Source organism: Euphorbia lathyris, chromosome 1, assembly GCF_963576675.1.
Source record: "Euphorbia lathyris chromosome 1, ddEupLath1.1, whole genome shotgun sequence".
In the NCBI taxonomy this organism is placed as follows: Eukaryota; Viridiplantae; Streptophyta; class Magnoliopsida; order Malpighiales; family Euphorbiaceae; genus Euphorbia; species Euphorbia lathyris.
In genome coordinates, this window is record NC_088910.1 from 53,527,682 (window position 1) to 53,599,770 (window position 72,089).

Here is a 72,089-nt window from a genome sequence, read left to right on the forward strand (position 1 = left end):
TTCTTCCCGCATGCTCCAATATGTGGTTCCATCCGCCATGATGTTGCGAATACTCACGATATCTGGGTTCTGCAATCGCACCAGGATATCGTTAAAGGCGACAACAAATTCCCTTAGGGAATTATAGTTCCTCTGTTTGATCTCCTTCAGCTGCCTATCTGTCACATCTGCTGCTTTACAGCCCACGAACTTCGCACAGAAATCCCGACTATATTGTTGCCAATTGTGAATAGATTCTGCCGGTAAAGATCGAAACCAATTAGATGCCGCACCACCCAAAGTTGTCGAGAATAACCTGCAAATTATGCTTTCGCTTGCCCCTGCAACATCCATTAACTCTCTGTAGTTCCTGACATGAGCCTCAGGGTCAGAATTTGGATCCCCATAGTATTTTGGTATGGCAGGCGCTTTGATTCTATGATCTGGAATGAATTCCCGTAACGAAGGGGCAAAAGGTGAATCACTCTGGATCTCTGCTCTCGGCCTAGGCAAATACCCCATTCGCTCCATCATGCCTCGTAATTGATCTTCTAAGTCAATATCGGGTATTCGCCGGACTTCTTCCATCCGCTGCTGGTGAATTCTGGGTGGCATCCATCCGCCCATCGGTGTTGAGACGTGTGCCTGTTGGGGGACTAACCGATGTCCCGTTATAGGATCAAAGTTCCATGTGTGCTCTCGCCCAGGAGTCATCAACTCCGAATGTCTGGGAGGAAAAGGTTCCACTTGCTGTGGCGGAAGAGTGCCTTGCACTCCTGGCAACGGTTGGGATGGCTGCCAGGTCGGATGTATCGTCGTAATAAGATCTGGGTGCGAGTAGTTGCTCGGGTGGCTATGTGGGTTTGTGCGACTACTCTGGCCCACTTGATTTGGTGCCTGAGATGGCTGCGGGAGGGCCGACATGACAGGGATAGTCGGTGATTATGTTGAGATAACCACAGGTTCTTGAGGAGCAGCCGCCACGGCGGTATTGTGTTCGGCGAGGGCCGTTAGTAAATTAATCATTCGATCTCCAGCCGCCTGGCTCATGTTCGAGGCCAATACTTGTCCAGCCATCTGTACGAAATCACTATTGGACATTTCCATCTCAGTTTGCACTTGGACCTCCAATAACGGACTCAATTGTCCCGAAGGACCCGATGAGCTAGGCACCACAGGCTGTGTATTTGCAGGTTGCGAATTCGCAGTCCGTGGTCCCCTGGAGTTCATACTGGTTGATCTAGTGGTAACGCCGGTCGTTCGTGATGGTTCTGACATGTTCTTCATGTACCTTTAACCAAATGTTGGTAAAAAAGGTCCACCTTCACCGCACCAATGATAACTTGCTGGATCCGCTTTGATGTTCTTTGCCGGAGTTACCTGCAAAACAAAACCGGAGACAGGATCTCCGGAAAAACTCTCCGACGATCAAGTCAGTTTTTGTAAGAATGAGTCTATAATTTAGCAATAGCTCTGTGGGAAAAAATGTGAACGTACCTTCTCCCTTATTCTTAAGGCCTTTTATAGGTATTTTTGAGTAACCGCCGAGGGCGGTTACTCCTTAGTGGGCCACGTTCTGAGGGCGGTTCCCCCTTTTTAGGCCATGTCCCTTTCGTGGTTTTCATGGCAACGAACGTGGTTCTGAGTGGGAGTCTTGTCGCTCCATTTAGGAATTAGGGGCGGTTTACTCGCTGCGCCCGCTTCCTTCATTTGGGTCCCGTCCAATCTTAGCCCCTGGGGCTTTAATATGGGCTGGGCTTGCGAAATGAGTATAACCCGTTTTGGGCTTCGCGGGTTATCAGTCACCAAATTAGAATTGGAATGGAAGTAAATTAATTTCCGTTCAAGAATGTGTAAAAATTTGTTCAAATGTGAAAAACTTGGTTAAAATGTAAAATAATAATTCTAAAAAGTTAGAAAAATAACTAATAAAAACCAAATCTACATCAGTTGCTTATATTAATGATTATTATGCAAATGAGCAAAATATTATAGTATTAAATAAATACAACCAAAGAAAAGAACAGACACCATATGCAGACACCATATGCAGGAAAATCAAGTCAATGGTAGTTCACATTTTGGTTCTTATTTACATGCATGTTTAGATTATTACTAATGAAAAAAAATGATAAAATGAAACAAACATTATCTTTAGGTTGTTGAGGAACTAACATACTTGTACTTGAGACCATTTTGTGGTTATAGATTGAATTCCTTGGAATGCAAGCATAAATTACAGCAATATTTAAAAGAAAAAGAAAAAGTTCACTATGGATTCCAACTTGCAAAAGGGTGAGAAAAATCAAAGACAAAAATAGCAATTAAATAAGTTACGAAATATCCAAGATAACAGGAATTGAGAAAAAAATAGGCACCAAATAGAAGATTGATAGGGTTGAAACAAACAAACAGAGAATAAAAAGGGCTATAACAGATAAAGTAAAATACAATGAAGAAGTAAAAATGTACCTTTAAAAGGATATCTCATAGCCCAATCGATTGACCCCTCTTTCGGATTTTAAAATTTATTACAATTGTAATGTTAAAAAACAAACACATTAGAGATGAAGAACTGTGTACAAAAGTAATGGTTAAAAATAAAATTTTAATAAAGAAGTTTTGAAAGAAAAATGACAATCCTTCTTAAAACAAGAAATTAAACAATGACCAACTAAAACATTAGTGTACTAACCAAGCATCTCATCATTTTAAGGTGATTGTTGGCATCAACTTCAATCTCTTCATCCCCTCTATTATCTGCATATGATTATGAAACTGATTAATAAACCGCCGCTTTCCGAGATTTCAAAAAAACGCAGCACTCGCTTTCGTTCAACGGGCACCGTTGAACCATACTGTGCAGGTGGCTGTAATGTATGGTCTAGAAGAAAGGACCTTCCTCCACAGGACGAAAAGCAAGCTTTTATAAACATCATTAAATATTTACCAAAAGAGCAAGAAGAATTTACAGTACCAGGAAAAGGAAACAATTTCATTTAGAGCGCTGTCGACCTGCAACCCAAAAAGTTGGCCAGCCATGAAAGGCAGAGGAAACGCTTTGCATTGATCAATAATCTACAAAATAACATGTTGATCAGAAGTTAATATACAATATCGACATATTGTAGAGTTTCCATCAAGCAAATCAGTTTTCTAAGCCATTAAAACCTAAATTAACAATTAAGAGTGCAAATAAAAATCTGACCATTTTTATAATTGGGTAGAGCTAGAGAAGTAGAGATTAGAGATTGATTTCAATTATACATCTTCTACTGTTATTTCGTTGCTTAATTATTTGCTACCCATACTTATCCTTTTTTCTTTAAGTAGTTACTCTTTCATTTTTATTGTAATTCCTTTATAGCTATCCCCAATATTTTATAATTATTCATTTTTTTAATTAATTGTTTTTCTGTTAATTATCTAATGAATGAAATTTGAAAACTGGATGTTATCTATATTGATTATGTTTTAATAAATACAATAGTTCCTGAATAATATTAATTATGAAAATAATCCAAATTAGAAAATTGAACAATTTTCATTTTATTAATCTAGTTTATTATTTTAAGTTCATGTTCTTATTTATGTGTTTAATAGGATTAAAAATATAACCATGTATTTATTAAGGGGGTGTTTGTTTACCTACTTTTCACCTCCTGTTTGCCTTTTCATTTTAAAAGGCAGAGTTTTAGGTGTTTGGTTAGACTTCTCCTGTTTGCCTTTCACAGTTGAAAATCAGCATTAAGTGTTTGGTTAATGATCTCTTGTTTGCCTTTTACACATGAAAAACAGCATTTTACAAAAGCAGAGAATCTCTGCTTTTTGGAAAAGCAGCTTTTTCCAATAGCAACCAGCAAACAGCAACAGCAAACAGCAAACCGTAACAGCAAACAGCAACAGCAAACAGTAGGTAAAACAAACAGACCATAAAGCTGGTAAATATAATTAAGCTATTCATAGGATAGGTTTATACATTATATTTAAAGCAGTTAATAATAAATTAACCATTCTATTGCAGGTTACTAAAAAGAACTAAACGCTCTAGAGGTCGAACAGCTGCTGACGCGTTTATGGAGCATTTGGCACGCCCGTAATGCTAGACTATGGGACCACAAAAAAACGGAAGCAGGAAGAATTGCTGCTAATGCGTCAGATCTGCAGTCGGAATGGAGAAGAGCTCAACAGATGCGTCGAGAGACCTCTGGAAGCAATCCCGCAGCTGCCCGCCCATGCCTAAACTGGCATAGACCATCGCCGGGGACCTATTCTTGCTGCACAGATGCGGCGGCCTTCGACAACCTGGGAACTTCTGGTCTTGGAGCAGTTATCCGCAATGCAGAAGGAAATCTGCTGCTCGGTCGGCAGGAAACTATTCCAGCAAATCCTCCGGCCCGTGAATGCGAGGCAAAAGCCTTGCTGAATGCTATGAAATGGACAATAGATCTTCAGCTTAGAGAGATTACCTTCGAGACAGATGCAAAATGCGTGGTCGATGCAATCAACTCAAGGATAGAGGACGATACAGAATTTGGGGATCTAGTTACACAATGCCGCGAGATTCTTTTTCAAAACGACTCCTACTCAGTCAAATGGATACGAAGACAAGCCAATGGTTTGGCGCATGCAATAGCAAGGGCGTCCCATTACACTACTTGTCTCACATTCTTTCAATCAATTCCGAGTTACGTTACGCCTGATTTGTTAAACTATTGCCAATTGATGGCTCATTAATATATTCTTTCATTCTTTGGTTCAAAAATAAATAAATTAACCATTCTAATAATCTATATATAATATAAAACAGTAACGATGGAACTGAGTTGTCACTTCCTCCTTTTTTACTGATAAAAAATTTAATATATTAATTTTAATTTTATTATATATATTTATCTATAAAAAGATTATTTTATCCGTACTATATCTAAGAATTCTACATAATTTAAATTAATCCCTAAAATCTCTCTAATTCTCTACACATCTATATATAATATAAAACAGTAACGATGGAACTGAGGTGTCACTTCCTCCTTTTTTAGTGATAAAAAATTTAATATATTAATTTTAATTTTATTATCTAAGATTTCTACAGAATTTAAATTAATCACTAAAATCTCTCTAATTCTCTACACATCTATATATAATATAAAACAGTAACGATGGAACTGAGGTGTCACTTCCTCCTTTTTTAGTGATAAAAAATTTAATATATTAATTTTAATTTTGTTATATATATTTATCTATAAAAAGATTATTTTATCCGTACTATATATAAGAGTTCTACAGAATTTAAATTAATCCCTAAAATTTATATATAATATAAAACAGTAACGATGGAACTGAGGCTAAGAGTTCTACAAAATTTAAATTAATCCCTAAAATCTCTCTAATTCTCTACACATCTATCTATATATAATATAAAACAGTAACGATTGAACTGAGGTGTCACTTCCTCCTTTTTTAGTGATAAAAAATTTAATATATTAATTTTAATTTTATTATCTAAGAGTTCTACAGAATTTAAATAATCCCTAAAATCTCTCTAATTCTCTACACATCTATATATAATATAAAACAGTAACGATGGAACTGAGGTGTCACTTCATCCTTTTTTAGTGATAAAAAATTTAATATATTAATTTTAATTTTATTATATATATTTATCTATAAAAAGATTATTGTATCCATACTATATCTAAGAGTTCTACAGAATTTAAATTAATCCCTAAAATCTCTCTAATTCTCTACACATCTATATATAATATAAAACAGTAACGATGGAACTGAGGTGTCACTTCCTCCTTTTTTAGTGATAAAAAATTTAATATATTAATTTTAATTTTATTATATATATTTATCTATAAAAAGATTATTTTATCCGTACTATATCTAAGAGTTCTACAGAATTTAAATTAATCCCTAAAATCTCTCTAATACTCTACACATCTATATATAATATAAAACAGTAACGATGGAACTGAGGTGTCACTTCCTCCTTTTTTAGTGATAAAAAATTTAATATATTAATTTTAATTTTATTATGTATATTTATCTATAAAAAGATTATATTATCCCATATATCTAAGAGTACTACAGAATTTAAATTAATCCCTAAAATCTGTCTAATTCTCTACATATCTATATATAATATAAAATCTATCTACATATAATATAAAACAGTAACGATGGCACTGAGGTGTCACTTCCTCCTTTTTTAGTGATAAAAAATTTAATATATTAATTTTAATTTTATTATATATATTTATCTATAAAAAGATTATTTTATCCTTACTATATCTAAGAGTTCTACAGAATTTAAATTAATCCCTAAAATCTCTCTAATTCTCTACACATCTATATAATATAAAACAGTAACGATGGAACTGAGGTGTCACTTCCTCCTTTTTTAGTGATAAAAAATTTAATATATTAATTTTAATTTTATTATGTATATTTATCTATAAAAAGATTATTTTATCCCATATATCTAAGAGTACTACAGAATTTAAATTAATCCCTAAAATCTCTCTAATTCTCTACATATCTATGTATAATATAAAATCTATCTACATATAATATAAAACAGTAACGATGGCACTGAGGTGTCACTTCCTCCTTTTTTAGTGATAAAAAATTTAATATATTAATTTTAATTTTATTATATATATTTATCTATAAAAAGATTATTTTATCCGTACTATATCTAAGAGTTCTACAGAATTTAAATTAATCCCTAAAATCTCTCTAATTCTCTACACATCTATATATAATATAAAACAGTAACGATGGAACTGAGGTGTCACTTCCTCCTTTTTTAGTGATAAAAAATTTAATATATTAATTTTAATTTTATTATATATATTTATCTATAAAAAGATTATTTTATCCGTACTATATCTAAGAGTTCTACAGAATTTAAATTAATCCCTAAAATTTCTCTAATACTCTACACATCTATATATAATATAAAACAGTAACGATGGAACTGATGTGTCACTTCCTCATTTTTTAGTGATAAAAAATTTAATATATTAATTTTAATTTTATTATGTATATTTATCTATAAAAATATTATTTTATCCGTACTATATCTAAGAGTACTACAGAATTTAAATTAATCCCTAAAATCTCTCTAATTCTCTACACATCTATATATAATATAAAACTGTAACGATGACACTGAGGTGTCACTTCCTCCTTTTTTAGTGATAAAAAATTTAATATATTAATTTTAATTTTATTATATATATTTATCTATAAAAAGATTATTTTATCCGTACTATATCTAAGAGTTCTACAGAATTTAAATTAATCCCTAAAATCTCTCTAATTCTCTACACATCTATATATAATATAAAACAGTAACGATGGAACTGAGGTGTCACTTCCTCCTTTTTTAGTGATAAAAAATTTAATATATTAATTTTAATTTTATTATGTATATTTATCTATAAAAAGATTATTTTATCCCATATATCTAAGAGTACTACAGAATTTAAATTAATCCCTAAAATCTGTCTAATTCTCTACATATCTATATATAATATAAAATCTATCTACATATAATATAAAACAGTAACGATGACACTGATGTGTCACTTCCTCCTTTTTTAGTGATAAAAAATTTAATATATTAATTTTAATTTTATTATATATATTTATCTATAAAAAGATTATTTTATCCGTACTATATCTAAGAGTTCTACAGAATTTAAATTAATCCCTAAAATCTCTCTAATTCTCTACACATCTATATATAATATAAAACAATAACGATGGAACTGAGGTGTCACTTCCTCCTTTTTTAGTGATAAAAAATTTAATATATTAATTTTAATTTTATTATGTATATTTATCTATAAAAAGATTATTTTATCCCATATATCTAAGAGTACTACAGAATTTAAATTAATCCCTAAAATCTCTCTAATTCTCTACATATCTATATATAATATAAAATCTATCTACATATAATATAAAACAGTAACGATGGCACTGAGGTGTCACTTCCTCCTTTTTTAGTGATAAAAAATTTAATATATTAATTTTAATTTTATTATATATATTTATCTATAAAAAGATTATTTTATCCTTACTATATCTAAGAGTTCTACAGAATTTAAATTAATCCCTAAAATCTCTCTAATTCTCTACACATCTATATAATATAAAACAGTAACGATGGAACTGAGGTGTCACTTCCTCCTTTTTTAGTGATAAAAAATTTAATATATTAATTTTAATTTTATTATGTATATTTATCTATAAAAAGATTATTTTATCCCATATATCTAAGAGTACTACAGAATTTAAATTAATCCCTAAAATCTCTCTAATTCTCTACATATCTATGTATAATATAAAATCTATCTACATATAATATAAAACAGTAACGATGGCACTGAGGTGTCACTTCCTCCTTTTTTAGTGATAAAAAATTTAATATATTAATTTTAATTTTATTATATATATTTATCTATAAAAAGATTATTTTATCCGTACTATATCTAAGAGTTCTACAGAATTTAAATTAATCCCTAAAATCTCTCTAATTCTCTACACATCTATATATAATATAAAACAGTAACGATGGAACTGAGGTGTCACTTCCTCCTTTTTTAGTGATAAAAAATTTAATATATTAATTTTAATTTTATTATATATATTTATCTATAAAAAGATTATTTTATCCGTACTATATCTAAGAGTTCTACAGAATTTAAATTAATCCCTAAAATTTCTCTAATACTCTACACATCTATATATAATATAAAACAGTAACGATGGAACTGATGTGTCACTTCCTCATTTTTTAGTGATAAAAAATTTAATATATTAATTTTAATTTTATTATGTATATTTATCTATAAAAATATTATTTTATCCGTACTATATCTAAGAATACTACAGAATTTAAATTAATCCCTAAAATCTCTCTAATTCTCTACACATCTATATATAATATAAAACTGTAACGATGACACTGAGGTGTCACTTCCTCCTTTTTTAGTGATAAAAAATTTAATATATTAATTTTAATTTTATTATATATATTTATCTATAAAAAGATTATTTTATCCGTACTATATCTAAGAGTTCTACAGAATTTAAATTAATCCCTAAAATCTCTCTAATTCTCTACACATCTATATATAATATAAAACAGTAACGATGGAACTGAGGTGTCACTTCCTCCTTTTTTAGTGATAAAAAATTTAATATATTAATTTTAATTTTATTATGTATATTTATCTATAAAAAGATTATTTTATCCCATATATCTAAGAGTACTACAGAATTTAAATTAATCCCTAAAATCTGTCTAATTCTCTACATATCTATATATAATATAAAATCTATCTACATATAATATAAAACAGTAACGATGACACTGATGTGTCACTTCCTCCTTTTTTAGTGATAAAAAATTTAATATATTAATTTTAATTTTATTATATATATTTATCTATAAAAAGATTATTTTATCCGTACTATATCTAAGAGTTCTACAGAATTTAAATTAATCCCTAAAATCTCTCTAATTCTCTACACATCTATATATAATATAAAACAATAACGATGGAACTGAGGTGTCACTTCCTCCTTTTTTAGTGATAAAAAATTTAATATATTAATTTTAATTTTATTATGTATATTTATCTATAAAAAGATTATTTTATCCCATATATCTAAGAGTACTACAGAATTTAAATTAATCCCTAAAATCTCTCTAATTCTCTACATATCTATATATAATATAAAATCTATCTACATATAATATAAAACAGTAACGATGGAACTGAGGTGTCACTTCCTCCTTTTTTAGTGATAAAAAATTTAATATATTAATTTTAATTTTATTATATATATTTATCTATAAAAAGATTATTTTATCCGTACTATATCTAAGAGTTCTACAGAATTTAAATTAATCGCTAAAATTTCTCTAATTCTCTACACATCTATATATAATATAAAACAGTAACGATGGAACTGAGGTGTCACTTTCTCCTTTTTTAGTGATAAAAAATTTAATATATTAATTTTAATTTTATTATATATATTTATCTATAAAAAGATTATTTTATCCGTACTATATCTAAGAGTTCTACAGAATTTAAATTAATCCCTAAAATCTCTCTAATTCTCTACACATCTATATAATATAAAACAGTAACGATGGAACTGAGTTGTCACTTCCTCCTTTTTTAGTGATAAAAAATTTAATATATTAATTTTAATTTTATTATATATATTTATCTATAAAAAGATTATTTTATCCGTACTATATCTAAGAGTTCTACAGAATTTAAATTAATCCCTAAAATCTCTCTAATTCTCTACACATCTATATATAATATAAAACAGTAACGATGGAACTGAGGTGTCACTTCCTCCTTTTTTAGTGATAAAAAATTTAATATATTAATTTTAATTTTATTATGTATATTTATCTATAAAAAGATTATATTATCCCATATATCTAAGAGTACTACAGAATTTAAATTAATCCCTAAAATCTCTCTAATTATCTACATATCTATATATAATATAAAATCTATCTACATATAATATAAAACAGTAACGATGGCACTGAGGTGTCACTTCCTCCTTTTTTAGTGATAAAAAATTTAATATATTAATTTTAATTTTATTATATATATTTATCTATAAAAAGATTATTTTATCCTTACTATATCTAAGAGTTCTACAGAATTTAAATTAATCCCTAAAATCTCTCTAATTCTCTACACATCTATATAATATAAAACAGTAACGATGGAACTGGGGTGTCACTTCCTCCTTTTTTAGTGATAAAAAATTTAATATATTAATTTTAATTTTATTATGTATATTTATCTATAAAAAGATTATTTTATCCCATATATCTAAGAGTACTACAGAATTTAAATTAATCCCTAAAATCTCTCTAATTCTCTACATATCTATGTATAATATAAAATCTATCTACATATAATATAAAACAGTAACGATGGCACTGAGGTGTCACTTCCTCCTTTTTTAGTGATAAAAAATTTAATATATTAATTTTAATTTTATTATATATATTTATCTATAAAAAGATTATTTTATCCGTACTATATCTAAGAGTTCTACAGAATTTAAATTAATCCCTAAAATCTCTCTAATTCTCTACACATCTATATATAATATAAAACAGTAACGATGGAACTGAGGTGTCACTTCCTCCTTTTTTAGTGATAAAAAATTTAATATATTAATTTTAATTTTATTATATATATTTATCTATAAAAAGATTATTTTATCCGTACTATATCTAAGAGTTCTACAGAATTTAAATTAATCCCTAAAATTTCTCTAATACTCTACACATCTATATATAATATAAAACAGTAACGATGGAACTGATGTGTCACTTCCTCATTTTTTAGTGATAAAAAATTTAATATATTAATTTTAATTTTATTATGTATATTTATCTATAAAAATATTATTTTATCCGTACTATATCTAAGAGTACTACAGAATTTAAATTAATCTCTAAAATCTCTCTAATTCTCTACACATCTATATATAATATAAAACAGTAACGATGGAACTGAGGTGTCACTTCCTCCTTTTTTAGTGATAAAAATTTAATATATTAATTTTAATTTTATTATGTATATTTATCTATAAAAAGATTATATTATCCCATATATCTAAGAGTACTACAGAATTTAAATTAATCCCTAAAATCTCTCTAATTCTCTACATATCTATATATAATATAAAATCTATCTACATATAATATAAAACAGTAACGATGGCACTGAGGTGTCACTTCCTCCTTTTTTAGTGATAAAAAATTTAATATATTAATTTTAATTTTATTATATATATTTATCTATAAAAAGATTATTTTATCCGTACTATATCTAAGAGTTCTACAGAATTTAAATTAATCGCTAAAATCTCTCTAATTCTCTACACATCTATATATAATATAAAACAGTAACGATGGAACTGAGGTGTCACTTCCTCCTTTTTTAGTGATAAAAAATTTAATATATTAATTTTAATTTTATTATATATATTTATCTATAAAAAGATTATTTTATCCGTACTATATCTAAGAGTTCTACAGAATTTAAATTAATCCCTAAAATCTCTCTAATTCTCTACACATCTATATATAATATAAAACAGTAACGATTGAACTGAGGTGTCACTTCCTCCTTTTTTAGTGATAAAAAATTTAATATATTAATTTTAATTTTATTATGTATATTTATCTATAAAAAGATTATTTTATCCCATATATTTATCTATAAAAAGATTATTTTATCCGTACTATATCTAAGAGTTCTACAGAATTTAAATTAATCCCTAAAATCTCTCTAATTCTCTACATATCTATCTATATATAATATAAAACAGTAACGATGGAACTGAGGTGTCACTTTCTCCTTTTTTAGTGATAAAAAATTTAATATATTAATTTTAATTTTATTATCTAAGAGTTCTACAGAATTTAAATAATCCCTAAAATCTCTCTAATTCTCTACACATCTATATATAATATAAAACAGTAACGATGGAACTGAGGTGTCACTTCATCCTTTTTTAGTGATAAAAAATTTAATATATTAATTTTAATTTTATTATATATATTTATCTATAAAAAGATTATTGTATCCATACTATATCTAAGAGTTCTACAGAATTTAAATTAATCCCTAAAATCTCTCTAATTCTCTACACATCTATATATAATATAAAACAGTAACGATGGAACTGAGGTGTCACTTCCTCCTTTTTTAGTGATAAAAAATTTAATATATTAATTTATCTATAAAAAGATTATTTTATCCGTACTATATCTAAGAGTTCTACAGAATTTAAATTAATCCCTAAAATCTCTCTAATACTCTACACATCTATATATAATATAAAACAGTAACGATGGAACTGAGGTGTCACTTCCTCCTTTTTTAGTGATAAAAAATTTAATATATTAATTTTAATTTTATTATGTATATTTATCTATAAAAATATTATTTTATCCGTACTATATCTAAGAGTTCTACAGAATTTAAATTAATCCCTAAAATCTCTCTAATTCTCTACACATCTATATATAATATAAAACAGTAACGATGACACTGAGGTGTCACTTCCTCCTTTTTTAGTGATAAAAAATTTAATATATTAATTTTAATTTTATTATATATATTTATCTATAAAAAGATTATTTTATCCGTACTATATCTAAGAGTTCTACAGAATTTAAATTAATCGTTAAAATCTCTCTAATTCTCTACACATCTATATATAATATAAAACAGTAACGATGGAACTGAGGTGTCACTTCCTCCTTTTTTAGTGATAAAAAATTTAATATATTAATTTTAATTTTATTATGTATATTTATCTATAAAAGGATTATTTTATCCCATATATCTAAGAGTACTACAGAATTTAAATTAATCCCTAAAATCTGTCTAATTCTCTACATATCTATATATAATATAAAATCTATCTACATATAATATAAAACAGTAACGATGACACTGATGTGTCACTTCCTCCTTTTTTAGTGATAAAAAATTTAATATATTAATTTTAATTTTATTATATATATTTATCTATAAAAAGATTATTTTATCCGTACTATATCTAAGAGTTCTACAGAATTTAAATTAATCCCTAAAATCTCTCTAATTCTCTACACATCTATATATAATATAAAACAGTAACGATGGAACTGAGGTGTCACTTCCTCCTTTTTTAGTGATAAAAAATTTAATATATTAATTTTAATTTTATTATGTATATTTATCTATAAAAAGATTATTTTATCCCATATATCTAAGAGTACTACAGAATTTAAATTAATCCCTAAAATCTCTCTAATTCTCTACATATCTATATATAATATAAAATCTATCTACATATAATATAAAACAGTAACGATGGAACTGAGGTGTCACTTCCTCCTTTTTTAGTGATAAAAAATTTAATATATTAATTTTAATTTTATTATATATATTTATCTATAAAAAGATTATTTTATCCGTACTATATCTAAGAGTTCTACAGAATTTAAATTAATCCCTAAAATCTCTCTAATTCTCTACACATCTATATATAATATAAAACAGTAACGATGGAACTGAGGTGTCACTTCCTCCTTTTTTAGTGATAAAAAATTTAATATATTAATTTTAATTTTATTATATATATTTATCTATAAAAAGATTATTTTATCCGTACTATATCTAAGAGTTCTACAGAATTTAAATTAATCCCTAAAATCTCTCTAATTCTCTACACATCTATATATAATATAAAACAGTAACGATGGAACTGAGGTGTCACTTCCTCCTTTTTTAGTGATAAAAAATTTAATATATTAATTTTAATTTTATTATGTATATTTATCTATAAAAAGATTATTTTATCCCATATATTTATTTATAAAAAGATTATTTTATCCGTACTATATCTAAGAGTTCTACAGAATTTAAATTAATCCCTAAAATCTCTCTAATTCTCTACATATCTATCTATATATAATATAAAACAGTAACGATGGAACTGAGGTGTCACTTCCTCCTTTTTTACTGATAAAAAATATAATATAATATATAATATATTAGTTTTTATTTTATTATTATATTTATCTATAAAAATATTATTTAAAGTAAATGTGAAAATCAAATAATAATATTTAATTTATATAACACATTTATGTCATTAATTGTAATTATTAGATTGTATTTTTATTAATATTTATATATTAAGATGAATCCGTGCATCGCACAGGCCAAAAACTAGTTTAATTAATATTAGTTTAATATTGGAAAATAAAACTCACGTTAGAGAGAACCCTTGCAGAGAAAAAAAAAGGATGAAGTGACACCTCAGTTCCATTGTTACTGTTTTATATTATATATAGATTAGACTAATCGAAAGCTCTCGCGTTGCCGGACATAGATAATATTATATATATAGTTTCAATGTTATCTTTTATTGATATATTTTTTATTTTGATATAAGATTTGTGTAAGCGCTACAAATGGCTATTTTTTCGCATAATATAATAAATCAATCAAAAGTTACATTCTTTTTAAAATCCTAACCGATAAATCTAAATAGTTGCAATAGGAGGAAAGATAGTCAATCTCACCCAATATGATACTATCTCAATATGTTGTATTTATTTATTCTATATATTTTACTAACTTATTTATAATATATTTTTTATTCATTAATTACTAATATTTAAAACATAAATTTATGTTTTTATATTAGAAATTTATCTTTGTATTCAATTTTAATAGAACAATATTTTCTTCAAAAAAAAGAAAAATATTAGTATAATAGAAATATTCAATTACTTTACATTAAGCTGGATAATATAATTTACTGAGTATTATCATTTTTAGACTATTTATAGATTGTTTGTCGTTTCAATCCTTATTTCTTCGTCTTTTGTTTTGATTTTCTCTTCTTTTTTCCTTTGAATTCTTTTTATTATCTATCTATCTATTACTATTATTAAAGCAGAAACCTCACTTGCCATGTGTCACTCTAATAGTAATTTATCTGATGTGTCATTTTAAGGATTTTTTGAATTTTTAAATTTATTTCTTCTAATTTTACTTACTCCCTCAATCAATGTAGAGTCCGCCTCTCTCCCTCTCAATCTCTACCCTTTCAACTGCCACCCTCAACTTCTCTTCATCACTCCCTCAACCTCACGATCTTAGCCCTCTCTCACACACGGTTGTATGAACTTCTTCTTCTCTCCCGCAACGGCCTCTTCTTCCCTCACCCAAATATGATTCACCTCTAAAATCTCTCTACACTGCTAACCAAGCCTGCAAATTATTCCTTTTCTTAGAAACTTAGAATTCCCTCGACGGCTCTGCAATCCCTTTCTCAAATTTATTGCTACATTCTTTCCCTTCAATTTATTAGTTTTTCGTCTGTGTTTTTCTAGATACTTCATCCCGCTGTGATTTGTTCTCGCAAGTGCTATTTCTATAATAATTTGGGAAAGAATAGGTAAAATGATAAACTTTTTTTCCTAGATACTTCATCCCTTGCCTTCTCCGTACGTTCTCCATCTGCTGCTCGGTTCACCTCGTCAGTTTGCTCTCCCATTTTTGGATTTTCCATTGTTTCTTCTGTCATCTCAAACTTTTGGAGGAGGTAAAATGATAAACTTTTTTTCCTTTCTATTGGGTTTTTTTATTAAAATTTTAGTTTCTGTTTGGTTTTGTTTTCTTATCCTCTTTTTCACTGTTTACAATGTAATATATTTATGCTTGATTTTTTTTTCCTTTTGTTTTGAGATTTTGGGTAATGTTTTTTCACTGAATTCTATTAAGGTTGAAATATACCAGTTGAGACTTTGGGTAATGTTTTGCTTTTTAATTTCTGATTCTCTGACATTTTCTTGTGCTTAATTTTGTATTTTGGTTAAGCAGGGTGAGTGCACCTGGATATCGAATGCTGCTGATGGAACTAGAGGTATGTTTTAGTTTTAGTTCATAATGAAATATGAAGTTGTTTTAGATTTCAGATGTTGTTGAAGAGCATGACTGTCAATTAGGAATATGATGAAATTGGTTTGGTTAATATGTGTAAATGTATTTTATGCAAATAGCTGGCGATCTAACCTGAAAACTAAGACTGGGTTCTGGAAACCCACTGGTAAGCTTCGGAAGGTGAAGGGCATTGGCACAAAGGAGGTTATCGAACTTTAGTTTTCCATGAGAATCCCTATTCCAAACGGGTTAAGACCAAATGGATCATGCACGAATATGAATCTATTCAAGTTCAGGTGAACCTAACCTTACTCTCTTTTATTAGACAGATTGAATTTATTGTATGAATTGTTTGCTGATTTAGGGTTCTGTTGAAATTTTAGATTTCAAGTAATTTAATCCAATGCTTGAAATGGATACTGGAAAGATAGTAAGGACCTATGTTTCACGAAAACTCCTCTTTAATGGCGTTTCAAGTCCATTTCTGTTTTGTTTCATGTAAACTCTGTGTTTGCCTTTCATGTCCGTTTTTGTTTCCGGTTCCCAGCAACATAGCTAAGGATTAAGGAGTGATGAAAATAGCATCTAACAAAGGGCTTGCTGATAACTAGTGGAGAATTTCCGATTGTCTTCCGTCCCTGTGGGGGCGTCGTTGGGTTCGACGGGGGGAAGCTCCGATGCCAAAGTCAGTAAGGAAGAACAAGAGAGCAAAGTGAATTGACAAAGGGTAAGTAAAAGTGTACCTTGATACCCTAGGGATGTAGGCTATATATAGCTAGGAAGTCGTAACCTTCAGCAACTAGAAGGTCTCCATTAATGCTCAATTAATGGCGGTTACTGGTTACCTTTAAGCTGGGGGTTACTGGTTACCTTTAACCTGGCGGTTAGCTAATTGATAGCTCATTAATGGTCTTTATGGCCGAGTCGGCGGTTAGCCGTTACTGTGATGAATCAATCTTCCATCCATGGAATTACATGTGTTGGCACCTATTTGGCCATTCGCGGCTTGGGGCATTGATATCATCGGTGAGGTGAGGCCTAATGCTTCGAATGGGCATAAATTTATTGCAGTCGCCATCGATTATTTCACCAAGTGGGTAGAAGCAGAGTCGTTTAGCAAACTGGGATCCAAGCAGATGAGAAAGTTCATTGAAAAACACTGATCACCAGGTTTGGAGTGCCTCATCACATGATTACGGATAATGGGGTCCAGTTTCAGGGGGAAGTGAGGAGTCTCTTCCGAGAATATGGCATTGAACATCACAGGTCTTCTCCGTACCGTCCACAAGCTAATGGAGCAGTAGAAGCAGCTAATAAGAATCTTAAGAGGATTCTCGTAAAAACGGTGGAATCACATCGGAATTGGCATGAGCAGCTCCCACTCGCATTATGGGCTTATCGCACGATAATTAGAACCTCAACTGGGGCAACGCCATTCTCTTTGGTGTATGGAACAGAAGCAGTCTTGCCGATTGAGATCGAAAAGCGATCGTTGAGAATCGCAGTGGAGGCAGAAATTCCCGAGGCGGAATGGGCGAAGAGGCGATGTGAGCAGTTGGCTCTAGTTGACGAAAAAAGGATGGAAGCGCTTTACCATGTACAGTTATATCAAAGAAGGATGGCTCGGGCTTTCAATAAAAAGGTCAAGACCAGTCCTATCAAAGAAGGAGATTTGGTGCTGGAACAGATTCGTGTGACGCACACCGACCCAATGGGGAAGTTTAGGCCTAACTGGGAAGGGCCATTCGTCGTGAAGAAGATACTAAGCAAAGGAGCGGTGAAGTTAACTACCATGGACGGCATGGAATTCTCCGAACCTACCAACCTGGATAGGCTTAAGAAATACTTTTCGTAAAAAAAAAAAAAAAAAAAAGAAAGAAAGAAAAAGAAAGAAAAATTCCCGATAGGTTGAAAACCCGCAAAGGGCGACCTATGCAACAATAAGGGAAATCCCAATGGGTGAAAACCCGAAAGGGCACTCATTTAAAAATTCCGGGATAGTAAAAGGAGAGGAGAAAAATTACCGGGATCCGAAAACCGAAAGGCGGGTCCTGGTAACAATAGTTATGACTTGAGCAATTACAAAAACAATGTATAAGAGGCTAAGTATTTCTGTTGTTTGTAAATAAATAAAGGCATGAATATATTTGACGAGAATGATTGGAATCATCATAATCTACTGAATGCATGGTAATATGAATCACGAGTTATACATTTCCTATCCTACTTTTCACAAAAAGCCTACCTACTATCCACCCCACTCCCTATACATCAGCTATACAGCGGGGAAACTCCAATAAAAGCTACAAAGCAATAATGAAAGCTACAAAGCAATACATAACGAGCCTAATACGGAGGGAAGTCCCAATAGTCCTCAAAATCTCTCAAGTGTGATGCCCGCTCCGCAGATAGTGCCTCCTCGGCAGCTCGCGCTCGCTCATCAGCAACCCGTGCTCTCTCCTCGGCAGCGAGGCGTCCGATCGACTCATCGCGCGCCCTCTCCTCGACGGCAAGGCGACCCTCAGTCTCCCATCGCATCATCCCTGACCAGTGGTCATTTCTCTCCTGATACGCCTGACCGACCCGGGCGTCGGCCTCCCGCACCAACTCGCTCTGCCTCCGCTCATGGGCATGCAGATCGCTCTAAAGCAAAAGAAAGGAAAAACAGATAAAAATAAGAAGCAGCGTAGGCACGAACATAAATCATACATACATGCATACATTCCACTACACTAAAGTAAAATAATGATACATACCAGGTGATCGGTGCAGCGCAAGCTAAGGCGATCTCGGAGATAACCAGACAGCCCCACGTAATCCGTGCAGGTCTCCCTCGTAGTCAGAGAAGCATCTGAGGGATCAAAGGGGACCCTTGAGGTGAAGATAGGAGGAGCTGTCTCAAATCCCGCATAAGCTGCCCTGGACTCGTCATAACAAATCGTGGCAAAATCTCGCCCGTAGTCTGGTAGGGGCACACCTAAGGATGATCTCTCTGGTCGGGCAGCGTTGGAGGACTCGCCGACATAGTAAGGCTGCTCGCACACGGGTGTCTGAGCTCGAGTGCCGTCAAAGAAATCAGATAAATGTGCACTCCTCCAGGATCCCTCCTGCAAAAAACACACAATAAAAACCTCTAAACATCTCATGAATGAAATGGTAAAATGAGAAAGGGGGCGGAACCACTTACCGGGACCTCCTCCTGACCAAAGATTGCCGCAACAGCCTCCCTCGAAAATACATCTGCCACCGGATCCACCTCCATCGTTGCAGCCGGGGCATCCCTCGCGCTCAGCAGAGTAGACAAGTAAAGCTCACGGCCCCCGACGTGAACCCACACCGCTCTACCAACGAACCGACGGGACAAGTCCCGATGAACGACCGATAGGGGCATGGTCCGCACCGCAAACATAGAGACGGGGATCTCACCCGGTGTCCAATGTGTGTCACTAACGCCGGTGATGCCACGGTCCCCCAAATACCACGCCCGCACGCAGGGGCCGGTGAGCACACACTGCTGCTCCTGGATCATAGATACATACGTATAATCAGGACCGAAGTCGAGGTCGTCCCACCTGAACTTAATCTAAAAAATGCACAAAGAGAAAGTCAGAAAAGATCAAACAAAAATCTAACACGACTAGGCAGCATCTACCTGTCTGAGGGTCAGCGAGTCTATCCAATCTAGAAGTCGCGGCACCGTCCGTGTCCTCTCGGTACCCAAGTCGAAATCTCTCCACCGGGTCATGAGAGGCGGCCTCGGTACTCTTGGTCGAGGTCGAGACCGGCTGGGAAGAATATGCCTCTCATACGCCCACACCTGCGGTAAAAACAAGGATTAGGAGTGTGAAAGACGCAAAGAAGATAAGACGGGCAAGTCAAAAAGGCGTCGCGTACCAGCAAAGCGAAGGTGTAACCACCGAAATCCTTGCGCTTCCGGCAAGTCAAATCCAAGAACTTGTAGAGAAAGGCTAAGCCTGCCCCCGCCCAATCATAGGAAGCCGCCGCATCCAGATCGCTGAGTGCCTGAATGAGACCCGCGTGTACCTTCCCGCCCTTCGTGCGGAAAATCGTCTCACTCAGACTATATACCAAGAAGCTACGAACCGCCAAGTCGGTATCGTCGGTCTCACAAAAATCTCGCCGACTCAAAAGGCTCGCGGTGGAAATAAACTTCGCCGGAGTAGATTTGGCGCATGGGCGAACCCCCGATCCAATCAAGGCAGCGAGCCTAGCAAGGTCGACCCGTGGTCGCATCATATCAAAATGAAAGGGAACGGGAGTGCTGCTCCCTCGCAACCCCGTCAGCAGTGAAAAATCCCTGGGCGAGATGGTCATCTCCCCGAAAGAAAGGTGGAAAGTGTGGGTCGAGTCAACTCACCGCTCACATAAGGCGCGTAAGCCAAAGCGGTCGCATACCCCGTTGGTGCGGGGCAACGCTGCAATAAAAGGCTCGAAGCCCAACTCGTGCACGCGGGCTCTCGCTGCGGCGCCCTGCCTAGCATACCACGAGTGAATCTCGGCGGTGGTCCCAGAAATCTTAATAAGCTAGAAAGAACAAGACAAGACAATTTAAATACAGTTCCTAAAGCATGCAATTAATGAGGACGCGTTAAGACTAGGCATTCTTTCATTATCTAACCTAGAGACATCCGGTCAGTTAGGACCAACTTTCTGTAAAAATCTCTCCTTTAGGGTCGTCCATGTAAGGCTTAGTCAATTCTTTAACCCACTCTCGTCTGCATAGACGAGGGGCATAGATTAGGTTTACACTCACATGCATTAGTTAAGTTTGCACTATTCACGTTTTTTCACTATTCACGTGCATTAGTTAAGTTTTTACTATTCACGTTTTTTACTATTCACGTGCATTAGTTAAGTTTTTACTATTCACATTTTTACTATCCACGTGCATTAGTTAAGTTTTTACTATTCACGTTTTAACTATTCACGTGCTCACTATTCGTTTGCACTATTCACGTTTTACTATTCACGTGCATCAGTTAAGTTTTCACTATTCATGTTTTACTATTCACGTGCATCAGTTAAGTTTTCACTATTCACGTTTTACTATTCACGTGCACTATTCATGTTTTCGCTATTCACGTGCATTAGTGAAGTTTTACTATTCACATGCATTAGTTAAGTTTTCACTATTCACGTGCATTAGTTAAGTTTTTACTATTCACGTACACTATTCACGTTTTTACTATTCACGTGCACTATTCACGTTGTTTTTACTGTTAGCATGCATAAATTTGTAGTGTCACTATTCACATGCATATAGTGCGCATTCTCACACAGAAATAAACAAGTGAAGAAATTCATGTTTTCTAGCTAAAGTCCTCTAAGGCAATCTAAAGGTTAGCATGCAAATCATGTTCGGATAGGAATGCTAAAGCCTAGAGTTTGAATCAAATAAAAGTGAGAAATCACTTACCTCGTTGCAGCGTGTCCGGCTCAGATGCGTTGTAGGGTCGTGGAAGGGATCCACTCTATCTAGGTTTACATAAACCTCGTCCATGCCTCTAGTGCCATCCCATTCATCTAAATCCATCCCGAGAATAATCCAAAATCAAAGTCTAGAGAGAGAAAGAAGAAAGAGAAGGTGTGGGGTTGAAATGAAACCCCACCACCTTATATAGGAAGAGGGAATGGCATTCCCGTAAATAGTGAAAAAAGTACGATGTGACATAAAGGTAAAAAGTAAATAATTAATTACCGGGTGCACAGACCTCCGATTTGCAGTCCGTTTCAGCCTGCATTTCTCCCAGACAGCAACCAATACTGTCAAGATATGAACTCCAGACAACAGCCAATTTTTACAGAACAGTGACACCAGTCAAAATACAGACAACAGTCAACAGAAAAATAATCATCAATCTATATCATTCCAGACCAAAACACGTTCCCATTAAACCTCCAGGACACTAGCTCTAGTGAGAAAAATACAGACAACAATGTTTTAAAAGAATTCAGAATCGTTAGAAAGAATCTTTTTACCCTTGAGCCATCTTACCTACGGTTCACGACCGAGGTAGCTCTTTAGCCATCTTACCTACGGTTCACGACCGAGGTAGCTTTTTAGCCATCTTACCTACGGTTCACGACCGAGGTAGCTTTTTAGCCATCTTACCTACGGTTCACGACCGAGGTAGCTTTTTAGCCATCTTACCTACGGTTCACGACCGAGGTAGCTTTTTAGCCATCTTACCTACGGTTCACGACCGAGGTAGCTTTTTAGCCATCTTAGCTACGGTTCACGATCGAGGTAGCTTTTTAGCCATCTTACCTACGATTCACGACCGAGGTTGCTTTTGCGCCATTCTTACCCATAGTCAACGTACGCTAGATTCCGAGAGAAAAACACCCACCGACGGCCGATTCAGAGGCAAGGCTGGAAAGAATCAGAGAACGACACCGGAACGCGCAGCACGAAGGTCAGGTATGCTCCCTCCTACTCTTTACATGTCTTTTACTTTTATATGTTTTACATTGCATGTGTTATGTTAGCAAAAAACGTTTTCAAAACACACACATCACTGTCAAAATAGAAAAGTAGGGGCAACTGTAGACACCGAGTCGGAGGACCTGTGATGAAAACCTGGAAACAAGACGGTTGAAGCGATTGATTTCGAAATTTTGAAAAACAAAAAATAATAATTACGTAATAAGGATGGAAGAGTTACGGCGGGTCGCTGTTGTTGATCGGATGGCTCGCGAATGCTTAGCGGCATGGTGCGAGTGCTTAGCGGCGGCCGGTGCGAGTTCGACGACAGTCGGACGCCCGCTCGACGACATAAAGCGCGCGTTCGACGTCCGTCGGACGCACGCATCCAACCACGAATGGCACGCGCTCGGCATCCGAGCGATGCACAGGCCCGGCGACGCGGAACGCGCGCTCGTCGGACACGAGGCGTGTGCGCCCGGTAGCGCGGAATGCACGTTCGGCGGTCACGACGCGTGGGCGCCCGACGGTACGGAACGGGAGCTCGACAGTCGCGGGACGTGCGCGCCCGACGGCGCGAGACGCGCCCTGGCGGCCGTTGGGCGAGCGCCCAACCACGTCGGGCGGACGCCCAACGGCAGTTGGGCGCGCGCCCAACCTTGCGTTGGGCCCTCGCCCAACGCTGTTGGGCGATCGCCCAACAAATGTTGGGCGGCCGCCCAACAATGTTGGGCGGCCGCCCAACAATGTTGGGCGGTAGCCCAACGGAGGGTTGGGCGGCCGCCCAACATGCCATGGGTGGCCGCCCAACCCCCTTGGGCGACGCCCGATTTTACTCGGGCGACGCCCATTTTTTCGGGGATCCGTTTGCCTATAAAAGGCACGGATCCCCATGCATTTAGAGGAGGGAATTTTTGGAGCTTTCTCACTCTAAAATTTTTTAGAGAGAGAAAGTCAATTTTTTGGAGAAAATATTTTTTTTCCCAAAAAAATCCAAATTTTCCAAAGTTATATTTTTACTAAAAAAACACAAAAAACCGGAAAATCACGACTCGTGGAATCAATCGGCTTCGACTGTCAGATACCGAATTTAAGGTATTATCCGAGGACTAGACTCTTTTATTTTATTTAATTTATTTTCTTCTTCTTTTTATTTTTATGTTATAGTTTTTATTTATTTAGTTATTCATTTATTTTATCACGTTTTATTTAATTAGCGTATTTATTTAATTTTTGTCTCGTGTTGAACAAAATTTGGTTTTGTTTTAAAATAAAAAACCTCGTTTTGATATCCCAATACGAACCATGATCCGATAAAAAGGTAGTTCGGGTATTGAAAACGTTGTAATTATAAGCTTTTAATTTAAATAAATTTCCAAATAATGTTTTAAAAATAAAAACGTCGTTTTAGGAACTTCCGTTATTGACTATGATCCATTTTTGGTAGTTCGAAAATCCAAAACGATTGAATTAGACTTAATTTAAAGCTTTTGAATAAATCTGGAAACAATTGGAGTGCTGCTGTAATTTTCCTTTTCTGTCACTAATTGCTGTTTACCGACGGATTTTCCGTCGGTAAATCTGCCATAGCGTAAAAAAATGCCATTTCAGTCCTTTTTTCTTAACTTTTAAGCTTTCAATCCCTTATGTATATATATATATAGTTATGTAATATATGTGTTTCAAACTATTTTAGATGTTTAGTGTATATAATTATTTAGGATGTTTGTATATCATTTTTTGTTCAATTTTTAAAACATAAGTATATGTATATATATATATTCTCTTTTTTATTCATTTGAGTTATATTAGATTCTATTTTAAAGGGTTATTTATTTGGGCATTTTGGGAACTAATTAGTAAAATATTAGTATATGGATATATGTTATTTTTGGTATTTAAAACTATGTTAGTTATGTATATATATAGTTTTGGGATATTTGGGTTATGTTATTGTTTATTATATGAAACTATTTTGGATAAATGTTATTTTCTTATCTAATGAGATTTATTTACCATTTCCACCTCTTTAAAGTATAAATGTATTATATCTAGTATTTTCATATATGCATTATATAGTTTCTTTTTATTAACTTTTATTTTCATATTCTCTTTTTGATTTGAATGTATATATATATGCTTAAATTATTTTCTTTATTCTTTTGGACCATTTATGGGTCCATGTTTCAAATGGGCTTTATTTGATTATGAATCTTGCTTTAAATGGGTTTATTATTGTAATTATAATAGGTAGAGAGTCCATTAAATAAGATGGGAGAATAAATCAAAAGAAAGGGAGTTTTCAATTTGATTATTTAAACTAATGAATTTTTAGAGGTTCCTAATGTAAATAAATGGAGTCGTTCTTTGTTAATATTTTAAATCGTTTCCAAAACACCACGTTTTAAAACCTTAATCCGTTCCAAAGGCGGATTAAGTGAACATTGTAATTAAAATCGTTTTCTTTGTGAATAATAAAGTTTTTGAATCATTTTCTTAAAGGATTTGTACAAAATAAAATTGACTTGTATGTTTAACCACGTTTTGTTATTAAAAGGTTTTTATCTTAACGTTTTCAAATACTCGAGTCGTTCCAACGGCGATTCGGGTAAACTTCATCAAACGGGGTTTTAAAACGCACCTAAATCGTTCCAACGGCGATTAAGGTGCGAACCATGTAAACAAACTCGTTTTGGGGAAATAAGTTAGTATAGAATAAACACACAGCATGACATTTAAATAAAGTTGTAAATAAATCACTTCTTCCTTCCCCCTTCTCTGTGTATGTATAACATAAATGGGTGATTCTTTACTAATGTGGCTTTTCAATAATATATGCTCAAAACGGTTTCTAAAAAGAGAAAGAAAAGGTTTCAAATGAATTTTAAACTTAAAGAAGTATACGATTAGTCCGTTATCGCCTAACATGCTGAGTAGGAGGCCGGTGGTTCATAACCGGACGATGTCGGGGTGCCTAGTAGCCTTTCTCCGGAAAGGAGCTAGCCTTCTCGGCTCGTACCTAAGTTTCCCGAACCCACACCGGTCTCCCGCAAGGGATCGGTGTTCATTTTCCCATTCGTGGGTGGCGACTCTTCCATATCTCCGAGCTCCGATCCTGCCGAGCAGCTTGATTCCACGATTGGTTGCTTTCGGCGCCAATCACCGCTTACGTCGCCATGAGGTGTCCACCCCCCGATCCGCCCGGGAGATTAGGCCGCGGCACCTCGTCTAACAGCTATCTTGGATATTAATGCGCATTGAAATACAAAAGGACATTATTCTTAAACTATTCTCATTATGGTTATTTATTAAGAATTCATTATGATATTCATGTGCAGTAGCAATCTTTATGGTTATGACCGTTATACGTGATATTATTATTAAAACAAGCACGATTAAAATTCTATTATGAATTTGTTTGACATATAATATTTACTCGGTTTTATCCTTTGACTAAGCTCATTCTAGAGTCAGGGACCAACGTGAAGGAATTATTAAGTTGATTCCAATATGAACTAAAAATTCCATAAAGAGACATTGCATCATACATGATATTTGCCAACAAGGCATATGCAAACATTCTTTTGCTATGAAGTATGTTCCATGGATCAAGCCATTGATCCCCAAGGTAAGTGAATATAGCTTTTATGACTTACCACAATCTTTTAATAATGGACATAGCATGCCCCACTTCTGGAGTTCTTTCAGTGCTAACCCACAGGTACAAGGGAGTTGCTAATACTACAACCAGTGCAAACACTGATATGAAAAATAAAGCTCAATCCAAAGAAGTGTATCACTACAAGAAAAACAATCTATAGTGAGAAGAAAATAATGATACTAAAAATATTCTCACTGAAAGATAGGTATAATGAAGGGAAATAATATCATTAAGTATTAATGATTAAACATTTTTTATTTTCAGATTTTCATTTACAAATATCCTCATTAAGTAAAAATAATAATAATGAGAATATATAAATATTCTGGTTAAAAGTATTATCCATAATTATAATGAGAATACATAATGTTATAAAAACTAAAATTAAATATTAACTCATTTGAACTCCAAATTTTAAGCGCCATCTATTCCCCCTAAAATATTTGACTTGTCCAAATTCAATTCCCCCCAAATATTTGGGGGAAGTGCTTCACAAAACCTAACTAAAACAATTACGGTAAGTGTAAAGAAACTCCCACCATTCGTGATCCCCTCTTCAAATTCTAGGTCATCTTCAATTTCTTCCCAATCCCAATCGAATTCACCAGATTTTTCACAATCGGTCACAGATAAAGGTTTAAGCCTAACCTTTTGTTTTCTCTCAGGTATCACTCTTGTTGCTATATCTCCCTACTTTCTATTTTGTTTCTCTATTTTCTCTGTTTTGATTCTCCTAAGTTAATTTTGCAGCGGGTTCACCCAAGGAATCTCTCTCTCTCTGTATAGAGAGAAAGCTCTAGGGTACGATGGCAGGCAACCCTGATGTCATGGAAATATCTACTTTATCGTGTGTGCAGTGCAGGAAGCCTTCTCATCTGGAGTAAGTGATTTCTTATATTAAATCTTCTTATTGGTGAATTTTGAGTGAATTAGAGAGTATTTTTTCATTACTTTTAGGATTCATTGGTACATATCTTGTGAGAAACCTGGAATTTGAACTGTTAGGTACCAATATGGATAATGATAGGGTATCAGCTTGTTCTCTTTATTCTGATGATCACTCTAAGTGTATTGATATTGAAATTGAGCTGATGTATATAAGAGTGGTGCTATATGTTTTCTACTTTGTAGTGGTTGTTACTTGTGGCATTGAGATGTTGTCCCCTGTTTCTGGTTATTTAGTTTCTCCTAATGTGCCCTAGCGATAGTCATGTTGATATCTGGAACAACTGAGGAAGTCGACTCTGGGCGAGTATTTCCCGAAATATATATACTGAACCAGTTTGTGCATTTAATTGATAAAATAATAGGCCTATGAGATTTGATCTTATTGTTTTGAGAGTATGTTATTATCTTCTTTTTAAAAAACAAAATTGCCCATGACTTCACTATCGGGTGGATGTTGATTTCCTCTCTCATATCTTTCTATTTGGTACGAGTTCATTAATTTGATACTCTTTTTTTCAAGTATACTATTTTGTAGTTTAATGGGTCCTATTTTCTTAACTGTTCTTCAAGTTAACTAGAAGTATGGGCATGATTTAAGGTTATATAAAATTTACACAGACATTGGTGTTTGAAATTGCAACTAGTCAGTTTGAAAAAAAAAATAAAACTTGAAAATATAAAAAGGAATGATTGCACTATAATTATCTAGTATTTTCGGTAGAAACCCATAAAGCATGAGTGAGGGCCATATGTTTTTGTTTGGAGAGTGGGGCAGCAGAAGGACTAAAATAAGCTAGCTATGGCATTGTGGTTCAAAAGCATTCACAGCCCAATACCAAGCTAATCTACCACAATAAATTATAACCAAGAAATTAATGGTCTTGGTGCTGTGTGTTCGAATATTCTTTTCCTCTTCTCTTTCTCTTGTATATATGTAGCTAGTTTGGCTTCCACAATCAACATCACCTTTTTTTATGATACTTTGCCAAAACATTATGAGTCCTAGCTTCTAATTTTTATTAAAAAATAATCCCTACCATTATCAACAAACACTTGTCTACTGCAAAGTGATTAGTCTCAATTTGTTAGTGGAGGGTCACCTTTCCTTCATGCTTTTGGTCTATAAAAGGAGAAGCTCTCTTTGTCTTTATGGTATGAGTTTAAGAATAGCTTGAAGAAGAAAACACATTCATAAATATAATACAACACCCTTATTGGAATTATAGCTTGCTTTCTAATAAAGTTCGAATATCTATTATGGTTAGTTAGATTTCTGATTAACTGGATGATAATGTTGATTTTGTTATGCTCTTGTTATGCTCGTTTCTTATTGTGCTTTTGTTTATAATGCTTGTGCAATTTCGCCTATTTTTATTGAGAGGGAAATTCCATTAGATGTGCTTCGTAATGTATAAGTCCTAAAGTATGAGTATATAATTCAATCATGAGTACCTGACTTTAATAGTGCAATTGGTTTTAGCGGGGACGCGTAGTGCACCGGGCCACCCGTCTTATGCTTTATTTTGGAACATGAGTACCTGACTTTAATATTGCAATTGGTTTTAGCTCCAAGAATAGTTGTACGTTTTAAGACATTTCGTCCATTGACATATGTCATGCTTCTGTTTTAGACTTTTGATTTGCTAGTTCTCTCATGTTATCTAGTGTGTGTTAATTGTTTACTCCCATATGTCAAATTAATTTAAGCATATGATGTTATGCTTCAACAAGATTGCCTTGTTTACATAACCCATTAATCTAGTAAAGGTTGTGATGTTAGGCTACAATGGAAGTACATGGAGCAGGTAAGGAAATGCTTCTGCTATTATGTCTATTGCTCTGACTCTTCACTTTAGTCAATACAACTTTGACATTCAGCTGATGTAATTTTTTTTTTGTTTTGGTCCATCTTGTTGCATTTTTTACTTATGCTTCTATTTCAGTGATATCAAATGTGGATTGTTGTCACGTATACACGTTTAAAAGAAGAAATAAGGATTAAAAGGGAAAAAATTGCTAATCAGGTTCTAAATATGAATTTGATTTTTACAAGGAGAAGAGCAATATACATATGGAGGTTCACTTCTAGTACCTTGTTCACCTGTGTATACACAAACATTTTTATTTCAATTTAAAAACAACAACATACTCAAAAACAGATAGGTATTCCTCTAGTTGGTCTCCAAGATTGATAACAATTGAGTGGCGCATCAATCCATTGGCCGTCTTTGAGCAGCTGAAGCCCACTCACTTAGTCATCTTTGATAACAATTGCTAACTTTAGTGCCAAACGTTGGACCTTTTGACCCATAAAATGCTTATTACAGATACCCCTTTTCAAGTCCAAGATTCTCATATAACAATTCCAGAAGTTCCTCTGCTAGTTCCTCTAACTTCCCTGCAAATTCCTTCATCAATTTCCTGCATCATATTACCCCTCTTTTATTAGCCCATCTCTTCTATTAATCAGAGTAAATTTGGGGGAAATTGAAGATACCTACCTGTAATCATGAGCGAGATCAGGAATTTCAGAAATATTAGATTGGGGAAGATGGCGGATATAGAAGGTACTTTCCCAATCCATATCTTTGATCTCAGTTTGGACAACATCAAACCCTTTACTTGCTACCATTTCCTTGAATTTTTGCTCCATACATTTCTGGTAATATCCCTTTGTTATGCTTTCTACTCTGTCTGAGAACTCTGTTTCAATTCCATGGTTCAGCAGCTGAAAAACAAACCCGCAATTAATTAATTAATTCATTCATTTAACATGATGAGAATAATGAAATTCAAATTAGACAGTTTTGATTATATACCTCAAAGAAGCCCCAATTTTCACAGGCGTATCTTTGATCTTAGCCATGGTGGCAGCTCTCTCATCGCCATTAAGCTTCTCCATGTTGATGACTGGGAACTCTATGTTCTCTCTCTCTTTCTGAAAGTAATCGCTTTTGTGTTTGGCTTGTTGAAACTAACTTGAAGCCTACCAAGGGTATATATAGAAGCTCGGAGAGAACGATGACATCTCTCCTACTCTGTGCAGCTTACCGCCTATCCATATGCGCCATCGAAACCCCCTCCTTAATTCCTCACTTCTTCCGACCATTACACTCCATATTATTTCCCTTCTCTATTTTCTTCTAATCCTCATTCTCTTTGCTGGCATTGTGAGTATACTGATTGTCTGATTTCTCATTGCTTTTGATACTATATGATTGACTCTGTTTTTGCCATTTTTGTTTCCTTCTTTGTTCTTGTAGGAGGAGGAAGGAGAAGGCGATAACCTGAAATGGAGTTGAAGATGCAAACTGTCTAAGGCTAGTTACAGGTAAGTAATTTCTAGTATATATCATATCTGATAAATGCTTTAAATGGTTACAAATTAAGGATCCTATCCTATATGATGTTTTGAGGTTTATGATAAAATGCAGGAGATAATAGATGATGAGGATGAGAAATGAATACGGTGAGGCTGTGTATGAAGCTGTAACAGTCCTAAAATAGGTTGGGCAAGATGTGGTTGGAGAGTTGACAAAAGCTGTGGAAAGAGTTGGCTTTGACATACGTGTGGCAGCCCTGGTAAGTGAAATATGTTTTTCCTTTTTTACGAGTTTTGTTTCCTTTTCCTGTTAGTTTTTGAGAACTGCTTGTTTCAATTTTTGGCTGAAATGAAGTGTTTACTTACAGCAGTCACCTGTATTTGAGTCTTGAGTGAATTCCTAAATTTACTGATATGATGTATTTGAACCAGAACATATATGCAGGTCTTATTGAACTTATAAGGCTCTTCGGTCATAATGAACTATGTGAGAATATAGGAATACATTGAGTAATTATTAATATGAGATATGCAGATCGCTGCTTTGCACTTACCGACATGACTATATCAGTGGTGGAACATGGTTTATTGGGCTTGATGTGAAACATGTATATGCAGGAATGTTTTGCTGCTCATCTTGGTCATCTTTTGTGCATAAAGTTGTATCCTTAATGAGATGAGATGGTTCAGATCCACACCTTCACAATATAGACTGTTCATTTGAAACAGGACATATTCATTTGAAAGTGAATTAATATCATTTGGAATTTGAAACAGGACATGTTCATTTGGATTTTCTGTGATATTTTCTAAGAGCATTTGAGCATGGAATTGTTTACTTCTAGCTATAGATTCGATTTCATTGTATAATTCAAAATTTGAGTGTATGCAGTAATCCTAATTTACTTTGAAGTTTTCAAGCATGAAATGGATTTTCATGGCAAAACCTGTGAGCTAATTCTTTTTCTGATCTTTATACTCATTAAGGTTAATCCATTATTCGTGTTTAATTGGCTAGTTACGATGCATTGATTGTCTGGATTGTCAACCTTTTACCACATCCAGTTCTCAAGTAAAAAATCTAGTTTATGCATAGAAAATAGTTGTTCATGCTGATGTAACTTTAGCTTGTTCATATATTTGCTTTTACAACATCAAGATAGGCTTGTATATAATGTGCAAAAAACAGGACCAATTCTGTTTACAGAACTGGACCTTCGTAACAAAACATGACAAGTCTGTAACAGAACAGGATCTGTTCTTACAGGCTCTTGGATTCTCTATGCCTTCCTTTGCACACGTTTCCTTAATTCTTGCTCCAGATCAGAGTAATTGTCAAAACGACATGGTGCAACTTCAGTTGGTCAGGTAATTCTCTGTTCTGTTGCTTATCTTTGGTATAAGTAATTTCTAAGTATAATTACTCGACTATTAGCCAACACTGATGTTCCACTATTCAGTAATTATTCTTTAACAGTTCAGGGAGATAGGGTATTTACCTCAGGGAATGGTGAACTATCTGGCACTTCTAGGTTGTGGCGATGACACAGAAAATGAATTTTCCACCCTTGAACAACTTGGTAAATTTTTTCACTTGCCCATTGGTTTATAGATATTCCCATATTGCAGTGACCCGAACCTTTTTGAGTGATTAACAGTTGAAAAATTCTCTATCGATTGTGTTAACAAAAGCGGTGCTATATTTGATTCTACCAAATTGAGGTAATCATGGTGCTTGAAATACTAATTTGCCTATTTGCATTATGTTCAGTTGGAACATGTTTATATATTGGCCCTATGATCTTTTAATTAGAACATATTTTTTATTTTTTTGGTACTGCTTAATTACAGGGCTTGCATTGTGTAGGTTGTTGTTTGTCCGACAACGGTTGGAATGTTTGGCTATGCCATGTTTGTTCGAGTCAGGCATCCGACTAGAGCTTTTATATAGGATGTTGATGCATATTGTTTACCAATATGTAAATCCAAGCTATTGTGTTACTGATGTAATGCATTTGCTCTTTCTTCTTAGTGAATTGAAATGGAACTCTATTTTATAATCTATTGTTGAATTATATTCTTATAATTAATCAGCAGAATATTATTACATAATGTAAATAATTTTTTTATCATGATAAAATCTTTAATGAGGGGTTTTTGAATCATTATAAAAGATTTAATGAGAAGATTTCTAATCATTATATAAAATATTAATGAGAATATTTTTAATTATTATAAACAATTTAATGAGAAGAGTTTTTATTATTATAAAAAATTCTAATGAAGACGATTAATCTCATTATATATGGTGATAATGAGAAGGTATTTTATTCTCATAATTACATTTAGTAAGGGACCCCTGTAATGAAGGGAGCCATGAGAGTAATAATTCTCATTGAAAACTCTTTCATGAGAATATTGGACTTTTAATGATAATTTTTCTTCTTATTAAAAGCCTCTTTTTTGTAGTGATATGCAGAGTCACTTCAAAAAAATTCCTTGACTATGTCATTGGCCAAAAAGGAATTAGAGCAAATCCAGATAAAATAAAAACCTTGCGAGGAAAAAGGTGAAAAGAGCGCCTAAATAAAAACCTTGCGAGGAAAAAGGTGAAAAGAGCGCCTAAATGAAAACCCCACAATGGGTGAGAAAGATCCAGAGGTTGAACGGGCGGATCATCATACTAGAAAGATTGTCAACAAGCATATCAAGGTATAAAACAATTCCTAGCAGAACCATCCTTGATGAACAGACCAATCTGAAGGGGAGACCTGTATTTGTATCAATCTGTCATGGATAAAGATATGTGCACCGTGGTTATTTAAGAAGAAGAATGTCAGTAGTTCTCCATCTATTATGTTAGCAAAATGTTGAAGGATGCGGAGACAAGATATCAGAAGTTAGATAAAATGGCTCCCACGGTTGTGACAACATCCATCCGCGTTAAACCATATCTCCAAGCATAACCTCAACATGATCGAGATCAAGATCAAGAACCGGCTTCACCATCATGATTCAACATTGAACACACTAATGATGAGATTGAAAGGCGAGTGCATGTCGCTCTATATAGACAAGAGAATAATGCAGAAAGGTATGCCATCAAGTTAACATAAATTCGCCATTCACAGCACAGATCCTGGGGTACGAAGTGGACAGAATGTTTAAAGTTTCAACTTGCCACAATATAAAAGAAAAGATTCAATATAAGCGGGACATTACATATCCCGAACCCAAAGGAGGGGAGCATGTAACCGTTGGAAGAAACGCCAAAGCGTACTACAGGTTGGCCACCACATTAGTTGGCCACCACACTGAAGCTTGCTGGGAGCTGGCAAACTAGATAGCTTTGTCCAGAATAATAAATAACAAGAAAATAAGTAGAAGACAGATCCCAAAAAGAAATTCAAAAGTGTCATTAATGTCATAGCAGATGGACCAGTGTATCAGTCACCCGTGGAAAAAGCAAAAATATCCGTTCTGGATAAAACATCCCTCAATTGCCCCTTTTGCAGAAACATGTCCAGTAATCTCTCCACATACAGATACGTTGACAATTGAAGGATGGGAGATGAAATGAAGCGAGTAATGGTAGACACGGGCAGTTCTTGCAATGTCATCACCATAGGTGCATTCGCCAAACTCAAGGTTGATCTGATCTAAATAGAAACAAACATTGTTGACATCATGGGAGTGACAGGTCACACTATCCGGACCAAGGACCAGGTAACTTTGGAATGCAAGCTGGCGGATGATGATCAAGTGTGGATTGGTGATCTGGAGTTCTCTATTATGAATGGACAATCAGCTTATAACATCATTCTTGGGCGGCCGTTCATCTCAGAGGTTGCAGCCCTAATTTCCATCCGTCGTATGGCAATGTACATTCCCACCAGCAAAGGAGGAATAATGATTAGCGGGAACCAAAAGGCGGTTCAAGAGACCTACTCGGTGTCGCTATCGATCCGCCCACAATTCAAAGATGGCGAGGGTGAGGAAGATGAACTTGTCACTACAGCTTTGGGCGACACAGAAACGCTCCTTATTGCTGATGGAAAGCGGGTGCGGATCGCCAAAGGATTAAAACCCGAGATCAAGGAGGATGTTACGAAATTTCTCATTGAGTTTGAAAGCCTATTTGCATAGGAGAATGAGATCCCCACAGGAGTAAGCCCAGATGTGATTACTCATAAGTTAAACATCATTGAGGATGCGGTTCTAGTTGCTCGGAAAAGGCGGAACCATGGGCCTAAAAATCAGTATTTTTACATATTCTTATATGTGCATTAAACTGTTATAGTATCCTACCTTTTATCATTTATTCTTTCTCGCCATACTTCTTATATTCATTTGCCTAGCTTTTAGTGCTGATATACGCCCAGTGGCTGGCGAATGAAAAGTTCCACAGGCGGATCAATTACCTCAAAGATAGGACAATTGATCCCATTACGGGCGGATTCCCTTTCCACAAAGATAAGAAGCACAGACCCTCAGGAGCTTTCAAATGAGCTCAACTCTCTCCTCAAAGACAGGAAAAGGATTGACCACCATCAAAAGCGGGTTAAAATCGTCTCAAACATGAGATCATTACACCTTCAACTTTCTCCTCAAAGATAGGAGAACATTCTCATGGGCGGATCCATCTTTAGATGATCACCATTCGAGAAAGAGTTAAAACATTCCTTGGACGCAAGGACTTTACACTCTCTCACTCCCTTCCCAAAGAAGGGTTCACAAGTCCTACGGGCGGATCGCTTCACCTCAAAGATAGGTAGCAAGTTGATCCCCTAGGCAGCTTTACTTCCTCTAGAAGGAATAGAACAGCTTCTAAACCTTCACAAAGGTTCACACATTGGGGTACGGCTGGCCACCTACCCTAAACAATTGGAGAAATCCTAAACCAGATTCTAGAAAATTACTTGCTAAAAGATATAATGCATTAGTAAAAATAGTTCTGGAGAGCAAAGGGTTCATCCAAATAATGAAGCCTCGTCTTCATCTCCAAATAATGAAGCCTCGTCTTCATCCAATCAATGAAGCCTCGTCTTTATCCAAACAATGAAGTCTCGTTTTCATCAAAGTAATGAATCCTCATCTTCATCATAGAAATAACAAAGTCTCGCCTCCACAAAATGCACAAAAGTCCCTAAATGGCTGATCATTCTTACTGATCCCTAAGGGCGGGTCATTCTCCTCAATATGGCAGAACTGAAGAAAATAAGTCCCTAAAGGTGAATCATAATCCTATGGGGTAGGAACAAATGGTCCCATAAAGGGCAGGTTATTCCTTTCTAAAGGAAATATAACTCTCAAGAAGCCCCTAGAGGCTAACAATGGATACGGTTGGCCACCTATCCACGAAGAAGCAAAATCCCCTAAAAGCGTATCATATCCATATATGATCCCACATAGGGCGGATCTTGTTCATAAGTTCCCACATAAGGAAGCCCCTAAAAGCGCATCATTTCCATATATGATCCCCATCAAGGGCGACTCCACTTTCCTCCAAGATAGAAAAATAAAACACCATTTAGACAGCCCTAAAGAGCTTTTTATACCTTTAGGGGGGGCTTCTGATAACAACCCAAATTATTCTTGAATAAGGAATAAGGGAAAATTAATAGAAATAATGGCAAACCATTATTCCTTCTAAAAGAGATATTTATACATGATTAATGTGGAATTAATGATAATTAATGCAGGGGAGAATATACAAATAATGAGGAAAAGGAAGGAGTCTCTAGCATTATGCCACGCCACGTGGACCATGGCGAGATACGCCATAACGAGATACGCCCGATGAGAGCGAGTAGCGGAGACCCGCCATAGCACTCAAGGAGAGCGTACATACGCCTTGACGGATCAAAGAATACGAAAAGGAATATTCATCTTACTGACAGAGTATTATCCCAAGGACCAAAAGGGATATTCACCTTGAGAACGCCGCAAGAAGAACCGGATGGCGGATCTCCACGGTTCAGCTCAGTGAGATCCGCTGGCGAACCTATGAGGCGAATCTCCTCTTTCAATCGTCGTGGATTTGACAATCGTGGCATTTCTTCGCATACTCGCTACAATCTCTTTCCATGGTGAGCCAATAGAAGCCCTGTCTGATGATTTTCTTGGCTAACACTGCTCCTCCCATATGGGCCCCGCAAATTCCTGAATGCACTGATTCCATTGCCTCGCGGGCTTCTCCCGCATCCAAGCACCTCAGTTGTAACCCATCGGTGTGCCTTTTATAAAGCAAATCGTTGTGGATGACGAACTGCCGGGCTAACCTTCTAATCACAGCTTGATCCCTCGGTTCTGACTCGGCCGGATATGTTCCATGCTTCATGAAGTTCACGATATCGAAATACCACGGTTTTTCATCTGCCCCTAACAGCATTACGTCCTCGTAGCATGGTTTGTGAGATCTCCTCAATACCAACGGTTTCGAGGCAGGGTTCCGGGGGTTGTCCCAAACTGACACTAAAGTGGCCAAGGCATCCGCCGCCTAGTTCTGTGCTCGAGGAATATGATAGAAACGGCATTCTTTGAATCTTTGTGCCAACCCTTCTAGCTGATCGAGGTACGGACGTAGTCTTTCTTCTCTTACCTCCCAGTTTCCTTGTGCCTGTTCGATGATCAACTTTGAGTCCCCCCAAATTTCGACATATGACGCTCCCAGTGCCGCTAATGACTCTAAACCATAAATGCACGCTTCATACTCGGCCATATTATTGGTGAGAGGGAAGGATAACTTCTTGGCCATCGGGATCCTTTCTCCTTCCGGTGAGGTAAGTAGTACTCCTACTCCGGCTCCATTCGAATTAACTGCTCCGTCGAAGAACATTTTCCACGGTATAACTTCGATTGCGTTCAAGTGCTCATCGGGGAAATCATAGCTTATCTCTTCTTCCTCTGCATTCAGGGGTTGGTTGGCCAGAAATTCTGCCACGGCCCTCCCTTTGATAACCTTCTTCGTCACATATCCAATGTCAAACTCGGATAAAAGCAACAACCACCTGGCTAACTTCCCCGTCAAGGATGGAGTTCGGTATAGATACTTCACGGGGTCCATCCGAGAAATAATGATCACTTTATACGATTGGAAATAGTGCCGCAGTTTCTTTGTCAACCATACTACTGCCACACATGTCTTTTCGATCATGTTGTACTTGAGCTCGTACTCCAGGAATTTCTTACTCAAATAATACACTGCGTGCTCCACACCGGTGTCTCCCTCTTGAGCCAACATTGCCCCAATAGATTGTTCCTCAATTGCTACATAGAGGAGAAGCGGCTTTCCCAGTTTAGGCGGTCTCAGCACTGGCGGATTAGACAAATAGCTCCGGACACTCTCCAAAGCTTGCTGACACTTATCATTCCAAATAGAGGGTTGGTCTTTCCTTAGCAACTTAAAGATTGGCTCGCAGATTGCGGTGAGTCTCGCTATGAACCGACTGATATACTGAACCTGCCCCAGAAACCCTCTCACTTCTTTCTCATTCTTCAATGCCGGCATTTCCTGTATAGCCTTCACTTTATCAGGATCCCCCTCGATTCCCTTATTTCCGATTACATAGCCTAAGATTTTCCCCGACGAAACGCCGAAAAGCACTTCTTCGGGTTTAACCTTAGCTTGAATTCTGCAATTCGGGCCAAAAACTTCTCGAGCGCGGCAAAATGCCATTCTCTTGTCTCTGATTTGACCATCATATCGTCCACGTAGACTTCTACCTCCTTGTGTATCATATCATGGAACAGTGCTGTGGCCATTCGCTGGTAAGTTGCCCCGGCATTTTTCAAACCAAATGGCATCACCCTGTAACAGTACGTCCCCCACTCAGTTGTGAACGAGATTTTTGCTTTGTGTTTTTCGGCCATCTGAACTTGCATGTAGCCCATGAAACCATCCACATTCGTGTGTAAGACGCTTGACGATGCACTGTCGATCAATACGTCAATATGAGGCAATGCGAACTCATCCTTGGGGCATGCCTTGTTAAGATCTCTGTAATCGACGCACATCCTCACTTTGCCATCCTTCTTCGCAATTGGCACCACATTTGCGACCCAAGGGGGATAGTCGATCACTTCGATGAATCCTGCTTCTAACTGCTTCTTCACCTCCTCTCTGATCTTATCTGCCCATTCTGGTCTCATACGTCGGAGCTTCTGCTTTACGGGCTTTGCTTCGGGATATGTTGGAATACGGTGAGTTACGATTGATTGATCGATTCCAGGCATGTCTTCGTATGTCCAAGCAAACACTATTTCGTATTTTTTAATTATTCTCTCAAATTCTTTCCTCTCTTCAATAGTTAATTCTTGAGCAATTTGTATAAGTTTAGGATTTTCATCCGTGCCAAGATTGAAAGTTGACATTTCTATTATATTGATTTCAAATGTGGGCATGTTATATGAATGAGAATGCATGGAATGATCACGATCAACATCAAGCAAGTAAGTAAAATCAGAATTCATTTCAGTGATAGTGTTGGCGAGTACATCGTCAGATTCAAATAAAGCAGTAATACAATTTTCATCGTCAGGGTTCTCGGGTTTCTCATAAGCTTTGGAGGTACTGGGCTCATCCACCGCTCCTGTAGTTGCTTCAACAGTGATGATTTGCTCCTCGGCATTCAAGTCTAACATCATAATCTCCTCGATGAAGCAGCTTGCCTTTCCTTTGCCCCAGTCAGTAACATCATTGAAGATTTCGAACCCTGGCAGAATCTTCCCTTCTGTGCTGGTCCATGACTCGGGGGTTCCCGAATAGACCTTCCCATGCCCCTCGCTCACGAAGTACTTCCTTAGGCCCACCTTTCCTTCACTACTTGCATTGGACGGACCTCCTTGCTCGTATCCCAAACCCCTCCGGGTTTTCTGACTCTTGAAGTCCGGAAATTCTGGCAGCCCTTGATGGTGTGCTCCTAAGCCCATTCCTGGGATGAAACCTCCCTTCATCATCTTCACCACATCGGTGGTCATGCTTGACTCGTAAATCCCGGAAACTTGGAACCCGGAGAAAAGTTATGGCTCGATTCCCAATGCTGCCACCGAGCTCAACTTCTCAGCTCTGATTGTCACTATCTCTTCCCCGAAGGGGAATTTGATCATTTGATGGAGCGTCGAGGGCACACCTCCCAACTTATGGAACCATGGGCGTCCCAATAATACGGCAAAGGTTACCGGGATATCCAGCACTGTGAACTCAGTTTCTTCTTCATGCGGCCCCACTTTCAACTTGGCCTTGAAGACTCCTTCAATATGCCTACGGCTGTCATCATATGCTCTAATCACAGTTTCAGAGGCTGTCAAGTCTCCCCTCTCAACTCCCAACTTCGACAAGAGTTTCAACGGACAAACATTAATAGCCGATCCATCATCGACCATCACACAGCTAGTCTTCTTCCCGTTGATTTCTGCCCGGATGTACAGAGGCTTATTGTGAGCCTTCCCCTCTTCTGGGAGATCCTAGTCGGTAAATGTGATCTCAGTCTTCTTTCGGGCCATAATTGCCCCTACTAGCGCTGCCGGCTCAGTATTGGTGGAGATAACCAGATTCTGCAACTCTTTCATCAGGTTCTCGCGATGGTACTTAGAATGACATAAAACTTCCCAGACTGTGGACTTAGCTTGTGTCTTCTTCAACTGCTCAAGAACTTGGTCATTGGGCTTAGGAGCCGACCCTTCCCCTATCTCAGTCTCTACCATAGGTGCCTTTCCCTCGGCCACTCGACCTGATCTCGTCATTACCGCGATTTCCGGCTCATCATCCGATTCGTCCCAAATGTTAATAGGAATCCTCTGATTGGCATCTTCCTCGTCCGAAGAACTCTTCCAAATGTCCACGACCATTAGATCCATGACGCGAGGGACATTCGGATTCAAGTAAAAGGGATCCGCCGATCCATACAAAGCCCAACCTATCAACTCATCATAGTCACGGAGGGACACTCTGCTCATCCTTCTTGCGGCCAACGGAATAGCACCTCGTTGTATGCACATAAGCTGCACCTTATCACTCATTGTTTCATTACACTGCTCATAACGGTGTCTCCACCTTCTAGCATAATCCACAAACGGTTCCTCGGGGAATTGCCTGATCCTATCCAGATCGTTCAGGGATCCCATCCACGGAATGTACATCTCATATCTTGCCACAAAGGCACTCCTAAGCGGTACCCAATGACCCATTTCCTCCTCTGATAGACCCTGATGCCACAATAAGGCTTCACCCATCAAGGTTTTTGGAAAATGTTCATGCAACTCACCCTGCGGAAATCCGGCGTCATACATATGATTGCGGAATAACCTCGCGTGCTCAACAGGATCCTGGTGTCCACCATACCTAGGCATTGCTAACACCGCATCAGGTGTTTGATAAGACGGAGAATCCGGGGTTTGCTCTGCCAGCATCCATACTGTATACTCCTTGATAAATCTTTTCGTCATTGCCGCCCAATCGTTCTTAACATACATCGGCAACGACATATACCACATTAACGGTTCACCCATCAATGAATTGCAAAACAAGCTAGTGATCTCTTCCTCTTTAAAACACAAGGGTGCCATAGCCGACAAGTAGAAGTGAAGGTGCTCCATAGGGTCCTTATTGCCGTTATACTTACTAACCCTCGGTAGCGGACGCTTTATAGGTCCAATCTGCATCGCAAAGCGCTCCGCAGTTCTGTCTTCAGCTCTTTGGTACTTTTCTAAAAACAAATCCGACAACCGATCCCAATCATGCTTGCAAGAATCGGGTAATGAATGGAACCATTCCAAAGGTTCGCCTACCAGCGAGTGGTGGAACCATTGAGCAATTTCATCTACTCCGAAGGATTCAATAAACATGTCGTGCATATATTCATGCAAGTGCACCTCGGGATCTCTTCCTCCACTAAACAAACCCAAATCTGGCACAATAGTCCGAGACGACCCTTCTCCGGTCTCTTCAGCACTATCCTCATCATACGGTGCTCCACCATCCGAGCCTTCCCCCATCGGTTCATCCTCTTGTTCTTCACCCAGGAAGGACACATACAGCCCCTTTCCCACATTGCTCTTTTCATCGGAGTCCAACAACTCCTCTACATTCTCCTCGAAGGATTCCATCACTACAGTTTCTGTCAAACCAACTCCGATCGTACTCACTCTATGATTAGGCAATGGATTGCGCCTAACGGAAGGGTTCGCTGACGAAGGATCAGCTATCTTCTTCTCCTCAATTAAATCTTGGATTTCATGTTTCAGCCTCTCACAATTCTCAATTGTATGCCCATAACTGCTATGGAATTCACAATACCCTCTAGCCTGTATCTGCGGAGTAGGTTGAGCTTTGTTATACGGGGTAAGGGCTTTCAACAATCCCTTTTTCTGCAGACGCTCGAAAACTTTCGCGTAGGTCTGATCGAACTTGGCGAACCGCCTCTTTTCAATAGCATTAAGATCAACCACTTTCACTGCTGCGGATTCCGTACTCGAACTAGGCCCTCCGGCACTATATCCCGACTTCGTCCACTTGGTATAAGCTTTCTTCGGCTCTCCATCCCCTTCAACAGTCAAGGCACAACTATACATCTGATTGAAATCAGTAAATGGCATATACCGCAACTCATTCTTGATATATGGCAAAGTGTTGCCAACCACCATTCGGATCTGATCCTGCTCGAGCGGCTTTTGTTTCATCACTGCGGCCTTAGCCCTCCATCTTTTCACAAAATCGGAAAAGGATTCCCCAGTCTGTTGCTTAGTGCTCTCTAACTCTTTCAAAGTGACCTCCAGCATGGTGTTAAAGCTATACTGAGCGATGAATGACTTCGCTAATTCCTTCCAATCCCTCTTTGTTACCATCGGCAATGCATGAAACCATGTGAGGGCAGCCCCCTCTAGGTAGGTGTTAAACAGCCCTAGGACCTGATCCTCAGTCAGGATCGTGTGCTTCATCACAGCAACATACTGATTCATGTGAGCGATGGGATCTCCAGTTCCATCGAACTTTTTCATGTCGGGGAGCCGAAATTTCAAAGGCAAAGCTGCTGCCGATAAACAATTCTTCAAGTTATAAAAGTCCTGACTCCCGGAACTTCCCCCGCGCAAGTCCTGCACTTCCTGTGTGATGTGTTGTTTCCACTCCTCTTCCTTAGCTTTCTCTTTCTCAAGCTGCTTCCGGATATAATCTTGATAGTCATCCTCATTCCCAAAGCGAGGTCCATCATTCACCTCATTCTCAGCATGCTTGCTGCCACTCTTATCATCTTTCATTGCCAGCTTAGCTATCTGGGCCGCTATTATTGCTAACTGCTCGTTGATGTTGTTCACAGAGTTTTCCAATCCGGCCACTTTTTCATCGGTCGCAGACATACTGGCTGTAGACTGAGTATACTCGGACGAAGATGATTCCGAAGCCACAACTGCCGATTCAGAACTGTCAACCCGTAGCTGATCAAACTGCCTGGCTAGCCGACTGCTCTCTCGGTACCACAACCGCTTAATGATGACGTCTGCGCGAACGGTATCCATTAGTATGTATGCATGATTTTATATGCATGATTCATGGTGTGTGCGTTTATTTATTTACGGGTATATAAGATAAGAAGAACAAACGTTAGTTCTATTTACACGTATCACAACATCTCTCTTCCACCCTTATTCCTCCACACACTCGTTGGTCCAGGTCTCTTTCCTAGGATTTTGGTTTGGGGCTCACATTGCGGTCCAGGGGACGCGTGATGCCGTCGATTATTGCGGAAAAATAAATCATTCACCATACAACACAGTTCATTTTCGACGCATCAGCGTTCAGTGACTAAGAAATCGACCAAGTTGGATTGTCCTTTCGGAATAACTTGTCTTTTGTCCTTTCGCGAGACGCATTAATTCGGGTTTTGACTCCCTTTGAGCGCATCTCAGTTTTTAGACGTGGTACGAGTTATTCTTCTAGTCCAATCGTTCGTTATTGTCAATGACTCGTTCCCTTTTGTTCGCGTGGGTTCGTGTCTCGATTTTGGATTACAACGGGATCTTTTGGATCTATCAAGAGACGTAACCACGTGTTTATTTAGTGATGGGATCACTTTTGGATTTTATTTTAGGGAACGGACTCATCGCGTAACGCGTTTGTTCTTAGCGTTGAGGATCCGTTTGCTCATTTTATTATGTGAAAAGACGACGAGTCTTGTTTGAGCGCACGGTACTCTTTCGGCTAGCAACAAATCTTTTTCCAATCTACGGAATATATCACCTTAGTGTGGCTATAGAAAATGAACATTTCGTTGAATTGCGTGTTTGTTCGAGATAAGGATTTCACCGTTTTCTTTCTTTTAGGCGCGAATCGAGCAAACGCGTATATCGGGCCATATTTCTTGCAGTTTTGGTAACGGTCGATATGATCGAGTCGTTAGTCAAAACCCGCAGGCTCGTCCATATGGCGCAATTATATGGTTTGGCTTAATTCGGCTTCGAGATTTTAAACGGGGTATACACTCGTTCGAGGCACGTATTTAACGGCATTGGTTTATTTTCTTTAACTACTCTCGGGATTGACATATGTCGTAGATTCGGAATGATTTTGGTCGTTTAGTTCATTCTTCTTTTTCTTTTATTTTCTTAGTCACCTTTGCGGACACATCCATTTCTCTTAAGAACGACACAAGGCATAACGTAAGAGCTCGTCTTTTATTCGGAAGGGACGGGCTACTTGTGCGAAACTTTTTACGTTATAACAGGGTCATTCGAAACAGAAATGTTCTTCGTTTTCGTTTCGTCATAATCTCATTCTATCCTAATTTATTTAAAGAATGTGAATAACAGCTACTGTTAATATAGTCTTTTGAATCGAGATATAACTATCCTTAACACCAAACCAATTCATACTAATACGTGCTTACGTCATAACGCATTTCCTGAACATGTGCCTTCGTCGGGACACCGAAAGGGACAAGGCGGGCCGCACATGTTCATTCATACGAGATGACTAAGTCGTCTTTAGTTTAAATCGTTTCGATGTTTTAGGGTAATTAGTACGCCGATTCAAGAGTATATATTAACGCATCGTTTCATTTTCTTTACATACTTTAGGATTTAGACACGTATCATGGCGATTTGAAAACACGAACTGATTCATTTATGACATCAAAAATAGTAACGGGTAATCCTATGGAAACTTCTAAGGCTACTATATGCTGACACGGCTGACCGCGGGACCTCACAGGACCGCACAAATTCGCCCCTAACAAATGGATGGGGACCCTTTGGCGCCTTACTGTAAGGGGGAACTTACACTAGCCTCTTTCGAGCGACGAATGGACTCTCGCTAGAGGTTTCGCGGAAATTACCCAAAAGGTTTGCAATAATGCACATGAATGCATACGAAAAGAAGTAATACGATCCGTCCCCGTTAAGGGCTTAATACACGCCTTCCGGAATCAAATTTCTCGCTTCCCCAGCAGAGTCGCCACTTGTTAGACGAGGTGCCGCGGCCTAATCTCCCGGGCGGACCGGGGGGTGGACACCTCATGGCGACGTAAGCGGTGATTGGCGCCGAAAGCAACCAATCGTGGAATCAAGCTGCTCGGCAGGACCGGAGCTCGGAGATATGGAAGAGTCGCCACCCACGAATGGGAAAATGAACACCGATCCCTTGCGGGAGACCGGTGTGGGTTCGGGAAACTTAGGTACGAGCCGAGAAGGCTAGCTCCTTTCCGGAGAAAGGCTACTAGGCACCCCGACATCGCCCGGTTATGAACCACTGGCCTCCTACTCAGCATGTTAGGCGATAACGGACTAATCGTATACTTCTTTAAGTTTAAAATTCATTTGAAACCTTTTCTTTCTCTTTTTAGAAACCGTTTTGAGCATATATTATTGAAAAGCCACATTAGTAAAGAATCACCCATTTATGTTATACATACACAGAGAAGGGGGAAGGAAGAAGTGATTCATTTACAACTTTATTTAAATGTCATGCTGTGTGTTTATTCTATACTAACTTATTTCCCCAAAACGAGTTTGTTTACATGGTTCGCACCTTAATCGCCGTTGGAACGATTTAGGTGCGTTTTAAAACCCCGTTTGATGAAGTTTACCCGAATCGCCGTTGGAACGACTCGAGTATTTGAAAACATTAAGATAAAAACCTTTTAATAACAAAACGTGGTTAAACATACAAGTCAATTTTATTTTGTACAAATCCTTTAAGAAAATGATTCAAAAACTCTATTATTCACAAAGAAAACGATTTTAATTACAATGTTCACTTAATCCGCCTTTGGAACGGATTAAGGTTTTAAAACGTGGTGTTTTGGAAACGATTTGAAATATTAACAAAGGACGATTCCATTTATTTACATTAGGAACCTCTAAAAATTCATTAGTTTAAATAATCAAATTGAAAACTCTCTTTCTTTTGATTTATTCTCCCATCTTATTTAATGGACTCTCTACCTATTATAATTACAATAATAAACCCATTTAAAGCAAGATTCATAATCAAATAAAGCCCATTTGAAACATGGACCCATAAATGGTCCAAAAGAATAAAGAAAATAATTTAAGCATATATATATACATTCAAATCAAAAAGAGAATATGAAAATAAAAGTTAATAAAAAGAAACTATATAATGCATATATGAAAATACTAGATATAATACATTTATACTTTAAAGAGGTGGAAATGGTAAATAAATCTCATTAGATAAGAAAATAACATTTATCCAAAATAGTTTCATATAATAAACAATAACATAACCCAAATATCCCAAAACTATATATATACATAACTAACATAGTTTTAAATACCAAAAATAACATATATCCATATACTAATATTTTACTAATTAGTTCCCAAAATGCCCAAATAAATAACCCTTTAAAACAGAATCTAATATAACTCAAATGAATAAAAAAGAGAATATATATATATACATATACTTATGTTTTAAAAATTGAACAAAAAATGATATACAAACATCCTAAATAATTATATACACTAAACATCTAAAATAGTTTGAAACACATATATTACATAACTATATATATATACATAAGGGATTGAAAGCTTAAAAGTTAAGAAAAAAGGACTGAAATGGCATTTTTTTACGTTTTGGCAGATTTACCGACGGAAAATCCGTCGGTAAACAGCAATTAGTGACAGAAAAGGAAAATTACAGCAGCACTCCAATTGTTTCCAGATTTATTCAAAAGCTTTAAATTAAGTCTAATTCAATCGTTTTGGATTTTCGAACTACCAAAAATGGATCATAGTCAATAACGGAAGTTCCTAAAACGACGTTTTTATTTTTAAAACATTATTTGGAAATTTCTTTAAATTAAAAGCTTATAATTACAACGTTTTCAATACCCGAACTACCTTTTTATCGGATCATGGTTCGTATTGGGATATCAAAACGAGGTTTTTTATTTTAAAACAAAACCAAATTTTGTTCAACACGAGACAAAATTTAAATAAATACGCTAATTAAATAAAACGTGATAAAATAAATGAATAACTAAATAAATAAAAACTATAACATAAAAATAAATAGAAGAAGAAAATAAATTAAATAAAATAAAAGAGTCTAGTCCTCGGATAATACCTTAAATTCGGTATCTGACAGTCAAAGCCGATTGATTCCACGAGTCGTGATTTTCCGGTTTTTTGTGTTTTTTTAATAAAAATATAACTTTGGAAAATTTGGATTTTTTTGGAAAAAAAATATTTTCTCCAAAAAATTGACTTTCTCTCTCTAAAAATGTTTAGAGTGAGAAAGCTCCAAAAATTCCCTCCTCTAAATGCATGGGGATCCATGCCTTTTATAGGCAAACGGATCCCCGGAAAAATGGGCGACGCCCGAGTAAAATCGGGCGTCGCCCAAGGGGGTTGGGCGGCCACCCATGGCATGTTGGGCGGCCGCCCAACCCTCCGTTGGGCTACCGCCCAACATTGTTGGGCGGCCGCCCAACAATTGTTGGGCGATCGCCCAACAGCGTTGGGCGAGGGCCCAACGCAAGGTTGGCCGCGCGCCCAACTGCCGTTGGGCGTTCGCCCAACGATCGTTGGGCGTCCGCCCGACGTGGTTGGGCGCTCGCCCAACGGCCGCCGGGGCGCGTCTCGCGCCGTCGGGCGCCCACGCGTCGTGACCGCCGAACGTGCGTTCCGCGCTACCGGACGCACACGCCTCATGGCCGACGAGCGCGCGTTCCGTGCCGCCGGGCCCGTGCATCGCTCGAATGCCGAGCGCGTGCCATTCGTGGTTGGATGCGTGCGTCCGACGGACGTCGAGCGCGCGCTTTGCGTCGTCGAGCGGGCGTCCGACTGTCGTCGAACGCGCGCCGGCCGCCGCTAAGCACTCGCACCATGCCGCTAAGCATTCGCGAGCCATCTGATCAACAACAGCGACCCGCCGTAACTCTTCCATCCTTATTACGTAATTATTATTTTTTGTTTTTCAAAATTCCGGAATCAGTCGCTTCAACCGTCTTGTTTCCAGGTTTTCGTCACAGGTCCTCCGACTCGGTGTCTACAATAGCATATTTATTTTAAACGTTATAAAAGTTATGACATTCTATACTGGGTAAGATATCTTACATAGTTGCTATTTACTTGCAATTAATATTGTGCATCCATACATTAATGGCATTCAGAGATCATTAAAGCCTCATTTGAATGAGGTGTAATTAAAGAAAGGTAAGTGATGATTTAATAATATAGTTATATATAAAATTACTCTTATATCATTTCATTTGTACGAATAAAATAGAAGAGAAAGGGTAATTTTAGAAGAAAATACATGTACCATGATTCTCCTCCAATCTTTAAGGAATTCTCATGTATATCTTAAGAATTTTGCATAAATTAATGTTCTGATCCGAAACCGACACTTGCACTATTTTGTAGTTAGCTCAGGACATGAAAGTTTTGTTTATCCAATTTGGTAATTCATCAGCCCATAATGGCCTTAATAGTTAGGGGCAACTACAGGATAATTACAAATAGACTCAATATTTTCAAGTCCCTTGTGTTGGTAACAGAAATTCTAACAATGTCAAATAAACAGTTTTTATATGAATAGACACATCCTTGTAAAAAAGGGAATGAAATAACTGTTTGACAAAACAATATTAAAAAATATGAATTTCTGATATTAAAAGTACTATATAGGAGAAAAGCCATATATAGATGGTGAATTGTACAAGGAAAAACCAAATATGATTTTTTTGTAATTTCTTCTAATAGTTATATGCATGTTCATCCAAAAGACCGATCAGATCTAAATCATTTGTAATTACATGAGCCCTTTTATGATATTTTAATATCAAATGACAAAGTCACATTAAATGGATGATTTTTTTTTGTAAATCCCAAGATTACGGGTCTTATACATGCGTTTGTACTAATTCAATGATAATATCATATTACACTTGTCATGCATAAAAATATGAGGGCATAGTAAGCATGCAAGATTTAATGAAAGATTTGTGTCTATGACTTCATCTTTCACAGTTTATTAGATTTATCATAATAACATGTAATGATATTCATAGCATTTTATAAGAGTGAGGGATCTCAATTTTCTTTAATTAAAAATGGAATAAGAAAGGGGAGGAAACTTATCTTTTTCATCATAAAATTCCAGATTTAATGTAGAAAACTCTTTCCCACCAATATATGGAGAACTGTATATTTGGATAGATTTGTTATACTGATTGAGCCAAAGTTTGAGATTGTGATTTCTATTCCGTTGACTCCATTGTTTTGTTCTTTGTGAAACTCTATACAATCAAGATTTTGTGATCTTCTGTTTGTTAGAGATCCACCTTCACCGCACCAATTGATAACTAGTGGAGAATTTCCGATTGTCTTCCGTCCCTGTGGGGGCGTCGTTGGGTTCGACGGGGGGAAGCTCCGATGCCAAAGTCAGTAAGGAAGAACAAGAGAGCAAACTGAATTGACAAAGGGTAAGTAAAAGTGTACCTTGATAGCCTAGGGATGTAGGCTATATATAGCTAGGAAGTCGTAACCTTCAGCAACTAGAAGGTCTCCATTAATGCTCCATTAATGGCGGTTACTGGTTACCTTTAAGCTGGCGGTTACTGGTTACCTTTAACCTGGCGGTTAGCTAATTGATAGCTCATTAATGGTCTTTATGGCCGAGTCGGCGGTTAGCCGTTACTGTGATGAATCAGGTGAAAGAGGAGATTCGCCTCATAGGTTCGCCAGCGGATCTCACTGAGCTGAACCGTGGAGATCCGCCATCTGGTTCTTCTTGTGGCGTTCTCAAGGTGAATATCCCTTTTGGTCCTTGGGATAATATTCTGTCAGTAAGATGAATATCCCTTTTCGTATTCTTTGATCCGTCAAGGCGTATGTACGCTCTCCTTGAGTGCTATGGTGGGTCTCCGCTACTCGCTCTCATCGGGCGTATCTCGTTATGGCGTATCTCGCCATGGTCCACGTGACGTGGCATAATGCTAGAGACTCCTTCCTTTTCCTCATTATTTGTATATTCTCCCCTGCATTAATTATCATTAATTCCACATTAATCATGTATAAATATCTCTTTTAGAAGGAATAATGGTTTGCCATTATTTCTATTAATTTTCCCTTATTCCTTATTCAAGAATAATTTGGCTTGTTATCACTTGCCTTAAGTCCTTAAACACAACTATGATCATAAATATGTAAGTCAGCCTATTATTGTGGTATATAATACCATAAACTCAGCATAAAGCTTGAGGTTCTTATCTCTAGTAAATCAGCCTGAAAAAATGTAAAGCTCACTTGACACTCCAGCTATGTTACTTAACATAATGGTTTTCTATCATGTATGGATGTGCTTTTGACATTTTTATACATGATTTTGATTATTTATGCAACAATACGTGTAGGGAAATTTTGTTGTCTGTAAATTGAAGCTTAAGCCAGATGAAAAGATAAAAAAGGTCAAAACAAAGGAAATGGCTCCAGCTTCGCCTTCAACTTCTGAAAGTGTGATGACAGTGACTTCATCTTGTGGTGAATATGAACCTAATGAAAATACTGGTGCTGACATTGAAGGTCATAATGTGGATAACATGGCTGATACTTCAACCCATGAGAATGATAAACACAGTTGCTCACCAGTTTGTTTGCATACTCAAAATCATAAGAATAAATAGTACTTTCATTTTTTATTTCTCTGATCTTTGTTTACTCCTCTTTTCTCTTTCTCTTTCTAGCTTCGTTTTCTTTTTTGATTGGCTTTGTTTAGGTCGTTTAGATTACTTTTGTCTTTGATCGGTGAGTTTCTTAAGTTACTTTTTACATATATTTTGCTTCTTGCTTCGTACTGCATATTCAGATTTCAAGTTCAAGATCATTAATTTTGCTTCTAATTTCAACTGCATCTCAAGTTCAAACTGATTGGTTGGTTTGCTCCAATAGAAAATTCTGTGAAAATATATCCTCGAAGCATGTATTATTTACGACAGATTTACAAATTGACTTATCTTTTTCGTTTTCTTCATTTTCATTTGCATGTAGTTTTCTTCATCTAATCGATTCTTTGGGTAATTTTTTCTTCATCTAATTTCATTTTCATCTAATTGATGTTGTTATCTTTTTCTTTGATAGTGTTTGGAGATAAAGAAAGAATGGCAAACAAACAATTTTCCAACGAAGAGGTAAACATTTGCAGCGCTAATTGATGCTTTTGGGTTTAATTTTTTCTGGGTTTAAATTTTTTCTTCAGCAAATTGATGCTCTTATTTTTTTTTCTTTGATAGTTCGTGGTGATTATACTGTTAAGAGACTTTGAAATTTAAGGTAATACAAAAATACCTTTTGGTTTATTTTCTTACAGTCTATTTTTACCGATTTTACATGGTTTTTCCTCCATTGGTCAATTTGGGATTTTAGGTTTCTGAATGGATTCTTTCAGCTGCAACATTCAGATTAGATTAAAATTCATTATGAGTTTTAGATATGCCTTTCACAAGAAGGATATTGCATTTCCTTTTATTTATTTTAGGTAATGAATACTTAGTCGTAATTCATATGAATTTCAGGTATGTATTCTTAATTTCTCTTTTTATTTTCCTATTCTAACTCTTCAAATGCTGCTCTCTATTTCACTTTTCAGTTTTCATTTTTCTGTTGCATCTCTTGCAAATGGCTCAAGCTTTCAACATCTGGTCTAATTTATAGGTAATGAGTCATTTGATGCAAGTAATTTGGTTTCCTAGGCATGGAAAAAGTGGTTGCATACAATTTCTTTTCATTTTTCTATATTCCTTAATCGTTTTTCTCTCCTCAATTTGAGTGTTTGCTTAGAAAAGTGGAAAATAGGGACGAAGTTAGAAAATAATTTGATTAGTGTGTAATGATTTTCTTTTTATGTTCACACAATGGATTTTTTTCATCTGGTGAACTTTCCAGAAAATAGAAAAATATGGTTAGGAATAGAAAACATGTGCATTTTATGTTTAGACTTTTTAAAGAGTGTATATGTGGCTCTATCTTAGTTAATTTTCTTTACAATTATGTCTTAATTCTAATAAGAAATGGAATAACTCCTATATACATGGAATTTGAAGGCTGATTAGTTCTCCTTTGATCAATTTGATTTAGATTTATGTATCCCTTTTAGTTTAATTGTTTAAGTTTTTACTGCTGAGTTTTCTGAATTTATTTGTTACGTTTATTATAGACAGTTTCCACTCTCCACACTGTTAATTGCTATTGTGATTCAGTTCTGTTTCTCTATGATTTCTTTCTACTTCCTCATTCTGCACGATTAGATTCTCTGTAAACTGATTCTTATTTTCATCTTGACATTTCTGGTCGTAATTATATTTGTGTTCATAATTTGGTTACACCTCCTTCGCTGCATTTTCTTTCATCCTTATTTTCCATGGTTTGCAATCGGCAATCTACATTTTTTAGTGGATTATAATGAGGCTTATCTATTGCCTAATAGTTAATTTTGGAGATTTCTGTCCTTGAGGAGTAGCTATATGGTTTGCGTTGTGTCTTTCATATAATCTGACATTATTTATTTCTATTTTCGCAGGTTGATTTTTGCTTCAAAATTGATCTTAGGTATGTTTTTGGCTTTGTTCTTGATGTTCTTTCTTTTCAGCTTTTCCTCTTTTAATTTAAAGAGGCCATATTCATATAGTTCAGGGGTTCTACATTTTGATTTTTAACCATATCAAATTTTCATTTGGCAGGTTCAGATGTGAAGTCTACATTCAGTTTCTTGGGTTTAATTGATTTCGACAGAATGGAAAAATTCCAAGGTTTAGTTATAAATTTTCATCCGCATGAAAATCCTTAAATTCATATTAGGGAACCATACAAAGGAATAGTTTATGTGTGAACTATAATATTCTTAATCTCACACTGGTAAACAATCCATGGCTTTGATGTTTAATCACAAGGAGATCCATTGTTTAATCAAGAGAGTTCTCGAAGAAACCGATTGTTTCCTTTCCTGGTATTATTAATTCCTCTTGCTCTTTTTGTGAATATTTAATGATCTTCCTCTTACTCAGTTTCCTAATCATATAAAAAAAAAAAAAAAAGGGCGGCCCGGTCGCATTACGCGTCCCCGCTGAGCGAGGGTCCGGGGAGGGGTCCCACCACAAGGGTGTATTGGGGGCAAGCCTTCCCTTGCCAATTTAATTGGCAAGAGGCCGCCCCTAAGACTCGAACCCGTGACCTCTGGTCACACGACAACAACGTTTTACCGTTGCGCCAAGGCTCGCCCTCTTTTCCTAATCATATACGTGAAGAAAATGAAAAGATCGAACATGGTGCCAACTACGGGCTTCTAATTATAAGATGCTTGAGGGAGGTTGATGTTAGCATTAAAATAGTTGGATGGTGATTTTGATTTATTCCCTTTTGTTGGTAGAGAAAGGCTTCAATCTCCTCTAGCAGACGCTGTCTAATTCGTGCTTTAGTCTTTGCTGCTTCTGGAAAGGTCCAATGCTGCAAATGCTGTTGTTTCAAGATAGATAATGCTACAACTAGACATCCCTATGTATTTATGGGTTACCTAACCCGGGTTTCTTAACATTTTCAGTGTGTTTGGGAACTCCGTTTTAAGAAAAAATTGAAAGAAAGAAAAAAGTTGAATTCTGTTATATGAGAATTGAAAATCATCTCTGATTATATTGAGAGTTGGCTTATAGAAAAATATATTGAATTTAGTATTTGATATTCAACTATTTTCTTGCATCATCGGGGCTTTAAATATAACTTTAAACATTTTGATTAAAATTAAATGTTAATCCTTAAGCATAATGACCTTCATGACCACTAACTTTTCTCAACTCCATTAGCCAGAATCTCTTAAATTTTTAGGTAATCATTTCATGCAACTCCATGTTCTGGACTTGGAAAAGGAAAAAATCACTCCCAATTTTACAATATTACAACACAAAATGGTATAAATAATTGCAAAAATAAAAGGCTGAAATTTTTGATTTGTAATGAAAAATTTGTAGTGAAAATGTAATTTTCAAAATATTTCTTAATAAAAAAACCTTAATAATACTAAATGATTCCTATATTTGAGAGTATATAATGAAAAACCCGTGCATTGCACAGGATTAAAGCTAGTTTCAACTCTATATTCCTTACATATATAAAAGTTCAAAAACCAATAATTCCTTAGTTATTTGTTCATCTGTTCAGTAGCCTATCATTCAAATCCATGAAGTATACATGAAAATGTTATATAAAATTAAAATCATAAGAAAGATAATATATAACACTTGTGCTATAATATAAATCCATTTTTCATATGCCAGTGAACATCCAAATTTATAATAAAATACATCCAAATTTAACATATGCCAGTGAACAAAAAAAAAAGTCATGAATCAAACACCTCTGAGATAGAAGATCAACTTCTCCTTGTTTTTAGGGAAGACATAAACGTGATCCAAAATCAATATCTAAAAACTTGAAATCAAACACTATATACAACACACATGAATCCTCCAAATAAACTTCAGTAATAAAATGAAAACCCATATAAGAAATGAGAAATTAAAACAACCTTTTATAAGCGCCAACCTTATAAGATCTGAAGGGAAAAATCAAAAATATGGGAAAGGATATCAATGTGAGTGTTCTTACCAACTACCAATTTCTGTTTCACATAAGTGAGTAATAGGTTTATAAAAGAAAGAAGATGAAGGAAAACGAAAGGTTTATTGAGATAACAAATTGATAAGGAAAAAGGAGTGGACAAAGGTATTAGTGAATATATTAGTTAGTTAACAAATAGGATTGTTCCGTAATTGTTATTGATAACAAAATGTCTATTTATACAGAGTACAGTTTACGTTGTATTGAAAGACTAAATATAGATACTAGCTTAGAAATAAAGAACTGACTGTTGTGATACAGAGTTATCTACAACTAACTAATATATTCTCTAATAAAAGGAATAGTTAATAATGAATTTAAAGAGGAAATAGAATAGGAAACTGAGGAGATGGGGTGGGCAAAGAGTTTTTACATTTTTTTTAATTAAAGCAAAAATATGGGTTTTTTTTACACATCATATAATTTGGTTACGTGGAATTCTCATATCAACTTTTTGTTTCAACTATTATATATCTATAATAAATTAAAATAACTTTTTGTGAGCATTAAACTTATAAGATCTGCAGTGCAAAATGAATAGATTTGAAAGGGGAATGGGAAGAGGTATCTATGTGAATGTCTTTGTCGAGTGCCAATTTTTATTTCAAATAAGTGAATAATAGATTTATAAAGAATATAGGATGAAAGAAGATGAAAAGTTTATTCATATAATAAAATAAGGAAAGAGAAGTGTGTTGAAACACAATTTCCAAGAGTTTTTTATTCTCACAAAAATAAATTAATAAGAAAATTAGATCCACACAAATATTCAAATTCAAGAATTAAATTTGTTGGTCCCCGGTGAGATAGTATTAGTTCCAAGCGCGCGGGGGGGGGGGGGTGAGGGGTGAATGGAACTATTAGGTAATTTTACCGTTTTAAGATTCTTGCTTAGTTAGCACAAGATTCACAGAGTGCACAATAGTTGGAATTAGAGGCTGGCTTAAGGTAGACAGAGGAACCTGTTTATCCTTATGGTTCTGATCACAATTATTGCCTTCTGAGCTTGATGTTAAGTTTAACAGATGATGGAATACAATGCACTACTTAAATAAATAAACAATGAGACAGAAGTAGATACACGACTTTATGTAAGATTAGTTATATCATGTAAATAATCAGAAGCAGTAGGTCAGAGATTAGAAAATAGTTACTCAACAGTCTTATCCTAGTTCGGCCTCCAGCCTACGTCCAGTCCTTAGAATACCTTTTTTGGGGCTTTAATCCACTAGAGCATTCTTTCAAAGGTAGAGCACAAACCTTATACACATAGATAGAGCCTCTATAAAGTACCATCCTCTACAATCACTCAACTATGTATACTTCTATTGTTTGCCTATTACCGAAGCAAACAACAGAGCTTCCGATGAAAAATATTATGAACAATGGTTTTTCTTTTTATAAGAATTATAATAAAGATCTAAATAATATCCTTGGACGAATGAAAATAAGAAGAATGCTTGAATGGTTGAATATTGCTTTTGAAGATTGATTTTGCATGAGAGCTTTTGGATTTCGTCAACTTCAAGTGGAGCTTGTGAGCTTCTATTTATAGGCAGATGAAATCAAAAGATCCGTTTGCACTTGAAGTTATCGTTCTGATAGAACAGAGGTTGTTTTGTCCGCTCCTGACATCTTTTTGTCTGGTAGGCAAAAAGGTATGCCACACGTCCACAACTTCAATCTTGGGCCGTGTAATTCTGCCACCTTTTCCGTCTGTGGTTATGGCAGAGATACGTTGACCTGACGTGCCCACTGTATTGCTCATGCTTTTAGATCAATCCTTGGGACTAAGTATGCTAGCTGTTTATCCCCTCTGTTTTGCGAACTCCGGATCTGAATACAGTCTTCTAGACAAGGAATGAAGCTTTATTCATCTCATACCTTTTCTATTTTACCTTGGTACAACTTAGTGTTGGAAATTAGGCTAAGGTATAGCAGCGGAAATATAAATTTTTTAACCTATTTCCATAAACCACAAGATCCGTTAACCGTTATTTCATATAAAGAGGGATACGAAGAATTACCTCTTGATGATCAATCTACCGTTGTTAATGAAGTGCCCACAACTCTTCTCCGAGTTCCCAAACACGAAATAAAACACGAGAAGATTAATTTAGAATCAACCGTTGAATAGCAACCAAAGTAGATTGCCTCTAACTAATCAACACAAGATCAAGGATAAAAGAAATAGATGAAATCAATTGATCAAAGGAAGCCGTAGAGAAATCTCATCCTCGAACTAGGGGTGTCGAATTTTCTCTCTCTCTCACTATAGGGATTTCGAAAATCTCAGTAGGGAATGCACTTGGGGATTTCGAAAATCACTAGGGGGGTATTTATAATCTCTTGTATCTAATCCCTAGTTAGATAGAATTAGGTTATTGAATAGGAATTCAATTCGGAATAGAATTCCTAATTATTATCTCATTATATATCTAATATATTAAGGATAATAATAATAACCTTATTGGATAATAATATGAGTATTTTAATCTAATTAAAACTCCTAACTTATTTATCTCTTAATTAATTTAATTCATAATCTTAATCTAATTAGGAATAACAAAATCAAATTAATTATTCATATATTTAATTACATGAATTTCGACCCCCCCCCCTTGGTCTATGGGCCTTATTGGGCTCAATTGGGCTTCCATCAATTAATTAACATCTATCTCTCTTTTAGGTTCTAAGTCTTATATGTGACCCATTAGGTTCTTATTGCTTCTAGCCGTATGCAACGTTATTAAATTAATTTTCAAAGAATTATATTTAATCTTTGCATAACGGAATGATGTACAGAGTATGTAATTAGCAAGTCCGTAATCATTCCCCCAGAGCTATAAGAAGACAGGTTGATTCTGTCGTTAACCTTTCCGTATTAGTTACAGTATAATTCGATCCTTTATCAACTACATCCTTGAACTGAATCTTATGACTATGGGTGATGTCAAGTCACATATAGCGAGACGTTCGTTTTACTTATACAGGCCGAGTCAACTCAAAAAGATAGGTTAAGTGAAATTTGTATTTCAAATCTTAAGCTATCACCTTGCAAGGATTTAGAGTCGAGTCTTCCACAAGCGATCCATGGATGTATCTCCTATTTATCGGGAGTGATAAATGCTCAATCCAATATATAACGATCCCGCAATCACTTCTTGTGATACCCAACGTCTACTGTTCACACCCCAGAGTCATCTCTGTTAAGGATCGTGTTACACCAGAGTCAAAGCGTCACATTCCGTAATCCAGAATACCAATTAATATTCCTTTGAGACTGAGGATTAGTTATACCTATTAATACCAATGAGATGAACAGGTGACAAGGATGAATCTACCCATCCTGTTATCTCAAATCGGATCCCCAATCCTAATGAACAACTTTTCATCGGATCTATGTAACTGTCCAGATATCTATATATATGAAGCTTGTGAGATCAGCTTTCTGTCGGACAGAAGACATTGTTACATACAAGTCTCAACAGTGATATATCAATCCTAAACATATCACTTGACTTGGGGTGGTTTTAAGTTTATTAGTTTATTATAAAGTTTTGTCTCACTTCATGCTTGTATGAACACTTTATAATCACTTTAAATAAACTTACGGATTTCCTTTTATTAGACTTTATTTAGTGTTTAAAAGGGATTGCCTTTATATAGTTATAAAACATATATCTCATTAAAACAAATGATATAAAGAACAATTCATTTACATTGAGTTTGTATCCTAGAACAATTGTCTATAGGACACTAAACCCCAACACGTAGTTTAGTACACTCAACAAACAAGATTAGTGAATAAATCAATTTGAGCCTTAGTTTGTTTACTTAGGGTTCTGATTAACTTATTTTTGCCATATTCAAAAACTCTATGGAAAATTGTGTTTCAACAAAATTAAGTTTGATTTATACTAACAAGTTTGTTAAGTGATTCTATACTTAAGCATTAAATCAAGAAAAATATAAAATGCCTTAAAGAAGACAAAGGCCCAAAGCTTAATTCTGGAACCAAATTGAGAAACCCAAACTAACTAGAAGTCCAGAAGCAAAGGAGACAGACAAGCAGACATTAACTCTGTCACATCACGCCTTTTTCTATTCTAGAAACAAGTACAAACTACAGAAGCATTGTCCTCTCAACGTCTCTCTTCATATAACTAAGATGGAAAGTTGGTAGCCTGCAGGTCTGCTTTACCAGAAGTCAGAAGAAGCACGACTCAAGATAGAAGAGCCTATCCTTCTACAACGGAAAACTTTTAGACTACAAGACACATAAGTTATAAGTGTTGGTCCCTTATAACGTGACAAGTTAGTTCCAAGGGGGGGGGTAGGAACTATTTAAAATTTTGTCCGTTAAGGCTGACTTCTTTTCCTATGAAAAGGTTTACACAGCGTCACTGAGTAGATTCAAGACACAAGCTTAGTCAACTTGTGACTAAGTCTGCTTCTTTACTTGAGTCAGGAAATAGCACTTCGAGTCTATTCCTGAACTCAGCTTCTTAGTAAACTTAACTCAGCGTGAGCTCTTTACTTAGTCAGTTTTCATAGCAAGCAATATATATTAAAGGAGTTTAAGGGTTAGAAAGATATTACTCAGCAGACTTATCCTGGTTCGGCCTCTCCGCCTACGTCTAGTCCCCGGAACTCGTTCCAAGCTTTTTGAATTCTCTACTGAGCTCTTTAAAGGTAGAGCACCAAACCTTTTACAAATAGAAGCTGAGTATAACAAGAGTACCTTCCTCTATACCTCTACTCACTCCTATATCTACGTTGAGTACTATAACCGAGTACTCAGCCTCTCCTTTCTATTCTTCTAGAAATGATAAAGTGTTTGTCCTAAACAACGATTGCTAAGACACTTTAGATGATTGGAAATCACTCTAGACTTTTACACAATAATATGGAAATTGGTGTAAGGTATTTGCTTTGCTTTTCTCACAGAATCTTCGAGTATGAATTTGGTCAACGTTTCGACTACTTGAAGTTCTGCATCGATTGAAATAAATGGATGGCCTTTATATAGTGACACTTGATGCACCTGGTTATTTCGAATTTCGAAATAACCATTGGAGGGAAACGGCTTCCTGTCATTGTCACTCTGGGCGTGCTCAGCGTCATTGGCCAATAGGATTCACGCATCTTCTGTCTTCATCAGTCTTCGACAAAATGTTTCGACATTTAAGGAAAAGTCCACGAGACAGGTTTCTGCGCCTTCTGAACTTTTCCCAAAGTAGAAATACTTTGTCTAGAAGTTGAACATTGCCTGCCGCTGTCCAGACTGCTTTGTCGTCCAACTCAGCAGCTTCTACTTGAAGCTTTTGCCACGAAGGCTTCTCGATCCTTCTCTTGTCGAGTCGTCGTTTTAGTTGATACGGCTTCGTTTTGAACTCTTGGGCCGAATGGTATTGATGTGTTGACTTGGGCTTGACTTCCACTTTATGGGCCTTTGGGCTTTTTAATCTCAATGTCTTATACACAATTAAACTCAACATTGAACAAACACATTAGTGTAATAAATCAAAGCATTTTAAATTTAATGTGTTAGAATATTTTTATCATTACTTAAATAATTTTGACAAATCAAAATCATGTGGAAAGGTGTTTCAACAAACTCCCCCATTTTGATGTTGGCAAAAATATTCAGTCGAAGAACTCAGTGTTGAGCTCCCCCATGATAGTTGAGCTTATTTTATCAAATAACTCTCCCGTAAGGGTTGAGCTACTGACTTAGTTTTACTCTAAACATTTCAAGGTTTAATTGAGTAAGTCTAAGGTCAGTTTTCAGAAATAGGTCAGCTCATGGAACATATTCTATTTAACTCAGTTTTACGCGGAATGTTTAAATATCAGAGAGCGCTGAGTAAGCTTTGTTCAATGAGTTTTTGTTAAGTGGACATATAAGAAGTGGTCAACATGTATGATCAACACAACAGACATATCATCAATTAATATAGACAGTGTAGCACAGTTGATTTAATGAAGATGCGTTTTAACACATTATATTAATTACTTAAGTAAGCATCGCATAAGAGTAGTCATTATGAAAAAGATGCATATAATTTGTTTTGAATTTAAAGTCAGCACAACAGGGTTCACAGAAAAAGAACATAGATATAAAGGTTCAAAAAGCTAGCTATCCTAGACAATACAAGTTAAGCTACTTTTGTTTGCCCTTGCCCTTGTGTTGCGGCTGACTAACTGAGGCTTGCTGAGTTCTTGGGGCTTGTTCTTTCTCCCCCGTTTTGCCATCATCAGGTTTGGGAATGAAGGTGGCTTCAATTGCAGCTTGAGTGAGGTGTTGAGAAAATGCCTTTAGCTTTCTCGTGCTTTCATTCATTCCGTCGAAGATTGGAACACCATCATCCACAATGGATCGAGGAATTCTGATAGATGCAGCACTCAGCATACTTAAAACAGCGGCTTGAGACTTGCCAATCCAGTGCATGGTTTCAGTGAGCATGGCAAAAGCTTGATGAAACATCTTTAGTAAAGAGTAATCATAATACTCACGTTGAGCATTGATTTGGCGCACATTGCTGAAAGTTGCTCGAGAATACTTCAGAATCTCGTTGGTTTTAAGCTCGTCAGTTGCCATCTCTTGCCTGTTTAAGTTCAGCAGACCACAGCCTCGCTAATTTGCTCAATGGAGCATTGAGAGGAGGTGGAAAGCTGGTGATTTGTTTTCTCTTGCTCAGTGTGAAGTTGGCTGAAGAGATGATGTACTTCGACAGAAGTGGCATATGCTGAGTTCGCAGTTGACAATTGATGAAACTGTTGGTCCCTTGTAAGGTTGCAAATATAGTTCCAAGGGGGGGTTAGGAACTATTTTACCTTTTTTAAAATAATTTGGGCAGATTTCTTTTCTTTAAGAAAAGTTTATATAACAGCGGCGCTTAGCACTCAGCAAGACACTGACTTAGTCAACTAGTGACTAGGACAGCTTCGTTGCTTAGGTCAGGAAATAGCACTTAGAGTCTATTCCTGAACCTGCTCGTTGGTAGCGCACAACTCAACTTGACCTCTTTTACTTGGTCAGTTTTAGTTTGTTTTAAGCAAGCAATATAAATAAGGAGTTAAGGTTTAGAAATACTTCACTCAGCAGATTTATCCAGGTTCGGCTTCTTCTAAGCCTACGTCCTGTCCCCGGAACACTTCCGAGATTTCAAATCCTCTACTGAGCTCTTTAAAGGTAGAGCCTCAAACCTTTTACAAAATCAGAAGCTGAGTATAACAAGAGTACCTTCCTCTATACCTCTACTCACTTCTATTCTAATTCACCAAGTACTAAAACCGAGTACTCAGCTTCTCCTTTCTACTTATAGAAATGATAAAGATTTTGTCCTAAACAACAATTGCTAGAACACCTTAGATGATTGAAAAACAATCACTCTAGACTTTTACACAAATGAATAGACTTTGTAGTGTAAGAATTTGCTTTGCTTTTGATGGAGAACTTTTGTATACGTTTGGTCAGCGTAACGGCTTTTGCTCAAAGTTCTCTATTGAATGTGGATTCTGAATGCTCTATTTATAGAGAGCTGTGAGAGCTTCTGGTTATTTCGAATTTTGAAATAACCGTTGGAGGGAAATGGCTACAAGTCATTTTCACTGAGTCTGCCAGCAGATCTCTTTAGCCAATCAGATTCCAGCGTCTTCTGTTCTTCGGTCAGTGTGACAGTATGTTCCTCCATTTTGGGTAATGTCAACCAGACAGCTTGCTGTGTCTTCTGGTTTTTACTTAAAGAGGAAATACTTTTTCTGGAAGCTGTCTTATAGTCAGCAGCTGTCTTGTACGTTTTGTCGAGACAGCTCAGCAGCTTCATACCGAAGTTGTCTACGTGGATCTTCTTGATCCTTCTTTACTCAGCATGCGTTTCATTACTTCAACGGCGACGTTTTGGGAATACGCGGGCTGAGTGATCTTGGTCTTGTTTGACTTGGGCCTTGACTTCCGTATAGGGCTTGAGCCTTATGATCTTTATGTCTTATGATAAATTATAAACTCAACATTGAACAAACACATTAGTGACAATAAATCAAAGCATTTAAACTTAGTGTGTTGTAGAATATTTATTTTCACTTAATTAATTTTGTCAAATCAAAATCTTGTGGAAAGGTGTTTCAACAAACTCCCCCATTTTGATGTTGGCAAAACTAATCAACAAGGAACTCAGTATGAGCTCCCCCATGATAGTTGACCTTTTTAATTAAGTGAACTCCCCCGTAAGGGCAGAACTACCGACTTAGTTTTATTCTAAACATTCTAAGGTTTAACTGAATAAGTCTAAGATCAGTTTTCAGGTATAGGTCAGCTTATGGGTCATATTCTATTTTACTCAGTATTCAGCGGAAGTAATGTATAGTGACAGAGCGCTGAGTAATTTATTTGTTCAATGGTTTATATTTGACAAGTTCACACATTTATATGCAGCATGCATTCATATAATACTTAGCATTTAAAGGATGAATAATCAAAAGTTAAATCCGAATGCAAGTACTGTAGAAATAACAGAAGTTAGGCATATTGTTTAAAACAAGAAAAACAAACAGGATAAACAAGACAGGGCAAAAAAAAAACAATTCTTCTTCCTAACTTCTAACTCTCTAGATCTCTAGATTCTAACTTAGAGTTCCTTCTCCTTAGTTGCCACTTTTCTCCCCCGTTTTGCCAGCATCAGCAGTAGGTAAATTGACGGTAGGGGCAGAAGACTTGGCCTGATCTTGCAGCACACGTATTTGACCCTCCAAGGAATTCATGTGACTGACCATAGTCAGCATGAGTGCGGTCATTTTGGTCATTTGAGCATGTGTTGGTTGCTGCGTCTGGACAGAGGAGAAATGATTGATCAAGTCATGGATTTCACGCAGAATAGGGTGAGTGACAGGTGGATGAGAGGACTGGGCATGAGTTGGTGGAGGATGAGCTTGTTCTTGAAGCAGAGTGTTAGCTGAGGCGATGACACGCCGTCCTGACTCAGTAGCACCTAGGTGTGCATATTTGGCAGGAGTGGGCTCGCACTGAGTGCCCTGTGTAATGACAGGACTACGAGGCGTGTTGACCTCAGGTGCTGAGTTGCTTTGAGCTTGAGGTGGGAGTGGAGCTTCTTTTGGACTCGCAGGGGTTTTGGCTTGTTTCTCACTTGGAGGAACAGAGGCTTGTTTTTGTGGAGACCCCTCTTGGGTAATGTGGGGCTCAAGAACAGATTCTGCTTCTGTTCTCAGTTTCTTCTCAGCTGGGTCCTGATCAGCTTTCCTCTTGTTTCTTTCCATCAGCCTTACCTTTCTCGGGACAGTACGAATATCCTTCGAGCAGGCTCCCTTTTTCTTCTTCTTCTCAGCTTCAGCAATCTCAGATGGCACAGTAGAAGGATTCTCAGTTTGAGGTTCATTGGTTGGTTCTGTACCCTCAGCAGTGTGATCAGCTTCAGCCATGACATCATCTATAATAGCATTCAGATCTGTCAGATTTTCCATTTCTCCAATGGGTTGCTCAACCTCAGCCATAAGATCCTCCTCCTCAGTGGTTTCATTCTCGTCATATCCTTTCAGGGGTTGGCTATGTGATAGTCCATTCAGCAGACGTGCAGTGATAACAGTTCCTGTTGAACTTATTTCACCAACAGTCTCTATGTTCTTATCATGTATTATCCTTGTGATGAGAGAACCTAAACGGAGCTTCCTTCCACTTCTTTGGAAAGCACCGACCAGAAATACAGGCATGTTGAAAGGAGTGTTGGTCAGCATATGCCAGATGAAACATTGTTCAAAGTTTGAGGCGGATGAGGGAGAGCTGAGTTTAGGGAAGATGAAGTTGGTCAGCAAGAAATGGACCATCTTCTGATTTTTGCCCATGCAGGTGCTGGGTACTTCTCCTTTGTAGTCTTTGGGTTTACAGAACCCCTTCATCTTTTCTGCGATGGCTTTTGGTATCGGCTCCTTTGTTGTCCTGAACTGGATCCCTGTATTTGGTATCTCTAGCAATGTTGCTAGATATTCAGGGGTTATCACTATCTTTTGACCCTTAACTGTGGTCTTTAAGTAGTCAGAGTCATCTGCATCAACGTGCAGGTTGGAGTAGAACTCTCTCACTATTGTGGGATAGGTTTGCCTGGAAAGAGAGAAGAGACCTTTCCATTCGTTGTTTTTGATCCATTCACAGAATGGAGTCTCTGAAGAGATGAAGTCGGAGTGGAAGTATCGACTCCTTAGTACCTCTTGATTTTTGGCGCAAGAGGGCACCTTGATCATCTTTCTCATGATGCTGGTTGAAGGACCAGCCTGGTCAGAGGATTTTAGAGTTGGAGAGAAAGTGCTTTCGTTGAAAGACATTTTTGGAGTTCTAAAGCTCTTAGGTGTAGAAGGAAAATTTTTGAAGCTTTCTTAAAGTTCAGTGCGCATGTAAAGAGGATAGTGGGTTAGTATCCACTATTTATGGATTTTTAGTTTAGGGTGCCGTTTGAATTTAAGCCGGTTTTTCCCTTGGGTTGTCCAATCGACAGAAACCCTGACACTTATGACGCTATTAAGACGTTATTCGGCGCATGCGCCGTACAGGTGTCATTTCTCATGTGGTGACATTAAATGCTAATAAGTGCTTTTACTCAGCGTTTGTTTATATAAACGTTTCATATTCTGAGTAGTCAGTGCATTCTTTAAGGATGGTTTTAAGTTCAAGTTCTAAACTAATTTACTCAGTGTGCAAGATTACTCAGTATTTGTATGTTCAGTCAGTTTTAATGATATACTCAGGAAACAAAAAATCATTCAGCATGTAATTCACTCAGCATTCAATATTCATTTAGCATAGAAATTTACTGAAGAGGATTAAACATACCAATTGCTTCTCTTAGTATGCTAAATTGCTCTCGTACAAGAGGCTTTGTCAAGATATCAGCAAGCTGCTCATCTGTTGGCACATAAGTCAGCTTAATTTCTTTCTTGAGTACATGATCTCTGATGAAGTGATGTCTTATGCTGACATGCTTCATCCTACTGTGCTGGATTGGGTTCTTTGAGAGGTCAATTGCACTCTTGTTGTCGCATTTGACTTCAATTGTCTTTGTTTGAACACCATAATCTTCAAGCTGTTGCTTAATCCAAAGGACTTGAGCAACACAGCTTCCAGCAGCAATGTACTCAGCTTCAGTTGTGGACAGGGCTACTGACGCCTGCTTCTTGCTGAACCAAGATACAAGACAGCTTCCTAGGAATTGGCATCCTCCAGAGGTGCTTTTTCTTTCCAGCTTGTCTCGTCCATAGTCAGCGTCAGTGTATCCAATGAGTGTGAAGTCATGAGTATTTGGATACCACAAACCTGCATTTACTGAGCTTTGCAAATATCTAAGGATCCTTTTTACAGCTATGTAATGGGATTCCTTAGGGTTAGCTTGATATCTAGCACAATAACATACTGAGAACTGAATGTCCGGTCTACTTGCTGTTAAGTAAAGTAAAGAGCCAATCATACCTCGGTATAACTTGCTGTCTACTGACTTACCATTTTCATCAGCACAAAGGACAGTGTCAGTGCCCATAGGAGTGGATATTGGCTTACAATGTTCTAGTTCATATTTCTTCAATATCTCCTTGGCATATTTAGCTTGACTGATGAATATGCCATTCTTTCCTTGCTTAATTTGAAGTCCGAGGAAGAAGTTGAGTTCTCCCATCATTGACATTTCGAATGCAGTCTGCATTTGTTTGCTAAATTCCTTGCACATAGATTCATTAGTAGCACCAAATATAATGTCATCTACATATATTTGTGCCAGCAGGGTATCTTTACCCTTTCTCTTAATGAATAAGGTTGTATCAGCTTGACCCCTGGCGTAATCTCTAGTCAGTAAAAAATTGGTCAGCCTCTCATACCAAGCACGTGGTGCTTGCTTGAGGCCATACAGAGCCTTTTTGAGTTTGTAAACGTGGTTTGGGAACTTAGAATCCTCAAACCCTGGAGGCTGATTGATGTAGACCTCCTCGTTTATTACTCCATTAAGAAATGCACTTTTAACATCCATTTGAAACAGTTTAAAGTTCATATATGATGCATATGCGCATAAAATCCTAATTGCTTCTAGCCTTGCCACTGGGGCAAAGGTCTCACCGTAGTCAATACCTTCTTGCTGACTGTAGCCTTGAGCTACAAGTCTTGCCTTGTTTCTGACTACGTTTCCTTGCTCATCTAGCTTGTTCCTGAAGACCCATCTCGTTCCAATGGTCTTTTGGCTCCTAGGATGTGGCACTAGCTCCCATACATTATTCCTCCTGAACTGATTGAGTTCCTCTTGCATGGCATTCATCCAGAATTCGTCATCCTCAGCTTCGGCAAAGTTCTTCGGCTCCAGTACTGAGACAAAAGCTACATTGCCGAGATACTTCCTTAGTTGATTTCTTGTCATCAGCGTATTTCCAGCTGAGTCAAGAATTGCATTTTCTGAATGCCCTCTTGGGACTCTTATCTCCTTTGGTAGATTTATGTCTTGTTCTATCTGTGTTTCAACATTCTCTGCAGAAGTAGATGGGTCAGTGAAAGTAATTTTAGGTTCATTCTTACTCTTGGTCAGCCGTTTTATGAAGGACTCAGTAGCTGGTTCTTGATCAGCAGGTGCTGAGTTTGGTTCATCTTCTATCAGCGGCTGGTATTTTCCTGCAGGGTCAGTTTCATCGAATTGCACATGTATAGATTCTGCTAATACTTGAGTTCTCTTATTAAAAACTCTGTATGCTTTGCTGTTTGTTGAGTAGCCTAGAAAGATAGCCTCATCAGCTTTTGAATCAAATTTGGCTAAGCTATCTTTGGTATTTAAAATAAAACACCTACAGCCAAAGGCACGAAAGTATCCAATGTTGGGCTTTCGTCCTTTCCAAAGTTCATATGGGGTTTTCTTAAGTATAGGTCTAACTAGAGCCCTATTCAGAATATAGCATGCTGTGTTGACAGCTTCTCCCCAAAAATACTTTGGAAGCCTATGCTCATCCAGCATTGTCCTGGCAATCTCAACCAGAGTTCTGTTCTTCCTTTCAACAACCCCATTTTGCTGAGGCGTTCTAGGAGCAGAGAAATTGTGGTCAATGCCGCTGGCTTCACAGAATTCAACAAACTTTTGGTTCTTGAATTCTCCACCGTTATCACTACGGATATGAGCTAATTTTAGGTCTTTCTCATTTTCAATTTTTCTAACCAAGTTTGAAAATGTCTCAAAGGTCTCATCCTTACTGGTCAGCAGGATAACCCATGTGTACCGAGAGAAATCATCTACAATAACCAAGGAAAACCTTCTTCCACCCAGACTCAACGGCTGGACTGGACCAAAGAGATCCAAGTGTAGCATTTCTAACGGACGCTTAGTTGAGACAATGTTTTTACTTTGAAAAGATTGCTTGGTTTGTTTTCCAGCTTGGCAGGCATGGCATAATTGATCTTTTTGAAATTTAAGTTCAGGCAGTCCCTCAACCAATTGCTTTCTTGCTAATTTGGCCAGGAGGTCCATGCTTACATGACCAAGTCTCCTGTGCCATAGCCAGGAATTTTCTTCCTTTGTGACTAAGCATACAGTTTTTGAAAACTTCTTTTCTAGGTTTAGCATGAAGACATTGTCTATCCGAGGGGCAGTTAAGATTAACGCATTTGTTTTTCCCTCATATATTTTACATCCAGTATCGTCAAATATAACTTTTCTCCCATTATCACATAGCTGAGCTACGCTGAGTAAGTTATATTTGAGTCCGCTGACTAGGGAGACAGATTCAATAGTGGGATTACCTCCAACGGTGCCTGATCCTACTATCTTACCCTTTTTGTTGTCTCCAAAACTTACGATTCCTCCTCGTTTACGTTCAAACGTGATGAATTGAGTTTCATCACCCGTCATATGCCTTGAGCATGCGCTGTCAATATACCACATTTTTTACTTCTCGGCACATCTCAGGCTTACCTGCATTGTGATCAGTTTCCTTTAGGTACCCAATTCTTTTTGGGTCCTGACTTGTTAGGTTCAACAGGTAAAGCATCATATTTTATTTTGTGGCGGCATATATTAACAGTATGGCCACTTTTTCCACAGAAGTCACAACTAACTTTCTGTTTAGGACTCTTTACTGACTTGTCAGCACCCCAGTGCTGAGCGTGCCAGCACACCTTAGTGGTGTGTCCTAACTTCCCACAAAAGTCACACTGGACTCTTCGCTGGGGATTTCGTCTCTGCTGAGTACCTTGATACTGAGTTCTCAGAGGAAAATTGTTTTTGTTTGGAACCTTTAGTTGGTTCTGAATGGTTGTGACATCCTTCCTCAGTTTCTTGGAAACTGACTGGACTTCAATGACAGACTCATGAATGGTTTTCATATTTTCATGCAAAACTGAGTTGTCTTGAAGAAGGTATCTGAGGTCACTTAGTTTGACCTCTTCCACCTCATCACAACGCCGTCTGAGTGTTTTAATCTTTTTGTTACACTTTTTGACAAGTGTGTAAAGATCACTCAGGGCATTAGCCATTTCATTTCTGAGTTGAGAGAGTGAGATTACCTCATTTGATTGCTCTTCATTATCTGTCTCATCAGATTGGTCAGCATGTTCGGAAATGCATGGCTCAGCAAGTTCGTCAGCCATGAAACATATCTTTGCTGACTCTGTGGCATCAGCTTCAGTTGATGAAGAATCATCGCTGTCACTCCATGTCGCCACCATTGCCTTCTTTTTGTCTTTCCTCAAAGTTGGGCAGCTTGACTTGATGTGTCCGGTTTGATGGCACTCAAAGCATGTAATGGGCTTCGAGTTGTCCTTCTTGAATTTGCTGTCACTTGAGTCAGCCTTATATTTGTCAAATTTTCTATAAGGCTTTTTGGAGTATTTGTCATTCTTTTTGAACAGCCTCTTCATTTTCCTCGTGAACATTTCCATCTCCTCATCGTCAGTTGAGCCATCATCAGTTGAGTCGGCTTTCATGACAAATGATTTTTGCTTCTTGTCTTCGGATTTTTCCTTCACCTCGAAATTCTTCATGGATATCTCATGGGTCAGCAGTGAGCCGATGAGTTCATCATATTTATAGGTGGTTAAATCCTGAGCTTCTTCAACGGCTGTCTTCTTGGCTTGCCAGTCCTTAGGAAGACTTTTGAGTATCTTCTTGACTTGTTCTTCCTCAGTGAAGATTTTTCCAAGTCTTTTGAGCTCATTTATGATGTTGGTGAATCTTGCATTCATCTCAGAGATCCCCTCATCATTGTTCATTTCGAACAGCTCATACAATCTCATTTGCTGGTTGACCTTGGACTCCTTCACCTTGTTGGTTCCTTCGTAGGTCACCTCCAGCTTCTTCCAGATCTCCTGTGCGGATTCACAACCTGATATTTTGTTGTATTCTGCAGCATCCAGCGCACAGTGAAGCATATTTATAGCCGAAGCATGGTTTTGTAGCTTTTTGAGATCATCCTCTGTCCATTCAACCTTAGCTTTAACAACTGACTGGCCAGCAACAACTTTCACAGGTACAAACGGGCCTTGGACTATAGATAGCCAGGCACTCATGTTTGTAGCTTGAATGAAGTTCTTCATCCTATTCTTCCAAAAGGTATAGTTTGACCCGAAGAATAGGGGAGGCCTGGTAATAGACAGCCCCTCAGGTAATATCTGAGTTGTCTGGTTTCCAGGGAGAAACCGAGTGATGTTTTCACCCATGGTATGGATCAACTCAAGGTTGTTAGACCTTTAGTAATGAGCTATTAAGCTCTGATACCACTTGTTGGTCCCTTGTAAGGTTGCAAATATAGTTCCAAGGGGGGGTTAGGAACTATTTTACCTTTTTTAAAATAATTTGGGCAGATTTCTTTTCTTTAAGAAAAGTTTATATAACAGCGGCGCTTAGCACTCAGCAAGACACTGACTTAGTCAACTAGTGACTAGGACAGCTTCGTTGCTTAGGTCAGAAAATAGCACTTAGAGTCTATTCCTGAACCTGCTCGTTGGTAGCGCACAACTCAGCTTGACCTCTTTTACTTGGTCAGTTTTAGTTTGTTTTAAGCAAGCAATATAAATAAGGAGTTAAGGTTTAGAAATACTTCACTCAGCAGATTTATCCAGGTTCGGCTTCTTCTAAGCCTACGTCCTGTCCCCGGAACACTTCCGAGATTTCAAATCCTCTACTGAGCTCTTTAAAGGTAGAGCCTCAAACCTTTTACAAAATCAGAAGCTGAGTATAACAAGAGTACCTTCCTCTATACCTCTACTCACTTCTATTCTAATTCACCAAGTACTAAAACCGAGTACTCAGCTTCTCCTTTCTACTTATAGAAATGATAAAGATTTTGTCCTAAACAACAATTGCTAGAACACCTTAGATGATTGAAAAACAATCACTCTAGACTTTTACACAAATGAATAGGCTTTGTAGTGTAAGAATTTGCTTTGCTTTTGATGGAGAACTTTTGTATACGTTTGGTCAGCGTAACGGCTTTTGCTCAAAGTTCTCTATTGAATGTGGATTCTGAATGCTCTATTTATAGAGAGCTGTGAGAGCTTCTGGTTATTTCGAATTTCGAAATAACCGTTGGAGGGAAACGGCTACAAGTCGTTTTCACTGAGTCTGCCAGCAGATCTCTTTAGCCAATCAGATTCCAGCGTCTTCTGTTCTTCGGTCAGTGTGACAGTATGTTCTTCCATTTTGGGTAATGTCAACCAGACAGCTTGCTGTGTCTTCTGGTTTTTACTTAAAGAGGAAATACTTTGTCTGGAAGCTGTCTTATGGTCAGCAGCTGTCTTGTACGTTTTGTCGAGACAGCTCAGCAGCTTCATACCAAAGTTGTCTACGTGGATCTTTTCGATCCTTCTTTACTCAGCATGCGTTTCATTACTTCAACGGCGACGTTTTGGGAATACGCGGGCTGAGTGATCTTGGTCTTGTTTGACTTGGGCCTTATGATCTTTATGTCTTATGATAAATTATAAACTCAACATTGAACAAACACATTAGTGACAATAAATCAAAGCATTTAAACTTAGTGTGTTGTAGAATATTTATTTTCACTTAATTAATTTTGTCAAATCAAAATCTTGTGGAAAGGTGTTTCAACAGA

At 36.7% G+C, this 72,089-nt stretch overlaps 1 protein-coding gene and 1 pseudogene across 21 annotated transcripts; one reads left to right on the forward strand and one right to left on the reverse strand.

Moving 5' to 3' along the window:
- Positions 1–27,047: 27,047 nt before the first annotated feature.
- Positions 27,048–32,970, forward strand: LOC136233072 (glutamate--tRNA ligase, chloroplastic/mitochondrial-like). 21 transcript variants are annotated; one of them, XM_066022661.1, is made up of 9 exons: positions 27,048–27,273; positions 27,359–27,488; positions 30,820–30,887; positions 30,991–31,138; positions 31,311–31,540; positions 32,201–32,246; positions 32,361–32,458; positions 32,537–32,600; positions 32,746–32,970. In XM_066022661.1, the coding sequence occupies exons 6-9, from the start codon at positions 32,224–32,226 to the stop codon at positions 32,936–32,938; spliced, it is 378 nt and encodes a 125-aa protein (XP_065878733.1). In that variant the 5' UTR covers positions 27,048–27,273; positions 27,359–27,488; positions 30,820–30,887; positions 30,991–31,138; positions 31,311–31,540; positions 32,201–32,223; the 3' UTR covers positions 32,939–32,970. The 21 variants fall into 21 exon arrangements, 7 of the variants coding, with proteins under 7 accessions (XP_065878733.1, XP_065878724.1, XP_065878702.1 ...); XM_066022652.1 differs by having other exon boundaries at positions 31,497–31,540; XR_010690709.1 differs by having other exon boundaries at positions 32,339–32,600; positions 32,730–32,970.
- On the reverse strand, positions 29,025–37,059 carry LOC136233064 (1-aminocyclopropane-1-carboxylate oxidase-like; annotated as a pseudogene).
- Positions 37,060–72,089: the final 35,030 nt, after the last annotated feature.

Coding starts and splice junctions, on each gene's coding strand:
- LOC136233072 (XM_066022630.1), top strand. CDS start 32,053: ATGTGCAAAAAACAGGACCAATTCTGTTTACAGAACTGGACCTTCGTA. Junction 32,247..32,360: donor GTGCAACTTCAGTTGGTCAG/GTAATTCTCTGT, acceptor TTAACAGTTCAG/GGAGATAGGGTATTTACCTC. Junction 32,459..32,536: donor TTCCACCCTTGAACAACTTG/GTAAATTTTTTC, acceptor AGTGATTAACAG/TTGAAAAATTCTCTATCGAT.